General features: G+C 32.3%; 2 protein-coding genes across 4 annotated transcripts; one reads left to right on the top strand and one right to left on the bottom strand.

Moving 5' to 3' along the window:
- The first annotated feature begins 40461 nt into the window (after positions 1–40461).
- Positions 40462–43563, top strand: LOC145091779 (uncharacterized). 2 transcript variants are annotated; one of them, XM_079029572.1, is made up of 9 exons: positions 40462–41135; positions 41303–41481; positions 41683–41760; positions 42019–42379; positions 42477–42589; positions 42679–42843; positions 42917–43056; positions 43136–43228; positions 43311–43563. In XM_079029572.1, exons 2-9 carry the CDS (start codon positions 41335–41337, stop codon positions 43468–43470), a joined length of 1257 nt encoding a protein of 418 aa, XP_078885698.1. In that variant the 5' UTR covers positions 40462–41135; positions 41303–41334; the 3' UTR covers positions 43471–43563. The 2 variants fall into 2 exon arrangements, with proteins under 2 accessions (XP_078885698.1, XP_078885697.1); XM_079029571.1 differs by having other exon boundaries at positions 40463–41135; positions 41364–41481.
- An 8009-nt stretch (positions 43564–51572) lies between these two features.
- On the bottom strand, positions 51573–54359 carry LOC145091778 (WAT1-related protein At4g19185-like). 2 transcript variants are annotated; one of them, XM_079029568.1, is made up of 7 exons: positions 53774–54359; positions 53309–53371; positions 53103–53219; positions 52695–52977; positions 52434–52589; positions 52037–52188; positions 51573–51954 (listed from the first exon to the last, which is right to left on the bottom strand). In XM_079029568.1, exons 1-7 carry the CDS (start codon positions 53983–53985, stop codon positions 51777–51779), a joined length of 1161 nt encoding a protein of 386 aa, XP_078885694.1. In that variant the 5' UTR covers positions 53986–54359; the 3' UTR covers positions 51573–51776. The 2 variants fall into 2 exon arrangements, with proteins under 2 accessions (XP_078885694.1, XP_078885695.1); XM_079029569.1 differs by having other exon boundaries at positions 52695–52972; positions 53774–53849.
- Positions 54360–72089: the final 17730 nt, after the last annotated feature.

Below are 72089 nucleotides of genomic sequence, written 5' to 3'. Positions count from 1 at the left end.
GAATCCTTCAAAAACCCACAAACATTCAAAGGTTTTAAGCCAAAGTCAACCAAAATAGTGAGTTTAGCCACTCATGACAATAGAAAAACAATCACAATAGTCTAATTGCATAAAGAAACTACCTAAGATTTGGAAAGATGAAAGGAAAATGGTTTCTAGCTCCCAAAATCGCCTCTTGCAGATCTTCAATGGTGAAAATCGTGAATGTTGCTGATGGATCTGATCCCCCAAGGTTATGGTGTGCCAAATGACCAAAATGCCCAAACTAGGCAGTTGCGCGGGTACCCGCGCGACGAAAATTTCACCCGCGCAAATGTTGTTGTAATGTTATTGGTCCTTCATTCCTCCACTGCACCCTTCCACTACCAAAGATTCCTTTGGTCCCCTCCATATCCATGTAATTCAAATCAGCCAATCATCTTTTATCTTCAAATATGGATGCTCCAAACCCAAAATTAATTATCCATGATCCATCTTCACAAGCCCACTTCATCCAAGCCTTTATCTTTTTAAGCCCAAATCTCCTTTGGTGGATCCGCCAAGCCCAATAGCGCCTCGAGAGCCCACAAGTCCGTCTTCACTGTAATCCACAATCGTAATAAGCTCCAAAACCCTGCAAGATTCCTCATGCAAAATAAAAAGTTCCTGATACGATCCATGATAAAGAAAATAAAGAATATACAATGCAATACTAATAAAAAGAGCTAAAAATCTAAAATAAACTAATAAAAATAAGGAAATAAAATAAGCTGTCAACTAGCCTGCTGCAACCTAATACTACAAAACACAATCCTCACTGACTATAGTGATAAGTGGAAATGGTTGGCCGATAGCTCGGGTAACTTATCGGTTTGCTCCCTACATCGCATGTAGGAGGAGTATTCATGTGATGATCTATCATACAAGAACTTCTGGAACAATTTGGTCCCAATAAAGATTAATTTTTTGGTTTGGCATGCGGTACTTAATTGCCTACCATCCGTGGTAGAGATCTATAAATGTGGGATTGTTGTACCTTCCACTCAATGTGCTTTTTGTGGCGTAGAATAAGAAACCATAACCCATATCTTTTTACAATGTCTATGGGTACATGAAATTTGGTCTTTATTGGGGATTTGGTGTGAATTAAGTATTGATTGGATTCATTCTCTTGAAGAGCTTCTATCGATTGCCCATTGTTTCCTACAATCTCCATTGTAAAAGAAAATCACCCACGTTGTCATTCTAATCACTCTTTGGTTCATTTGGCGGGCAAGAAACCATATTGTCTTCAATTCAACTGTTAAATCACATGTCAAAGTTTTTGGGGAAATATGAGCAAATGTGTTCCTTTGGGTAAAAAACAGAGGTAGAGGGTTCTCTTTAACTTGGGAAAAAATGGTGTGTATCCCCTTTCACGGTTTGACAAATATATGGGTGGGGGTGGGCCTTGGAATTCTTGGTGTTATTTGGTGTTATGTTTACTGCAACAAGTGTCAGTTTGGTGTGTGTTTCAATTAAATAGGTAGACATATTATAGGTATTGATGCAGCTAAACATTTTTGGGGGTATGTTCTTTCGTAGTCATTGAGTCGGGGGGTTGGGGTCTACACTTTGTGTTGGTGTGCATGTGATTGTTAATCTGGTATATCTTACTTGACCATTTGTGGAAGTTCTTAGATGTGAGTACTAGGTGTTTTGGACACTTGGCACAAGATTGTGACAAAGCTTGCATATATGTTGCTACACGAAGGGTTGGATGTCTATGACTACAAAACGATGGGGTGGATGAGTTTACCCCTCACTGAAATCATGGTTGCTGCTGGTTTGTACCAAGGGCTGACTGAAGTGGATATAATTGGTTGCCTTCATAATTGAATTGTTGGAGTATGATCTTTGTATAAAATTGGTTCCTACTCCCATTCTATAGCTCGTGTTCCCGCTGGAGTTTACATCTAGTCGATGTTGCTCCGATAAAGTTTGCATTTCATACGCGTGGGTCGTTTACCTGTTGCTGAATTCAGTTGATGTGCTTCCCCAGTTCCACTGATCTGGGTATTGTTCATGTTTCTGTTATTTTTTCCTTCTTTGTGTTTTAGTTGGTTTGTTTGCTTCATACGGATTCTGCTCTTTTTTGTACTCTTTTGTGGTCGAGCTTCCCGCTGGTTCATTTTTAATAAATTTTGTTGTTCAAAAAAAGCTAATAGCTATTATTAAAAGTTATAACTTTTATTCATATAAAAGTGTTCGACAAAAATAGCTACTAACTTTCAAAAATATAAAATTATATAACACCAAAATCTCATAAATGTTATTTGAAGCATCGTTCAAAATACAATTTTTAAAACAAAATATAAAAGTTAAAAGTTTATTTTTTTTAATTTCAAATTTTTTCTTAATATCAAAAATCAAAAGTTATGTAAAGCTTCATGCTAAACATGTCATAGTTCAAATATTAATTTAATTTGATCTTTCTATCTATCGTATTATTTATAAAATCTTGAAATATATCAAAATTAAAACAAATATTACATGAACATATAAACTAACATGCTCAAACAATGCAAGTATTATTATTAGAGGGGTAGGGTTGGTAGTTCCGGGTTGGTGTGTAGACCTTCCACTAGTAATTATTAATCCTTAGTTTGGCATCATTTACACAAATAAGTTGATGTAATTCACCATGATGTAAACCATCATATATTTTATTTCCATGAAAGTTCAAGTGTATATAATTATTTAAACGATGAGATATTATATATTCTTGCCTAATTGTCTTGCGTGACTCAAAATAACATATTTTTTTCAAAGTTTCAAATTAATCGTTTTACTATAGGAAAATGTCATCTAATCCTCCAACTTTCGATGCTTTGCATGCAAGGGTGAAATATAATTATAGAATAAGAGGGACATACATCATGATAAGAAATCAAATTATATGTTACATCCGAATAACATTATATAGTCTATAAATTTAAACACAATTTGACTAAGGCTATGTTTGGCGGACTAGCTGAAAAGCTAGCTGATGGCTGAAAAGCTAGCTGTTAAATAAAAAGCTAGCTGATAAAAAATAACGTTTGGTAAAACTAGCTAAAAAGCTAGATGAAATATATAAAATTACATAAAAGAACATGTAAGAATATGTATTTCTATAATTAATTAAGGGGTGTATTTGGAAAAAATTTAAAAAGCTTCTAAAAAACTAGTCTAAGTAGCTTTTCAAAAAGCTAGCTTATCAGCTACTTTTTGGCTTACCAAACACAACAACATAAAAAAGCTCAAAAAATAAGCTAGCTTATCAGCTAGCCGTGGCGTGCCAAACACAGCCTAAGAAAAAAATTGTAAAATTTCACTATGTTGGTGAAGTGGATAACTTAAGATCACGACTTAAAAAATCTAAATTTACATCTTTAAGTTGACATTTAATTTTTCTGGTGTAACAATAATTGGCTATTTGATAGTACTATTTCTTTTCGGTTGAGCCTTTATTATGAGTTTCTTCACTAATATTATCACTAATATGATGCACTTGTGGGTCATGAATATATTCTTTTTATTTGCGTTATTCTTTTCTTATGATTTACTTTATGAATATAAAAACTTAATTTACCGATAATAATAATAATAATAATAATAATAATAATAATTACACGAAAAATTAAATGTATAATAAAAATTAGATATTACATTTTTTCTACTTAACAGCCAAAATTGCCCAAGAAAATGAAATAAATAGCCAATTTTTGATTAATTAGTGTAGATGTGTAGACCTAAGTTCAAAATAGCTATTAACTTTTTAATTTATTAAGGTGTTAAGTACTTAATTGTCGCAGGATAGGCTTAGGGGGGGCTCATGGTTAAGCCATTGGGGCACATCCAACAACCCCTCTGTTAAACTATTAGGTATGCTCTGCTACGTTTTTACATAAAAACTTAATAAATATGTCATCTCGGTGTCACGTCAACTTCACTATATCTCTAATACATCGTCACTAACCTTATTAAATACTATCCACGCCACTTTACCATATATATATATATATATATATATATATATATATATATATATATATATATATATATATATATATATATATATATATGTGTGTGTGTCATACTATACTTATAAATGAGACATTTTTTCTATCACCTTATGCATTTGAAACCCCCACACAAATTTCCAAACACCCCATGCATTTGAAATCCCACACATTTTCACCTTCAAAGTAATTAATCACACATCATGAAAGGTTTTATAACTTATATAATATGTTTAATAAACAACTAATATATAATCTATTATAAAAATGCCATTTGATTTTGAGTAGACACAAAAATACAATACATACAAAATTCACAAAGAAAAACAAGTTTAAAAGTTTTGTGTTGGTTTGAGGGCTTTGGACCATTTTTCGAGTCATATTATTATGTTAAAGTTTTTAATTTGTAAATTTGTTATATACTAATTTTTTTTTCTTGGTTTAAGTACTCTTTTAAGACAATCATTGTATGTTGTGGTTGAAACTTTAATGTAAATCAGATTAGATTCATGTTATCGATCATATGTTATGAAAAGTGATATAGATAATTTTTAAATTAATATTGTATATATGCTAATATGTTTGTGTTGCTTCAAAGTAATAATTAATAAAAAATAATGGATATGCAATATTATCCGTAGTATCCATTTAAGTCTCTTTTAAAATGAAAATTGTCTATCTTATCACTTTATATTTTAGTATATGTTTAACATTTTTAATTATAATAATAAGTGTCTTTTAAAAGTTTTATTCCGTTTATTAATAATAATAAGTGGTTTTAAAACTAATTACCATAATTATAAATAATAAAATCAAATTATAAAAATCATGGATATGTCATATTATCCATGTAAGTCTCTTTTGAAATGCAAATTGTCTATCTTATTAGTTTATTATTTAGTGTATGTTTCACATTTTAATAGTAATATTAAGTGTTTCTTAAAAGTCTTTTTTAACTTATTAATAATAATAAGTGGTTTAAAACTAAAGAACAATAATTTTAAATAATAATGACATCAATTTATAAATTACATAAGGTTAACAACAAATAATTATAATGATAGAAATTAAAATATTAAGCAAATAAATTTTAAAAAATTAATTAACAATAACAAAAACTATAAATAACATTAAACCATATATTATATTTAATTTTATTTATGTGTAACTAGTGGGTAGAAGTCATTTAAACGATTGAGATTATGCAGTTATAATATATGTATCTCTTATCATATAATTCAACATAATCAATATATTATATCAATTTACTATATGGATTATTATATCAAATTTAACAACGTTATTTTTATATTTAAAAATATATATATATTTGTAAAGACTTCAACTATATAAGTGTTTCTACGCAACGTGCGGGCATTCGTCCAGTATCATTATCATTATATATTTATAAAGGAAGCATTTTTCCTTTCACCACATTCATTTGAAACTCCTATTCTTTTTTCCTTTCACCACATCCATTTGAAAGTCTCATGACTTTTCAATTTCTTTATAATAATAATTATAATTGTTAAAATAGGTTAAATAAATATAAAACCTAAAGTGTAATCATATATAAACTAAATTTCAATATTAAAATATATCTTTATTTCTACTTATAAAATTATATTTTTTTTAACCTTTAACATATTATAATTAATTTATTAGTTTTAATATATTGTTGGATATAAACCATCATCATTTTAAAGGTATAATTTTGGAACAATTTGTATAAGATACTTAAATTAATTAAAATATAACATTACAGGGTCAACTTGAATATAAATTTTTGTTTAAGTTAAACAATCCAAAGAATATTTTATAAATAGTTAAAAATGATAAATTTTAGTGTCTTTCTAATAATGGTTATAAGTTGATTAATAAGGTTAAATAAATTTCAAACTTAAAGTGTAATCATAAATAGACTAAATTTCAATTTTAAAATAATATATTTACTTCTATTTATAAAGTTATGTCTTTAAATTATAAAATATTATACTTAATTTATTAGATTTAAAATGTTTTTGTATGTAAACCATTTATCAGCAGTTTGGACAAAATACTTAAATTGTTAATTTAAATATAACATTACAGTGTCAACTTAAATATAAATTTCAGTTCCGCTAAAAAAATCAAAAAATATTTTATAAATAGTTGAAAGTGATAAATTATAGTGATAAATGCAAAAACTAAATTGTAATATCAATTTAACTAAAATATTTCCTAAATATATTTTTATAAACTTTAAAAGTTTTCAAATAAGTAGCTTAAAATAATTTACAATAAAAATAGTTAAAAATAACTCTATATAAATAATTATATTGTTACCTTTAAAATCAAAAAATAATGTTTGATGTTTTAATTAATTATAATGATAGAAATTAAAATATTAAGCAAAAAAATTAAAAAATTTGTTAACAATAACAACAACTATAAATAACATTAAATCATATATTATATTTAATTTTATACATGTGTAACTCGCGGGTAGAAGTCATTCAAACGATTGAGATTATAAAGTTATAATAGATGTATATATTATCATATAATTCAAAATAATCAATATATTATATCAATTTAGTATATAAATTATTATATCAAATTTTAGAACATAGTTATTATTATATTTAAAAAAAACATATATTTGTAAAAACTTCAACTATCTAGGTGTTTCTGCGCAACGCGTGGGTATTCGCCTAGTATCTTATAATAGAAGCATTTTTCTAAGCACCACATTGATTTGAAACTTCTTTGCCTTTTCATATTCTCGAATGACTTTTCAAATCTCTTCTAAGTAATTGATTTACCATTAAACACCAAATATACTATATAAACTCCTACATGTAAGAATGATGTCATGAGAAAATGAAAAGAAAAAATTTCAATATGCACAATTCTTTTAGAACGTATTAGTAGTGATGGAACAAGTCAAGGTTATGAATGAATGTATCATTTTTTACTCAAAGTTTGATCGTGTTATACTTTTTGTTACCATGTCTAATTCGAGTTGTGGTTGCAATTTTCGAAGTTAAATGTGAGAACATCATCATTAGCCTATTTGTTTTTATCTCTTCGTTTTTGTTATGAGTATTTCAATATCCTTTGTTTTTTCTTAGATTTTTGTTTCCTTTTATATTAACATTTGTACATGTATAAAAAGGTTGTTTGAACCACATATTGTGATTGATTAAAGCAATGCATGTTAAGTATATTGATATGCTCCATAATTTGTATCATAAAAGCTTAATTTCAAGTCCATTGTTATAGCAAGTTGTACAAATCTTATATGAAGTGGCATAAAATGAGAAGTTTACAAGCTTAACAAAGTTTCTTTCAAAATTAGTTTAATATTATTAATAATTTTTTATTATATGCCTTAAAAGACAGCAAACATGTCATAATGAGTTTTTATATCAACTTCATATAAATATAATTATTTCAAAATTAATAATAGCGATATGATTATTTTAATAGCGTGTAAGTATGGCTCTCTGTGTGTGTCTATATATATATATATATATATATATATATATATATATATATATATATATATATATATATATATATAATTCTATTCTGTGCAACATGTAAAATTTACTTAAATTAAATTTATTTGAAATTTTCACAACAACTAAATAGTTTTCGAAATTGTATAGATATAATTTCAAATATAAAGTTATTAATCACTACAACTCAAAAAATTGTGTAACTTATGGTGGATAATTGGTAGTGACTTTTTATTTTCCTCTCTTTTATATACATTATATCCATATTATATATATATATATATATATATATATATATATATATATATCCTCTCCCTATCTAATAAAAGAATAGTTTTATTCTCCTCTTGACATGTGTCATCTTATTAAGTCTCCTAATTAATGCATATTTTATTCTCCTTTTGCCATGTGTCATCATGTTATACCTCCTAATTAATACATGACATTTGTAAACCTATTCATTCTCCATTTCAAATTTCAAAATTTAAATTTCTCATTCTAATTATATTAAATTAATAACATTAGAATAAAAATTAAAATAAAATTAATACAAATTATAAAGTGATATAATTTCACATATTTATTTAAGACAATGATTAAAATTTATATAATTAAAAAAATCTCTTAATTAATAATTTATTTAAAATAGTTGATTAATAATTTTTAGTTTTCATTTTAAAAGTTTAATTAATTGTATAATCGTGGTTCCCACGGGTTATAAACTAGTATATATATATATATATATATATATATATATATATATATATATATATATATATATATATATATATATATAGGGCTAGGTTAAAGTGTTTTTTACACTTATTGTGTGCTAAAATGCACCAATAGGAATTTAGTAAAATTATATTATTATTTAATTAAATAATGATAGATATTAAATGGTTTCCATAATTGTATGTATATTAAATGATATACATAATTATAATTTTATCTTTATGGAAATTAATTAAATTCGTCATTAATGTCAGCAATAACATTCTTTCAGAATGAATTCGTATTTAGGTTTTTATGTCAGCAATAACATTATTTCAGGACTCAGTCACTTAAAATACAATAAAATTATATGGAATATGAAGAATGAGGATGTATTCTAGTAGAATATACTCTCGTTCTCCTAGAATTCTCTCTTATTATTTTATATATGAATTCATTCTGAAAGAATATTATTATTGACATTAATGACGAATTAAATTAGTTTCCATAAAAAGGAAATATAAGTATGGATATCATTTAATATACATTTAATGTTTACTCAATTCTTATTGTTGCATTCTAGCACACAATAGACGTGATAAAGATTTGAACCTATATATATATATATATATATATATATATATATATATGTAAGTTTCTCACAAATAATCACGTGTTTTAAGATATTTTTAATTAAAATATGAAGAGTTGAAAAAAAAATGTTTTGCCACATCATAGTTATTACTATGCGGATTTTTGTTGGAACAATAAGTATTCTTTCATAATTAGTTTAATGTTATTGATAATTTTTTGTTGTATGTCTTAAAGGCATCAAACGACATAATGAGTATTTATATTAAGTTCGTATAAATATAATTATTTCAGAGTTAATAATAGCGATATAATTATTTTAATAGCGTGCATGTATGTGTGTGTGTGTGTGTGTGTATATATATATATATATATATATATATATATATATATATATATATATATATATGAAAAAACATCATAAATGATCCCTGTGGTTACCTAAAATCTAAAGTTTAGTCCATGTGGTTTAAAAACCTCATAGATGGTCCCTGTGGTTTCAAAACGTTTAACAAATGGTCCTTTTCGCTAACTCCGTTAGCATTTAACCATTAAGTGAAGGACATTTCTCTCATTTCACAACCACAGGGACCGATTATGATGATTTGCCTTGTTTTTAAAAAAAAAGCAAAAAATATAATTATTTAATATTAAATAGCCCCACCCTCTCTCTCTCTCATTCTCCTTCTCTCTCTCTCTCTCTCTCTATCCTCACTTCTCTCTTCCCTTCCCATTTTTCTTCACCACCGGCCAAGAAGAGGCTGCCTCCATCCCGACGGTGTAGTAGCCTACCTGATCCCCAGCTCTTCCCTTCATGATTACGACCAACCTCGACCCCCCATAACACCCTTCGAGCTCACCAACATCGTGTAGCACCCTCCCTTGGTCATTGTTGTCTTCCCTTTGTTCCCACAGTCCCATTGTTGGGTAAAATACCAAGGAAGAAACGAACTCGTCAGAAAAACGGGATCGCCGATCTCGGCAACAGATCTTCCACACCAAACCTTTTCTGCTTCTTGCGTGTTTTTTCCCTTCTCAAATTGATGAAGACGATGGCCCCATCACCTATTAGTTGTAACCTGTGAACACAACCTTGTAAAGGTAATCATATCATCAGATTTCTAATCAAGAAAAAGAAACGATTGATTGAATGATCGGTTGCATCATCAAGTGTTGATTTACAGAGTGGAATGATTAATCAAAGTGGAAGGAATACAATAAGATATAGGGATCAAATTAACCAGATCTTCCAAATTGAGTGAATTACCCACGAATTCCACAACATGAAATCTCAATTTTCGAGACTAGGATTGAATCGATGATGAGCAGTAGTAGTAGAAGATTGATAATGATAGTTGAAAATTTGATTCAAGACTCGCAAATTCCACATCATGAATCTAGATTAGGAGGCAGAATCGAGAAGTCGAGGAAGAAGGTGACACCGTCTGGAGGCGATGCGACAATGGGAAGAAGGAATGAGAGATCTCAGTCACCATTATTTCTTGTGTGGAAGACGGAGGCGGCTAAGGAATTCTGGGTGGTGGTGCCTTTTAGGATCTGATCGAGGGTTTAGAGAAAGAAAGAGAGAGAGAGAGAGAGAGAGAGAGAGAGAGAGAGAGAGAGAGAGAGTTAGAGAGAGTTAGAGAGAGAGAGAAAAAAAAGGAGAATGAGAGAGAGGGTGGGGAAATTTAATATTAAATAATTATATTTTTCTTTTTTTAAAAAAAAATAAGGCAAAACATCATAAATGGTCCCTATGGTTGTGAAATGATATAAATGTCCTTCACTTAACGGTTAAATGCTAACGAAGTTAGCGAAAATGACCATTTGTTAAAAGTTTTGAAACCGCAGGGACCATCTATGAGGTTTTTAAACCACGGGGACTAAAATTCAGATTTTGGGTAACCACAAGGACCATTTATGATGTTTATATATATATATATATATATATATATATATATATATATATATATATATATATATATATATATATATGTTTCTTCTATGTATTTTTGTATGATTTATTAGTGTTTAATAAGGTTTTTTTATTACAAATGTTATAGTAGACGTTGTCGTGTTTTTATGTTAATAAAAGTTGTTAATCATTAAATACATAAATTAACATACAATTTACAAACCTTAAAATGGTCAATAGAATTATCAAATATTTATTTTTTATACTATTTGGTATTCGTTATGTATAGAAATCAATATATGTTTTATATACATTAATTAACATTGTTTTTTCATTTATAAATATTAAATCACAATTTAGAGAATTAGGAGAATGATTAAATAATTGTGTGGATTTGTGTGTTTGCCGTTAAAAAACTATATAAATATATTCTTACGCAACGCGCGAGGATTCGTCTTTATATATATATATATATATATATATATATATATATATATATATATATATATATATATATATATATATATATAAAATAAGAAAAACTGGGAAACAAAGAGAGAAAGGAGAGAGAAAGAAAAATCTTATGTGAAGCTCCGATAAACCACTCCACTCCACATCATGCTTACTCTTACATGGAAATGGTGCTTACGCATGGATTAGTTGTCAATTCATCCTTATGCTACCTCTATTGGGGGTTTTAATAAATTGGCTCACCAATTTTTTAAATAAAAGAAAATAAAAATTAAATGATTAATGGTGAACTAGGCAACCACGAAAACCCCAGCTCGCACTTGCTCACTCTATTTCTTTTCTTTTTTTCTTTTATATGTCTTATTCTATTTTTTATTGATTTGTAATTTATACATTAAATATTATCTCAATAAAATTAGCAAAAATACTAATTTTTTTTAAAAAAAAATTCTCTTTAAATAGAGTATAATATCGATATATTTCCTATTTAATTTTAACTTTTTATTTATAATAAATAGTTGGTTTGGGTTAGGTTGTTAATGTGGTGAAAATTTTGTTAGATTGGGTTGTATAGGTGGAAGGAAAAAAAATTAAATTTTTAATAGAAAATTTTGGTTGGATTGAGTTGCTGATGGGGATAGCCTTACAAAAGCTTACTCTCAACCATACCCAATGACATTAGCTCCACAAGTGCTTTCACGGTTGTACTCCTTTTCTTCCTTGTTTCACATTCACATGTTTAGAGGACTCAAATTCCAATGATGGAAGAAGAATTAGTGCTTCAGTTGATCCTTTTCAAACATTATGATTTTTTTATAGTGCATTCTCTTCAAATCTCACATCCATTAACTCTTTCAAGACTCTTTCAAGATCCAAATCATTATGTACCTCTCTAACTATTTTATATAACATGTCTTCTCTCAAATGAAAAGGAGAATAGAGCTTACTGCCACAGGCCGATATCCATGGTCTTTGTCTTCTCGGTAGAGGCCATACAAACGATTGAGATTATGTTGTTTTAATAGATGTATATATTATCATATAATTCAAAATAATCACTATATTATATTTACTTAGTATACAAATTATTATATCAAATTTAACAACAACGCTATTGTTATATTTAACAAAACATATATTTGTAAAGATTTCAACTATATAAGTGTTTTTGCACAACACGCGGACATTCGCCTAGTCTATATCTATATATCTATCTATCTATATCTATATATTAATAAAAGAGTAGCTCTTTTTCCATGTGTCACCATATTAGACATTTTAATTAATGTGTTGCCACTTGTCAATCTATTAGTTTTCCATTTTAAATTTATTAGACCTCCTCATTAATGTGAATCTATTTTAAATTTTAAAATTTAAATAATTGTTTTCATTAATTCACAAATAAAAAATATCTAATATATATTAAAAATTATTTTTATATATCTATTTGAATCAATGATTATAATTTCACATAACTAATAAAAAATATCTCTTAAATTAATAATTTATTTAAAATAACCTATTAATAATTTTGAGTTTTTACTATAAAAGTTTGATTAATTTTATAACCGTGGTTCCCACGGGTTATAAACTAGTATACTTATAAAGGAAACATTTTTCCTTTCACCACATTCATTTGAAACTTCCGTGCATTCTTTATACCACATTCATTTGAAACTCCCATTATTTTTCAATTTCTTTCTAATAATGATTATAATTTGGTTAATAAGATTAAATAAATATCAAACCTAAAATGTAATCATATATAAACTAAATGTCAATATTAAAAGAATATTTTTACTTCTACTTATAAAGTTATATTTTTTTAACTTTTAACATATTATACTTAATTTATTAGTTTTAATATATGGTTGGATGTAAACCATTACTATTTTAAAGCTACAACTTTTGAACAATTTGTATAAAATACTTAAATCATAAATTTAAATATAACATTATAGGATCAACTTAAATATAAGTTTTAGTTTAATTTAAATAACCCAAAGAATATTTTATAATTCGTTAAAAGTGATAAATTGTAGTGTCTTTCTAATAATGATTATAAGTTGGTTAATAAGGTTAAATAAATATCAAACCTAAAGTATAATTCTAAATAAACTCAATTCTAATATTAAAATAATATATTTACCTCTACTTATAAAGTTATATCTTTAATTTTTAACATATTATACTTAATTTATTAGATTTAATATGTTGTTGTATGTAAACCATTATCAATTTAAAGCTAAAACTTTTGAACATTTTTGACAAGATACTTAAATTATTAATTTAAATATAACATTACAGTGTCAACTTAAATATAAATTTCAGTCCCACTTAAAAAACCCAATAAATATTTGGTGAATAGTTAAAAGTGATAAATTATAGTGCTAAATGCAAAAACTAAATTATAATCTCAATTTAACTAAAATATTTCCTAAAGATATTTGTATAATCGTTAAATAAGTAGCTCAAAATAACTTACAATAATAATAGTTAAAAATAACTCTATATAAATGATTATATTGTTACCTTCAAAAAAATGTTTGATGTTTTAAATAATTATAATGATAGAAATTAAACGTTAATAAAATAAATTTTATAAAATTAATTAACAATAACAACAACTATAAATAACATTAGACCATATATTATATTTAATTTATTCATATATGACTTGCAGATAGAAATCATTCAAACGGTTGAGATTATGCAGTTATAATGGATGTATATATTATCATATAATTCAAAATAATCAATATATTATCAATTTAGCATAAGAATTATTATATCAAATTTAACAACAACGTTGTTGTTATATTTAAAAAAACATATATTTGTAAAGATTTCAACCATATAGGTGTTTATGCGCAATGCGCGGGCATTCACCTAATCATACATACTTATAAAACTAGCATTTTTTCTTAAATCTCATGCATTTGAAACCCCCTTTTTTAACTTCCTCAAACCACATTAATTTGAAACCCCCTTTTTTAACTAATGCAACTCAAAAGTTTTCTTAATTATGATTTAACACTCAAAAGTTTTATAACTTATATTATGTTTAATTTGCATTTAGTGAAATGTTTACTATAAAAATGTCAATCTTTTGGGAAGACATGCATACAAATCATATACAAATTTCAGAAAGAAAACAAACTTAAATGTTTTTTTGTTGGGTTGAGGTCTTCTGATCACTTTTAGAGATATGCTATTATATTAAAGCTTTTAATTTGTAAATTTGTTATACTAATTTGTTTTTATATTTTCTTTGTTTTTGGATTATTGTAATATAGTTGTTGTATATTGTGGTTTAATCTTAAATATATTGATCATATGCTATATAGGGTGATGTCCAAAATATTTAATTAAATATTTTAAATATGTTTTTCTGTTTTGTAATTGTACTGTTTCAAAACAATAATTAATTAAAACTCATACATATGTTATATTTTCCATCTCTCTCTCTCTCTCTCTATATATATATATATATATATATATATATATATATATATATATTACAATATAGGTAAAATAACTTCAACCAAAATTCATTTAAAATCTAATATGGATAGTTTGTGATTTAAGGCCCGTGGTCCTTAATCCAAGTATGAGAAGGTTTTGAGGCTTTGAAAGAGAAAGGTTTAGGCCTTTTTGGGATGTGGGTAAGGTAGGTTGTGTGATAAAAGAGTTTGGTTTGTGGTTTAGAGCCAAAGTGTATTGTTAAAGGCGTTAGTTCGGGCTTTGCATGAATTTTGGATCTGAGTTCGAGTGGGCTTCAGGAGGAATAAAGTTGATAGAAGTGTAGGGCTTCTCGTTACCTTTTTGTGGATATAAGGAACGTCGGAAACGGATTTATAACGAAAAAGTTATGGCCTTCAGAAGTTTTGTGGTTTCAGGCTTAGCCAAGTACCACTACTAGAAAAACAGCCTTTTACGACGCTTATTGCGCGTCGTAAAACGCTCAGATGACGCGCAAATGCGCGTCAAGGAAGGCCATGTCATAAAGAGAGACGACGCGCATTTACGACGCGCGGTTATGACACCCAATGCGTATCAAGGAAGACCCTGTCATAAAGGAAGACGACACGCATTTGCGTGTCGTAGCCTTACGACGCGCGTGTTTATGACACGCAATGCGTATCAAGGAAGCCCCTGTCAAGAAAGGTCATGTCATAAATGAAGACGACACACATTTTTGCGTATCGTAATTTTAATTTTTTTTTTGAAAAAAAATTATTTATAGATTTACTGATTTTCAAATTAAATTTGCATTTCATGTCTCATAATAGAAAATAAAATACCATATACAAAAAATACAATACATTGCACAAAAACATGTACCACACAAAAGTATAAATTATACCAAGTTTTTATTGGTAGTTGAATGCAGCTTTTGTTCATAATCCCCCTCGTCCTCATATTCTTCCTTTGTTCCCTTCCGTCCGAATTGTTCAACTACAAATAACAATTCGTGTCATAAAACAAAAAGTTACCATGTTCACGTTCCACCCAAAATAAACAAATAAATAACACAAGTTTATTTTTGATTTAATGCAGAAAGAATGACTTAATAATAAAGTTACCTATGGATATTTGAATTTTGACAGTGCCATGAGCATCACCAGCCTCTTTCAGGTAATTACTAGCTGCTGACCTGGAACACTCCCGCATTTTCAGTATTTCAATTATCATGTATCATGTATCATGTATGGTGTTGCTGTTACCTATCAAATGGAAGTGGTTGGCCTCCTTACATATGTAGAATATCTCTAAGTTCTTGATGTGTCTTCTGCTAATCCATAGTGCAACAAAACAAGATTATTCATGACAAAAATATCAAATTTCATAAATAGCATACAATGATTTTATTATATTGGGAAAAAGATTACATAAACTAACTGATCAGAACAATGCCAAGTTTGTAAATTGCTTTGTGGAAGTCAAATTGCAACTGTATTGCTGCACGAAACTTCATAGGTGGTTATAAATGTGGTTAATAACAATCCACTCATGGTGAAAAATTATAAGAAAAAAGGTGAAGTTTTTATAATATTTGTTTACCTTACTGATTGCACTTCTTACTATAGTCTGTTTTTCACGGGCAGGAACAATTGCACTTAATTCCTGTGACACCCATTATTGATGTTAATCAATGTACATAAATAAAACATATAAAATGTTTAGGAGTATATTCGAAAGTTTTAAATGAAGCACCTGTAAAGCAAGTCCCCAGTTGTTAAGAGCCTGAATTTAATTTCATCACAAAGTCATAAACAAGAAGAAAGGGAATTTACAAATGAAATAGAGCTACTTCTCTCTTTTTTTTAAAGTTACCTGTCGACTGTTCCAGTTTAGTTTGACAACTATTTCATAATTATTTGTTGCTTGTTTCCATAGTTCTTCAGCTTCCTTTGTGCGTCCATGGAGTTTGGCTCTATCAGATATGGCAATAGCCCAATTATAATAAGCCTGTAGTTGCCCCTTCACAGCAACCTGTACCATCTTTCGCCAGATGTCAGTATCTACACGAGCATCGGTTGTTATAACCTGAAAATTGAAAATTTTTTGAATCAGTTAAATTTTTTTTACAAAACATTTTGTAGTAATAAATTAATAATATAACAATATTAGTACATACACCAAGAAGTGTTCCCATGTTTGGGTAATAAATGAAATAAAAAGCTATATGAGCAACCACAACTGAACACATCCCGTGATGGAATCCGAGATTCCAATTCCTTTGGATTCAGTTGGAATCCATAAACCAAACATGTCGCAGAATGGAATTCAGATTGGTTTGTAAACTTATTCAAGAAACCAGAAAGTAGAAAAAGATGTGTTTGTGAGGACAATTTAGTCATTTAATGAAAAAAAAGTATGGAATTCAATTCTTAGCACCCATTTCCAGTAATGGAATTCAAGATCCAATTCCTTTAGATTCCGTTGGAATCCATGAACCAAACACGCCCTAAGATCATCTTAAACGATAAATTTCAAGACGGGTTTGTTTTTGGGGACAAAAAAAAATAAAAAAAAAGTATAATATTGTAATAAGAAGAAATGTAGGGAAAGATGATATAATAAACAAATCAACAAAAGTATTATGTTTGAAATACCTTAGACTTATACCCAAACTCCACAGGGTAATTTTCCTCTTGAAAGATCTCAAGAAATCGTTTCTTGACTTCCAACTTCTTGTCCACAGAAGAGACCACTCTGACAACAAGTGCTTCTGCTCCAAGAACCTGATAATAAAGAAAATATAAGATGCATACTTTATTGTTCATTCAAAATGTATGGTATGGAGTTGTCTTTTCTTTTTTTTTAGGGGGGGGGGGGGTTATAACATCACCTCATCATAAGTTTTCCCATAGAACCTTGCACGCTCCAGTCTCTCCTACTTCAGCTTTCAAAACAACCTGCTCTCTATGTGATCACTGAGTATGGTTCGAGGTAAATCTTTTGCTCCAAGTACAAAACTCTGAGGTAGAGGCATCCACTCTCCTCTTCCAACTTCTTCCATATAACAATTTTTACAAGTATAATCTGCTTGCCCCCCATCATTTCTTCGACCATTAAATAGCGCACATATTTGATGCTGCCAGGCTTCACACCTGTCATATTGAACCCACTGCAGCGCACAACCCCACAAGAACTATCTAATAGATACATTAAATAACATTAAGTGGGAACCAACTAACCAACTAACATAATACATACCAAATTACTAAAACACCCTTGTTCACTAACTACCAACATTAAAGGTGTAACGGAATAAGAAAGTGAAGCTAACAAAAAATTTGCAAACAAAGAAAACACAAAGTAGGAGGTACAAGCTACTGACACTTGACAATATTTTTAAGAAAACGACAGATGTGTAAAGCTTCTATAATTGAAAATAACTGCAACTCATGGGCAACAAGTCTAAGTAATATCAATTGATCTTCCAATAGCTCCTCTTTTGTAGACCTACATGAACCAAAATTATAGTTTAACTCCTAAGACTTAAAACATACGAGGCTAAAAGACACATGAACACTACAAAATTGGACTTGACAAACTTTCTAAACCTATTTTCAATGACAAGGTTTCTTATGTCATTTTCCCTTTCTTAGCTTAGTTATATAGTGCTTTATTTTATTTTATTTTATTTAGGGTTAATATAACATAAAATTAATTCAAATTATGACTATACAAATATACAGATAACGCTAGCATAGTTAATATCTAATCTGACCCTTGTATACGTCCGCATTCGCTGAATTGGTTGTGGTGGAGCCCAAACACCACTGTTCAATAAACCACCATTGTTTATGGTTGAATTAATGGAGTTGAAAGCCATATGTGGAACTCCAAACCTTCCTGCGTATGCATCAATATAATTGGATCTTCCAACTGTTCCTCTCTTGTAGACCTACATGAAACCAAATAAAAGTTTAATTCCTAAGAGTCGCAGTATATGAAAGAAGATGGAGAAGAAAGACTATCAATAATCAACATCAAACTATTACGAACAATCATGAACACTAATTAATATTATGAAGTTTGGAACATGTTAGCAATGCATAAGAAAATGTCTAAAAGTCATGTTTCTAGAAGTTGAAAACGAAACCTGAAACATTGAATTAGTGGACCTAGTTTTGAAGTAAGATGTGTTATCAGCTATCAAACATAGAAACCCAAATTTGCCTCTCAATTTCTCCTAATTTACACTCAATACGCTGGAGTTTAAACCTAAGATTTACTCCAAATGTTGCTCAAATAGTCAAATTTCAACATGGTTTTAACTAATCATTAAATGCGAAGCTTGCAACAAACATACTCAGATTCAGGATTATAATCATACCCCCATCATTTAATTCAGATATAATAACCTGCTGAACTTCATGTTCATCACGGGCCAATAGAGTCTTCTGGGGAGCAATCGGAGCCTGAGTCAGACATTGAAGCAAACGCCTCACGGGAGAAGATGAGAAGATCCCATTGAAACCTGCATAGTTTTTGAGTTAGGGTTTTCACAGGAGAAGATGAGAAGATCCAAAATCGAAATCAAAGTTATGAATAGAGGAGAGATTAAATAAATAGAAGAACAAAAACATTAGGAAGAGAGAATAAACATAGCATATCTTAGTCGGGCTAGGGTGTGGAAATTTGAGCAGTCTTTGACGAGGTCACATGAGCCCGAGGTCGCCGGAGGAAAATACCCCTAAGGTCGTTGAAGGAGAAGTGAGAAAAGATGTTGCCGATGAGGTGAGGCGAGATCATCGATTGATTGTTGCAAAGGCCAGAGAGCACCAAGTGTTTCCGTTCTTGAAAAAAAAGCCCTAGTCCCTGCGATTTTGTGGAATTTAGTAGTATTATCCTTGCTTGTCTTCTTCTTTTCTTCTTAAATCTTAATAACAATCTCTATGAAATCGCAGGTTGGCTTTTTAGGTTAGAGGGGGAGAGAGAGAGAGAGAGAGAGAGAGAGAGAGAGAGAGAGAGAGAAAGAGAGAGAAAGAGAGGAAGACGAAGAGGAGCGGGTTTTCATTTTTCACATGGAATAGGCGGGGTTTTAATTTTTGGGGATTTCATTTCCCCCTTTAAAGAACCCGCGTTTTGAGTAAAACATAAAGCGACATTCACAGAGGGCGCACATTTTAGATAAAGTGCCCTCCGTGTTTTTATTTTTTTTACATGAGACACTAATCTAAGGGCACGCAATAATGCGTGACATAAATCCTTAAATTTTTTGAAGAGACGACACTTTTTTAATATCACTCCCTTTTGCGTAACATAAATCACTGAGTGTCGTGGTTTGCGCGTCGTTAAAGGGTCTTTTTCTTGTAGTGTACGTTGGGCGTACACAAAGCGTACGTTGGACATACTGGTGAAGAAGGAAGTATGATGGGCATACTTTGGAGTACGCTCGACGTACTGACCATGGGTGGCCGCGAATGTTCTTTGACGTTACTTTGTAATTCAAATCAGATAAGTAAAAATAAACATCAAATTTTGTATAAATATTTTTGAAAATCTATGATTAATGATTGTATCTTTTAAGTTTTAATATCATTTTACTTTATCAACCGTGTAGTATATGGGTTATAACCTAGTATATATATATATATATATATATATATATATATATATATATATATATATATATATAATAGTGTACGCTTAAAGTCGTGTAAGAGTTATAACCAGAGTCTCCTGGAAAGGGAGCGGGAATTTGTGTATAGATCTATACGAGATTGACACCCTGCACCTTCGTTGTTCGCTACAGCTAGACCGGCTAGTCTTGGGTGACAAATGTCTTAAACGAAACTAACTTCTGATGAACGTTAAGACAAGCACTTCGTCATATTAGTATGGTTATAACGACTCACTAGAATATAACAATAATGTTTTTGAGATTTACGTGGGAACACCTTGAGAACAATATTATTTTGAGACTTACGAGGAAACACCTTACAAACAGTAGCTCATTGTTTTGATCGTCCCCATGCATGGTATCGATTGCCCGCATTCGTTGTGTTGATTGTCCACATGCATCGTGCGGATTGTCCATGAGCACCCGTTAATTTCTCACACAACTCTGATTTTAGTTTTTTTTAGCTCATAACCGATTACACCATTTTACACTGATTACTTTGTCTTTTTTTTGTGTGTGTTTATAATCAATTATGATTTATAACAATCTTTAATGAATCTTTATCACACAAGTCTTGGGGTTTTAAGACTACTATTTTTGTGTATCAGAAAATATAGGATTTTCTGGGGAGAAAACAATTTTATACGACTTCGAAAATGATAAACTAAACACACATGCAACTATACTTGATTTGAAACAAGACTCACAACTATTTTGACAAGAAAATATTGGATTTTCTAGGTTTCTAGACTATCACAAATCTTTATGCAAAAATGCTTATGAACTCACCAACATATTTTATGTTGGCGTTTTTCAAACAACTTATATTCTTAGGAAATCGATAAGCAGGTTATGGATCGCAGAATCCGATCTATCTTGTTGTAGTTTGGAAGTTACTTACTAATGTTTCCTTGATGTAATTGGAGAACAAATACGATAGGTAAACAATGTAAGTTTGTTATCTCAATGCATGATGTTTGGATTTGCTATGTTTCATTTATATTCATTTGTTATGATACTGCACAATGACGTCCTTCGCTCCCGGATGTTTCCGTCGTTCCGGTTCGGGGGTGTGACATTATGCAAATGGTTAATTTATTAATTTCAATATGATGTTAAACGATTAACTTAAATCAAATTTTCAGTTATCCTTTAAAGAAATCAAGATATTATTTTATAAATAGTTGGAAGTTATACATTATATTCTTAATCCTAAATTGTAATTCTAAATTAACTAAAAAATCCACAAAACTATTTTTTATAATCATTAATAATTTTAAAATAAGTAGCTTAAAAATAACTTACATAAGAACAGTTAAAGCTAATATTATATAAAAAATTATAACGTTATCTTTAAAAACAAAAATAATGCTTGTTCTTTGAAATAATTCCAATAAAAGAAACTAACAATATTCATCAAATAAATTTTTAAAAAATTAAATTTCTGAAACCAAATTAAAATAATTATAAGTTTCGAAATACATTATTTAAAATAACTTACAACATCAATAGCTAAAATTAAAATTCTATACAAAAATTATATTGTTACGTATAAAAACAATAACAATATTTGATGTTTTAAACAATTACGATGATAGAAATTAAAATCTTAAGCAATTAAAATTTTTAAAACTAATTAATCATAACAACAACTATAAATATCATTAAACATTACATTATATTTAATTTTATTCATCATTAACTTGCAGGTTGAGGTCATTGAGACGATTGAGACTATATAATTTTAAAAGATGTTTACATTATTATATAATTCAAAACAAACAATGTTTATACTAACTTGTTATAAAATTTATCATATACGATCTAATAACAACGTTATTGATATATTTCAAAAACATATATTTGTAAATATTTCAAATATGCGCAACGCGCGGGTATTCGCCTTGTCATACATACTTATAAAACTAGCATTTTTTCTTGAATCTCATGCATTTGAAACCCCCGTTCTTTTTTCCTTTCACCACATTCATTTGAAACTCCCATGACTTTTCAATTTCTTTATAATAATAAATATAATTTGGTAATTAGGTTAAAAAAATATCAAATCTAAAGTGTATTCATATATAAACTAAATTTCAATATTAAAATAATATCTTTAATTCTGCTTATAAAATTATGTTTTTTAACTTTTAACATATTATACTTAATTTATTGGTTTTAATATATTGTTAGATGTAAACCGTTATCATTTTAAAGGTATAATTTTTGAACAATTTGTATAAAATACTTAAATTATTAATTAAAATATAACATTATAGGCTCAACTTAAATATAAATTTTATTTAACTTAAACAACCCAAATATAATTTTATAAATAGTTAAAAGTGATAAATTGTAGTGTCTTTCTAATAATGATTGTAAGTTGGTTAATAAGGTTAAATAAAAATCAAACCTAAAGTGTAATAATTAATAGACTAAATTTCAATTTTAAAATAATATCTTTACTTCTATTTATAAAGTCATGTTTTTAAATTTTAACATATTATACTTAATTTATTAGATTTAAAATGTTGTTGCATGTAAACCATTATCAGTTTAAAGCTACAATATTTGAACAGTTTGGACAAAATAGTTAAATTGTTAATTTAAATATAACATTATAGTGTCAACTTAAATATAAATTTCGGTTCCACTAAAAAAACCAAATAATATTTTGTAAATAGTTAAAAGTGATAAATTATAGTGATAAATGCAAAAACTAAATTGTAATATCAGTTTAACTAAAATATTTCCTAAATATATTTATATAATCGTTAAAATTTTCAAATAAGTAGCTTAAAATAACTTATAATAAAAATAGTTAAAAATAACTCTATATAAATGATTATATTGTTACCTTTAAAATCAAAAAATAATGTATGATGTTTTAAATAATTATAATGATAGAATTAAAACAATAAGCAAATAAATTTTAAAAAATTAGTTAAAAATAACAGCTATAAATAATATTATACCATATATAATATTTAATTTTATTGATGTGTAACTTGCGAGTAGAAGACATTCAAACGATTGAGATTATGACGTTATAATAGATTTATATATTATCATATAATTCAAAATAATCAATATATTATATCAAATTAATATACGAATTATTATATCAAATTTAACAACAACGATTGTGACATCTTCAATTTCACGGCCAGAAAAGACCGATTTGTTTATGCTTTATTTTAAAATCAGAGTAATCGTTTAAAGAAAACGGTTGCGGAATTTGTTCCCAAAACAAGATATGATAAAAACTTATCAAAACATTTCTCAAAGAGAATGTATTTTCATTAAATAATAAAACTTCGGGATGTCATGTTCCGATACAGACACAGAAGCATAAACAGTACATACATTCATTTACTCTAGTGATTTACATCTCCTTTAATCTCTCAGTGCAAAGCAGCTTCGTATCGATACCTGTGATACAATTAAACTGAGTGGGTTAGGCTTGGGAGCCTGGTGAGCATATAGGGTTTTCAACCCACAATAATATAATTATTATATTTAATTATCAAATAATCAATCCAATTACCTACCCCCTTTATATCCATTTATTTCTTAAATATTTATCCTAAGAACCGATTACCCTTCTCCCATTCATTCCTAAGGATTTCCCTAAGGAATTGGCACAAAGTATAGTGTTGACATGGTTCTTGGATCACCTCTGGTGAACACGTAATTCACAATAATTAATGGACACCTAGTTCAAGAACACCTAAAGAACATTTAGTTCCAATATTACCCAATGAACCTAATTATCTAAGGAACACAGAGTATGAAAGCTCTTAATTCAAACAACGTGATAATAAAGTATATCTCGATCCTGCAAAACCACTGATATTATAATCACATATTATATTTCTAAAACAACATATCCTATCCCGTCGATCCCCACATACTGACCCTATACAATGATCTTACGAGATCTAGCCTAAGGATTCGATATGAATAACAACTAACGAAGCTGCTTCGGAAGTTCCCTGGAAGCAAACGAGGATCAATAAAGACATCAAATGAGTGGAATGGAACAAGTTTCACCACGAACCTCTGTTCGTAAAAGAAAGAACCACAAGACATTTTAAGTCAGGGGTAGTTATCTAGATAATAATGCCTAGGCGTGGTCTGACTATCATGAGGTATTATACCCCCAGACTCTACCTATCCCAGCAATATAACACCAGACATACCTAGCAGTGGTCTATTACCAACGCACTTTATTATGTAGTCTACGAAGTTCCCTTAATTACTTCGTGAAAGAAAACGCTGACATATGAAGCTCGGTCGATCACTTCATAAAAGAAACGCCGACTCCAAAGCTCTCTCAAAATAAAAGTATTGGGAAATACTGATAGAGTATTCCCGTACGCTCCCGTAACCGACACACAAAATTGTCGAAAGACTTTGTACAAGATATTACTTCTTGCACATTATAGCACTTTGGTATGCGAAACAATCTTACCTGAGAACATAATAGTACCCTGGCACAAGCAGCACCCAAGACACAGAGCTTTGAAAAATACTTCGTACATAAAATGTACTTCGGTACGTAGGACGTACTCCACCGATCATCAATCTCACCCCACACGTACTTTTAATAAGAGACTACCCAAATCCCAATCCTAATTGAACTAAACATCCCATTTAAGTCTTAACCCATCACTAGGCAAACCTACAATGTTTATAATCAATTTTTGATACTATCTCCTTTTAGGAAACGCTAACTAGTGTATACTTAACACAAGGTTTTTAAGTAATAGTATCATATATACACATCTTAACACATATTGAACCATATCTGATTCGCACGTTGTATATTATCAAATATATCTAACATGTATTTCGGACAATGACAAATAGTTCACATACATATGTATATTTCATATTATAATCAATACTCGTATTTAAAATCACGATTCCTAAAAGGGACTATACACATGATACCTTATCGAATGAATACGTAGTTCCAAAATACATAATCCGTACTCCCGGATCTTAAATTTTCCTCATTACCTAATCCATATTCCTGGACCTAAAACTAACCTCTTGATCTGATCCATACCCTTGAATCTAAAACTAACCTCCTGCTCTGATCCATACTCTCGGATCTAAAGCTAGTTTATCTCTTTATCCTTTTATCTCATGGTCCAACCCACCTTTTATCACCTACCAACACCCTCATCTACTCATGTTCTACCCAACATATTTTTAGATACAAAATACATATATAGTTTAACTCATTAAAACTTATATAATTCATCCATTCCACAATCATCTCAAATAAACAACAATATATTATACACATAGCACGTATTTCATAGCAAATACTTAATATTTATGTGTTAGAAGAAAGTGACCACACACTCACTTGATCAGAATATGATTGGACAGCACTACGGCTCTTCAAGTAGATATTCTTCGGTGAAACCGGGATCACTTCACACACCGGGTTTCTCGCGGGCAGAGCTTCGGCTTGGAAACTCTTTTCTTCTCAGGATCTTCGGGTTTCGGAACTTGCTTCGGGTCTCGGGGTTGATACCGGGGCTTCGGGGGGTTAAAATAGGGCTTAGAGGGTGTATCGGGAGTGGGAGAGAAGGGATGGAGCAACCATAGTCGGCTGGCCCTTCAAATCTATTTATAGGGCAAATTTGGCCATTGCCACGTCGTGGGATCCTTTTTCCACGTCGTGGGCTTGGTCGTCATTGCATACGTCATTGCAAGTTGCATCTGGGGACTCCCGGAGGTATCAGGAGACTTGCCACGTCGTGGCACTGCTTGCCACATCGTGGTCTCTGACAGTTTTGAGGTTTCGCGCCCCGAACTTCAGAAATTCATAACTTTCGCATACGAACTCCGTTTTCGACGTTCTTTATATCGACGCGAAGGTGAGATTATGCTCTACAACTCTCGTTTAGACTCCATTGGCTAATTTTGACTTTATTTTTAATATATTATAAATATATTACTTATATTATCTTTAGTAGGCCGGGACAGGAAAACTCCGTTCGAAATTCATAACTCCTTCATCTGAACTCCGTTTTCGTCTGTCTTTCCGTCGTTACACTACTATCGATGAGATCTTCAATTCTCATTTAGATCACTAAGGATATATATCTATCTACCTTAAATTCACTATTTACGTCGCGCTGGGTCGTACCGGTTTTGTCGCGAAACTTCGACAAGTCATAACTTCTTCGTTATAACTTGGATTTTGGCGTTCTTTATATGCACGGAAACCTTGTGACATATACTAAAACTTGGTTAAGATTAATCCTTCTAAATAATCTTCCATCAAAAAGTCATTTTTGATGTTTATCGTCTCTAAATTGACTAGCCCGGATCTACGGGCGTTACAACGATAGTGTTATATTTTAAAAAATATATATTTGTAAAGACTTCAACTATATAGGTGTTTATGCGCATTACAATGTCAACTTAAATATAAAATTCAGTTCCATTTAAAAAAACTAAAGAATATTTTATAAATAGTTAAAAGTGATAAATTGTAGTGATAAAAGCAAAAACTAAATTGTAATTTCAATTTAAATAAAATATTTCTTAAATATATTTTTATAATCGTTAAAAGTTTCCAAATAAGTAGCTTAAAATAACTTACAATAACAATAGTTAAAAACAACTCTATATAAATGATTATATTGTTAGCTTTAAAATAAAAAACAATGTTTGATGTTTTAAATAATTATAATGATAGAAATTGAAACATTAAGAAAATAAATTTTAAAAAATTAATTAATAATAAAAACAACTATAAATAACATCAAATCATATATTATATTTAATTTTATTCATGTGTAACTCGCGTGTAGAAGTCGTTCAAACGATTGAGATTATGAAGTTATAATAAATGTATATATTATCATATAATTCAAAATAATCAATATATTATATCAATTTAGTATATACAAATTATTATATCAAATTTAACAACAACGTTAATGTTATATTTAAAAAATCATATATTTTTAAAGACTTCAACTATATAGGCATTTCTGCGCAATGCGCGGACATTCGCCTAGTATACTTATAAAAGGGACATTTTTATTTGCATCACATGCATTTGAAACCTCCATGACTTTTCAATTTCTTTCTAATAATTATTATAATTTGGTTAATAATCTTAGGTTAATGTAAAAACTAAATTCTAATCATAACATAACTACACCATAGTATTAAATTATCTTATATTACTTATACTTATAAAAGAGACATTTTTAGGTGCACCATATAAATTTGAAACCTCATTGACTTTTCAATTTCTAATAATTATTATAAATTGGTTAATAATGTTAAATTAATGAAAAAACTAAATTTAATCATAAATTAACTACACTACAATATTAAGTTATCATATTTTACTTCTATTTATAAAATTTTAGCATATTATAGTTAATTTATTAGTTTAAATATGTTGTTTTATGTGAGAGATTGTCATTATAAAGCCACACTTTTTTGTATAACTTGTGATCTTATACAAAATAGTTAAATTATTAATTTAAATATAATGTTAAGCAGTTAACTTATATTAAATTTTAATTAAACTTTAAAAAAAATCGAGAGACAATTTTATAAATAGTTAAAAGTTATAAATTATAGTGTTAAACCTAAATTGTATTCTAAATTAACAAAAAAAACCATGAAAATATCGTTTTTAATCATTAAGAAATTTTCAAATAAGTTGCTTAAAAATAACTTATAATAAAATAGTTAAAAATAATATTATATAAAAAATTATAATGTTATCTTTAAAAACAAAAACAATGTTTATTGTTTTAAATAATTATAATCAAAGAAACTAACAATATTCATTATATAAATTTTGAAAAAGTTCAATTTCTGAAAACTAAATTTAAATAAGAAAAAACATCATAAATGGTCCCTGTGGTTTTCCCAGATCTAAAGTTTAGTCCCCGTGGTTTAAAAACATCATTGATGGTACCTGTGCTTTCTAAAGTTTTGATGTTTGGTCATTTTTGCTAACTCCGTTAGCTCTTGGCCGTTAAATGAATGGCATTTTCATCATTTCACTACCAGTGACTATTTATGAGTTTTTCTCTTATTTTTTTTAAATAATAAAATTTAATATGGAAATGCTCTCTCTCTCTCTCTCTCTCTCTCTCTCTCTCTCAACCATTGATCACTAATAAAGATCTTACTTTCCATCTAACCTCTTCTTTTCATTGGCCTCTATAGCCCCCCTCCTCAACGTTGAACATCATGCTACCACAATCCAACTCATATCCTTCACTTTATCATAAGCTGGAATGTTTAATTCCCGTAATACCCCCAATTATTTATCTAATGGGTTAATCAATAGAGAACGATGAATGCTACAATTTGAACGAGTACCCATTTGAAAGGCACAATTGAGCAACTGGTGCAGTAATTCGAGTAAGATTGAAAAAATACATAATTTCTATCAAGAACTTGCTTACTCTTTGGATTTCGACTATATATGCATTCCATGGTCCTTCATCATCACAGTGATAGTAAGGTATTGTTTGTTTTTTGAATCAATAGTTCATGAAGTCTGCGGACCACCTCTGCAACCCTCTGCAATAGAAGAGGTGGATCAAACGGTTGTAGATTGTAATAAGAAAATTGTTTGTTTGTTTTTTTTAACATATGCATGTTGCTGCAAATATTAAAAAATTAAAATAAATTGATTTTATAAACCGAAAATAGTTTTTTAATATTGAAAATTTAATAATGTATGACATTTCAACAAGAATTATGATATTTCGATAAAAAATAATGATATTTCAACAAAAAATAAAGATATTTTAACAAAAAATAATGATATTTCATCAAAAAAAAATTATCATTATTCAATATAAAATACGAAAAAAATCAAGAAGAATAAACAAAAAAAAACGAAAAAAAGGTGAAATAAGATTTCAGCAACATATAATCAAGATTTCAACAAGAAAAAAAAAGTGGTTGGAAGACGCAACACAAGTGTTGCGCCGAATAGAACACGCGCAGAGGTTTTTTTTTGCTCCAAAGACTTCTAAAAAACAAACAACTATGAGATGAAAAGTGTTGCGCGTGTGCTGCGCCGCGCAACAATAAGAGGTCTGAAGATGTTTTTTTTATAAAAAACAAACATCACCTAAGTGAATTCGTTCTCCTTAGCTTACGGAACTATTAGAATCAAAGAAGCAATCAAAAATAAAATCACTAAAATTTTCGACTTTTCAGAATCCATAAATGGGGAAATGAAATCGTCTAAACTAAAATCACAAATCTTTAAACCAAGAAACCTCCATTTATTCAAGATGAAAATCAATCTCTTTAAACCAAGAGAGCTCCAAAATTAGTATTCATAAACGAAAATCGATCTTCAGTCGGTTCACCTCCACCACCTTCAGTCGCCATTCAGGCTCAAAATCAAAATTTGATCTTTAGCCCGCTTGATGTAGGGTTTCGTGTTCATCCCTAAAATCAGGATTATTTTGAAAATGAAAGAGAAAGTGAAAGAGACAGGAGAACAATGAAGAGAAAATGGAGATGGGACGATTGCAATTTGCAATGACAATGTTGGAGATCTGGTCCTAATCGGAGTTTTGTTGTTCACTGAAGATCTAAGTTTCTAACGAAACACACATACCCCCACCCATGTTTTACTTTGGTCTATCGAGAATAACTGAAACACTGAATGTGGCGGTGGTAATGGGGTTTGATATTCAGGAGGCTGAACAAAGGGGATGCCGACGATGGGTTGGGGATGCCAGAGATGTGTTGGGTACGAATATGTTACAGATATGTGTGTGTTTATGTGTATGTGTGTGTATGAGAGGGGAGGAGGTGGGACCCCCTTTACATATTATTTAATTTTTTCTTTTTTTTTTAAATAAAAAAATATAAAAAAAATAAGTGAAAATATCATAAATGGTCCCTGTAGTAGTGAAATGACAAAAATGCCCTTCAGTTAACGAAAAAACTTAACGGAGTTAGCAATAATGACCAATCGTCAAAAGTTTTGAAAGCACATGGACCATCTATGATGTTTTCAAACCATGGGGGACTAAACTTCAGATCTGGAGAAACCACAGGGACCATTTATGATGTTTTTTTTATTAATTAAGAGTTTCCAAATACGATATTCTAAATAATTCACAAAAATAATAGTTAAAGGTAAAATTATATACAAAAAATATATTGTGTTTGATGTTTTAAATAATTACAATGATAGAAATTAAAATCTTAAGCAAATAAACTTTTTAAAATTAATTAATTATAATCATTAAACCATATATTATATTTAATTTTATTCATGAGTAACCTGCAGGTAGAGCCAATTAAGTCAACTGGGATTATCGAGTTTTAAAAGATATCTACATTATCATATAATTTAAAAACAAATAATGTTTATATCAACTTACTATAAGATTTATTATATAAGAACTAACATCAATGTCATTGATATATTTAAAAAACATATATTTGTAAAGATTTCAAAAATATTGTTGTATTATGCGCAACGCGTGTGTATTCGCCTAGTATACATATAAAAGAGACATTTTTACTTGCACCACATGCATTTGAAACCTCCATGACTTTTCAATTTCTTTCTAATAATTATTATAAATTAGTTAATACTGTTAAATTAATGCAAAAACTAAATTCTAATCATAAGTTAACAAAACTAAAATATTAAAATATCATATTTTATTTATATTTATAAAATTATGACTTTAACTTTTTAACATATTATAGTTATCTTATTAGTTTAAATATGTTTTGGTATGTGAACAATTGTTATTTTAAAGTTACAACTTTGTATAATTTATGATTTTATGCAAAATAGTCAAATTATTAATTTCAATATAATTTTAAATTGTTAACTTAAATCATAATCTCAGTTAAACATAAACAAAATCGACAGAATATTTTATAAATAGTTAAAAGTTAGAGTAATTTGCATATTTGGTCCCTATGGTTTGGAGTAATTTGCACGTTTGGTCCCTAACTTATTTTTTTTAACTCCGAAGGTCCCTACAATTTGTTTTTGTTGCACGCTTGGTCCCTGTGTTACCTAAAAAGACTATTTTTCCCTTGATCTTGTAATTTATTTAAATAAAGCGAGGTAGGTAAGGTAAGGTACGGTGAGGTGGTAGTTGGATTGGGGGTGTATTTATTTAAATAAACTAAAAAAACAAGGGCAAAATAGTCTTTTTAGGTAAGATAGGGAGCAAGCATGCAACAAAAACAAACAGTAGGGATCTTCCGAGTTTAAAAAAATAAGTTAGAGATCAAACGTGCAAATTACCCCAAGCCATAGGGACCATTCGTGTAATTTACTCTAAGAGTTATAAATTATAGTGTTAAACCTAAATTGTAATCCTAAATTAATTAAAAAACCATGAAACTATTTTTTATAATCATTTAGAATTTTCAAATAAGTAGCTTAAAAATAACTTATAATACGAATAATTAAAAGTAATATTATATAAAAAGTTATAATATTATCTTTAAAAACAAAAAAAATATTTGTTGTTTTAAATAATTACAATCAAAGAAACTAACAATATTTATAAAATAAATTTTAAAAAAGTTTAACTTTCTAATTAAAAACCAAATTAAATTAATTAAGAGTTTCCAAATATGTTATTTTAAAATAGTTACAACAACAGCAATTAAAAGTAACATTATATATAAAAATTATATTGTTATATTTAAAAACAAAATTGATGTTTGATGATTTAAATAACTACAATGATAAAAATTAGAATCATAAGCAAATAAAATTTTTAAAATTAATTAATCATAACAACAAATATAAATATCATTAAATCATATATTATATTTAATTTTATTCTTTAGTAATCTGTAGGTAGATGACACTGAGACAATTGAGATTATAGAATGTTTATACAAGATGTCTATATTATCATATAATTCAAAACAAACAATGCTTATACCAAATTATTATAAGATTTATTATATAAGAGCTAACAACACCGCCATTGATATATTTAAAAACATATATTTGTAAAGATTTCAAATATATTGTTGTATTCTGCGCAACACGCGGATATTCGCCTAGTATATAAAATCAATGGTCCGTCTCATGTGAAGACATTGAGAAGATCTTTCATTCATTAGTATAATAAAATCAATGGTTCGTCTCATGTGAAGACGTTTAGAAGATCTTTCATTCATTATCATAGTTAGAACGTAATGTTGGATTCAACACACATTATGATTATTAAATCCAATATTACACAACACTTATTATAAAAAAATGGAAACTAGAGGGTATGCGTCACCATATAATGCTTAGTTGTTATTAAAGAGTATAACTTATTTACTTGACTGTGTGAAATGTATATTTGATATAAATCTAAAGTATTTAGGAACCCAAAAGTGTTGATGGTTCTTATGAAGATGATGTTAGATCGTTGAAGAACACGAAAAACGAGTGGTACAACACGCATCACGGGTGATACAATGTTCAAATGGAACTCAGATCGTCAAAATTTGATTCGTTCGTTGCAAATGGAACTCAGATCGTCAAAAAGGTATCTCAAATTCTCAAATGGATTCCAAAACGTTCATGATTTCAATTCGTGTTTTGCATTTTTCATTTTTGATCGCTTTGTCTCATTAGATCAAATCTGTTTCTACCCCATTATTGATCCAATTATTTTTTGTTTAGATCAATTCAAAATCAAAATCTTATTCTCAAAATTTTTTTCTTTGAAATTCATTGTTCATCATGAGCCTAATCCAATTCAACAAATTCATTTTGTTTAAATTAATTACTCTTCATTACTGTTCATCTACCTGAATCAAATGTCCATTACAGTTCATCAATCTTTTCTTAAGCCCAAATCAAATGTATCGAAGTCAACATTGCTAGTCAAAATAAGAGCATTACACTGAAACGGATTCCAAAACAACAGTCTAACACTCAAAATCAAAGGGCTCGTTATCGAAGTCGGATCAATTGGTTGGAATGTTTGGAGTCGGAATCTGATTTCGACTTGAGGTTGTTTTCATTTGAATCAAATAGATTTCGATAGGTATTGGAGTCGATTAAAGTCGATCGGAGTTTCTTAGGATCGATTTTGACTATTATGATGTTTAATTGGGAATCGAATTCGATTTGGGATGAAAATGTATTTGGTCGATTGGAAATGTTGAACAGATTTCGAAGGTTTGGGTTGATGTCGATTTTGGTTGATGCCGTGTATTGGAATTGAGGGTCCATCGATGGTTCAATGTCGATGGGCGTACGATCAATGATTTGATGTCAATGGTCTATGGTTCGTTGTCAAGGGTCCCTTACATGTAAAAGCGAAGACTGTGTTTGGGTTGATTTTGATTTCAAAACTGGCATCTTGATTTGGGAAGAATAGACTTGATAACGAAAGCTATATATTCGATGGTCGAATACCTTGGTAACAAAAACCAACTGGGAATAAACTCTTTTGGAGTCGATGGTCACATGTAGGATTTTGGGATGGAGGTCGATGCCTATTTGCTTGGGTCGATCAACTTCAATGTCGACGGGTTGGATTCAATAGTCGACGTTTTGTGATTGAAAGCGAAGGGTTGGAATCAAGCCTACGAATCGATATTCAATGTCAAGTAGCAACTGATTGACTTAGAAATGGGAGGATCGTTGTTGATGTCGAGTAGTGTTTGATATCTACTGGGAAGGATTAATTTCGAATGGTTAAATTGAAAGGCAAAGACTATGTATTCGATTTCGAGGTTGAGTGGCTAAAAGCCAAGGTTGTGATTTTAAAATGGGAGTCTCAACTTGGATGGTTTGATTTCGAAGTCTGGAGTTCAACATTTGAGGACTTCGCTTTTTGAGTTTATCATTGGTCACGATACTGGAAAGTGAAGAGTAGGGGTAAGAAACATAATTTTTCGCTTTGAGTCCTTAAACTTTCAGTGATATGGCAGAAAAGGTATAGATTCGAAATTGGGATAAAATTTTTGAAAAATGGTGAAATTTACATTCAAAACCTTGCAGTTAATGTGAATTGTCACTTTATGCCCAGTATCACAATTATGGTAAAGTTTCGCATCTGAAACAATTTTTGGCGCAACGGGTCCCTGCAGAATTTTGATATTGGCAGTTTTTACCCAGATTTCGAATTTCTTGCAACTCTCACCCAAAAGTCGAAAATTTTCACAAAATTGAAATTTTTTCATCACTTTTTTGTGATTGTTTTTCCATGCAAGTTTTTCGCGGTTTCATTTTTGGCACGCATCAAGGGGAATTTTTGTGAAGATTATTCCTCGGGCGCTTCTCAACCTTAATGGGTGTTATAATCACTTGTCGATTATAAAAAAGGGAGAATGTAGAATGGGTATTCGAAGCTTCTCAGGTATTCATTTTCGGATTTGAAGACCATTATTACTTCGAGGGGGAGTTAGTCTTGATCGTGCGAGCTCGTTGGATATTGAAGCCGAGGCATCTAATCCTAACTTTGAGGGGGAGAATGTTAGGGTGCAAAGTCACTATTGGATGTCATGTGTGCTTACTCCTTTGTATGTGTGTAATGAGGTTTCTTTTCTTTTAAGGAAGTGAGTGACACTCATTTTATCTAAGGAAGAACTTTAGAGTGATTAGTTTTAAGAGAGAATTATTGCAAACCCATTTGTACTCTTTCTAAAAACTAATGAGAGCTTAAACGAGATTTATTTACTCTTATGTTGTTCATGTTCATGATTCTTGGACGAGTCACTAAATCATTTCATATTCCGCATTCGTCATCATAATCAACACCACTACATATTTAACATTAAACTTGATATAATCATAAGTTTCATAATATAGTTCAGATCTGAGGAGACAGTTAAATCTTAAACAAGAAAAAGATGAAAGAATGGCTACCTTACAAGCTTCTTTAGGGTAAACTACTTTCCAAAGCCCAAACCGTGCTCTACTTCCAACAATTATTTTGTTCAACTTATTTTATGCATTAGATTATGGCAATAAATAACACTTCAAACCATCCAATAGGCTAATTACCACCAATTCATTAATTACTAATACATACAATATCAAAGTTCCTAGTTATCATAATTTGGTTAGATTTGTGTTTATATTACAAGGTAGTTGATAATTTGGTTCACCATCTTCATGAATTTCAATATTACCAACATGCAAGATATTAATTCCATTATTCCAATTCATCTATATGAACTTTAACTCAAGAAGATGTGAATTAGTGAAGATTGAGCAGCAATATACCTTCAATCTAATGGAAGATACCACTAAGAAGTGATTACACTTCAAGGAAGTTAGCTTAGATGCTTTCCATAATCAACAATCACACTCAATGTCTCCAAATTTGCACTTGAAAGACATATAGAGTGACAATGACTAACTAAATGAAGTCTAACAAATTTAACACGTTGATTCAATGAAAGTCAAAGGATGCCAATTGCATTCTCAAAAAGAGGAAACACAAGGTCCAACGAAAAGTGTATGATGCATTTTTCACAAAATCCAGAACATGCGTGGTAGCAATGCGAGGTACACTGCAACATTTAAGTCACACTACTTAACTTGAGACATTGATTTTGTGCAACATGGACTCAGCATATTAGCAACATTTTTAGAAGTGTCAGATGATGTACGAGTCTTGAATCCTATTATACTACCATTCATCTCTTGTCACATTTTACTAATTGTCCATATGTATTATACGATCATACATTCCATGTCGCAACATGTACAACTGATACAATTCCATCATGACAACAATTCACAAGTCCATGTTACATTTCAACCAAATAATTCTTAATTGTATAAGAGGGATTCACATTAGAATATGTCATATCTATTATTAATGAGAATTGAAGATGTTACACATATTGTTAGTTGTTACGTGAGACAAAAATCAATTATATATTTTGCAATGTTTCAATATTTTTATGGATATTTGTAGTTTAATCCAATTTTTCTTTATTGACGATTGATCACAAATTTTATGTTTTTTTAATCAAGTATATGTTTTTTTTAGAATCAGAACAAACTCTAATTTATTTATAAATTACACAATCTGACTCGTATACTTGAATTCTTAACCATTTTAACTAAAAACATCAACGTACCATTGGGCTATAACACATTTTATTATTGGAAATATAATTGAAGATGGGATAAATAAGAGAAAATTTGTGAAATGACCAAAAAGAGAGGGATGTTTGAGAAAAATGACCAAAAATTTTTGATTTTCAGAAAATGACCACGACTTCCGTAAAGAGGAGCTCTGCGGAAGTCCTTATCTTCTGAGGAATGCATTTGTCTTTGAGGAAATGACATGGCGGGAGAAAAAGATAAAAAAAATGTTGCAGATTTCATGGTTCCGTAGAGGTCTCTGTGGAATTGGTACACTGCTCTGCGGGGCTGGAAGTGGTAATGAAATTCCGACATTTCCGCAGAGCATGTCTCTGCGGAAATGGTACACGGCTCTGCGGATCCTTTAATTCTCTGCGGAAATGGTTGCTGGAACCATGAAATCTGCAACATTTTTTTTTGTCTTTTTCCTCCGCCATGTCATGTCGTCAAAGACAAATGCATTTCACAAAAGATACGAACTTTCAAAGAGCTCCTCTCTGCGGAAATCGTACTCATTTTCCGAAAATAAAAAATTCTTTGTCGTTTTCTCAAACTTCTACCTCTTTTTGGTCATTTCACATGTTTTTTCGATAAATAATTGGATATTGGCTATATATTAAAAGGGAATGTATGTGGATATTGATATTTACCTCCCTTTAATTTTTAGAAATGACACTTTCCATCATGGTCTTCTCTTAGCTTTCAGAAAATGACACTTTCCATCATTTTGTTTTTCATAAAATATCATTTTTAGTTCCTTGACTTTGAACTTTTTAAAATATCAGTTTCATCCCTCCGTTTTTTAAAGTTTCGTGTTTAACACTTTCACTCGTTCGATATTCTAAACTTTTGTGTTTACATTTTAGATCAACTCCAACCTTAACACCATATTCTACATTATTTTTGTGTAAAATTTACACCAAAATCTTTTTCAATTCTAACCACACACTAAAAACTTACACCAAAACATATTTTAGTATTATAATAACTTTATCCTTATATTATTTCTTATAACTATATTTAATATTTAAATTAATAATACAAAATTTAATTAAATAATTTTACAAAATATTTGTGATTATGAATAATTTTAAATCTAAAATACCACGTTAGTGAATATGCATTTTAAGCTTATTACAACAACCTTTTATTATAATTGATTCTTTTTCTTTCCATAACATCCTAACAATTATAATATATATATATATATATATATATATATATATATATATATATATATATATATATATATATATATATATATATATATATATATAGGGGAGAGTTCAATTGAGAAAAAAATAGGTTGAGAATGGGGAATCATTCTTAGCCAATCATTTATTTTTGCCGCAAAATCCTCCAACGTACCGGCGGAAATGGGAAACGAATGCACATGTGTTTTCCAACATAACATATTTCCTTAAACTATGTTAATCATTACCTTAATATATACAAAAACATAGTTTTTTTCGTTTTTTTTTTAATTTTTATAAGCTATTTTTATCAAAAAATGATTTTAAATATACCAAAATTCATGATTTTTTTATTCTCTACAAATAGACATCCATATTGATATAGTTTTAAGATAAAATAAAAAAATTATTTTTTTTATATTTTCAGCTATCGTTATTCATAAGTGAATAAAAATGAATCAGGTTTTTACTACAGTACATTCGTTATTCAGTTATGAATAAAAACTATGATTAATTTTTTTTTTTTTTTTACAATTTAAGTATCATTCATATATGAATATAGCATATCATAAACATATTATATTCATATTTAAATATTAGACGATGCATTCACTTATGAATATTACATAGTATATTCACTTGTGAATATTAGATGGTATATTCACTTATGAATATTAGATAATATTTTCATATCTGAATATTACATAGTATTACATGGTATATCACATGTGAATATTACATAGTATATTCATTTGTGAATATTAGATGATATATTCACTTATGAATATTACACAGTATATTCCCATATGAATATTACACAATATATTCACATATGAATATTAGAAGGTATTTTCACAAATATATATAATTTTTATATGTTATTCACATATGAATAACATACAGACTTGCATATTTGTTTTTTTGTTTTAATAATCATATACTGAGAAAACATATTCATATATGAATATAACGTGGTAATTTAGTTCATGCATTTCATCAAACAGTTGGAGTGCATACAATTTAACTTTTTTTTAAAAATGTTAAAAACATAATATTTTGACCATTTAAATCTTACAAAAGAGTAGATTGATAGAGAATTATATGAAATTTTTCAAAAAAAAAAAACGATTTGATATTTTTCTAACCTCAATTTTCAAGTTTTATTTGATAATCGATGTAAAATGAATGATATGAAGTGGATTTTTGTTGATTATCGATGATGTTGATCTAATAACGCTGAGATGTTGAAGATCTGATCGTATTCAAGCACAATTGAAGGTTGAATTAAAAGAACCAAAAATGAATTTTTGTTGTTAACTGTTGAATTGTGTTGATTATTGACGAAGATCGATGATTGATTAGCAGTGGATGATGTTGATGATGGTTTAATTGAAGAAATATGAATGATTGTTGAAAGTTGGAGAAGAAATTTGGATGATGAACGATGAATGTGTTTGAACTACAGATACGTATTTGAGATTGAAGGTTGTTCTCATATTTACAAGTTTGCCACCGTGTCTTTTTATGCTTGAATAAAATAAATGGCTGAGAATGATTCCCTAATTCTCAACATTTTTTATTTTCTCAATTGAACCCACCTCTCTCTCTCTCTATATATATATATATATATATATATATATATATATATATATATATATATATATGAGGTTAGTGAATATGTGGCTGTCATGTATATAAACTTGTATATTGAACCTATCAAAAATACATAATTTTAAATAAAAATCGAGTTAATACATTTTTTCATTTGATTCCTATTATCATTTTCTTAATTTAGGTCGTAAATATTTAACAAAATACGGACACTTTCAATCAAATTAGAAAACAAAATTGATCTTTGCTTCAACCATTGATAAAGGGAATACTACTGTCTCCGTGAGATTTATATATTACTTTTTTTCCATTTTAAACATCATCGAGCAATGATATTTATGAACAGTATAATTCTTCATGTCAACTAGATACACACTGAGCAAACAATTAAGATATAAGAACCTCAAAGTAAAAACTAATAATAAAAGATATTGTTTTAAAATTTAAATCGAGTAAAAGGATGAGAATTAGAGTAAAATTATGAAAAAAGTTATCTTAAATATTCAAGATTTGTATCTAAACTACCAAAACGGTGTATTATTGAAAGTTCTATACCTAATCTTACATACATGACAGCCACATATTCACTTTTCCGTATATATATATATATATATATATATATATATATATATATATATATATATATATATATATATATATATATAAAAGGAATAAGATATGTTAGCAAAAGTCCTTTTGCTATTGGGTTTAATAAAAGAATTTATTGAATAAAGCAATAAGATATGTTAGCAAAAGTCCTTTTGTGTAGGATTAAACCACCGCCGTATATAGCGGCCAATTTTTTTTTCTCCACAAAAATAATGTTTCAAACGACGTATGATTGGAACGATTTAGGCCGCTATCCCACAATAATGCCGGTCGATTGGAGTTGTTCTTACCCTATCGACTGATAATTCAGTAAGTAATATTGACCTTGTATATAATCTATCAATAAATATAAATATACTTAACTTTTAACAATATAATTATTAAAATTCGAACTTACAAAATAAATTTGAGACCGCGCTAAGATGCAATAGACAAAATCTTAATTCTTAATAAGTTATTAAAGAGAAAAAAAAAGGTCTTGTTTTTTATTAGGCAAAAGGTGCATTTATTTGGAATTCGTGGAGTAGACGCACCTAAATTTGATCCTAAATTTCACTCCCATTCCTGCTTCCCCTTATCCATGAGCCAATGACACAGTGCTTGGCATGGCCCTTTCTTCCTCTTTCCCAACCCCACACCCTATAAATTTACAAATAATTTCCGGCATGAAATCCAAGGAAAGGAACTGTTGTTCATCCTCATCTTCCTAAACAAAACTATCACACTCGCTCTTTCTCTCACTCTATATCTATATCCCTATATCTCTGCATATATAGAGTGAGAAAGACAGGCAAGAAAAAAGCAGTACAAGTACACTAAAATCAGAATAAAGAAACCCAAAATACCCAAATGGATCTTGCCAACTCTTATAATACTACAAGAAGCAGGGTCATCTTCCACTATAAAATCTGTCATCACTATTCTTCCTTTTCATCTGCATCATCATCATCACCATTATTGGCTTCCTTGTCATTGGGAACTTCGTTTTGTAATTTAATGGCATCATCGTCACGTAGCCCTTTATCTTTTCCTTCTTGTAACTCTAGTTATACTCATTTTTCTGCTGAAATTCGCAGTTAAATTGATACATTTCGAATATTTTCTTGGTTTTCTTTCGCTTACTTCTTGTAAAGTTCAATCTTTTCAATTGTTCTTGAAGAAAGAATGTTGCTTGCATCACTGCCAGGGCTCTGTCATCAACCCCAGATGACCAGTTCTTCACCGTGTGGGCCTACTCTCAGTCTCAGGTACCGACTACTGACGATGATTATGATTTACAGCTCTTAATTCAAGAATTTTACAAATGGGGTTTGCTCCGTTAAGATGAAATTCATAATTTGGCAAACTTTTATGGTTTGGAAGAGGGTTTTTGATACTGTTTAGTTCTATTTTGTTACTTGTATGCATATATTAGTGAATTGGAGAAGAAATTGTGCATATGGCAATATGGATTTATTCTGTATTACCATATTCAGGTATGGTGATGACAAACCCCATAAGATGACAAATCTGGTGCAAAACAAGAGGAAATCGACTGCAACCATTGCCACCGTGAAAACCCATGATTTTTCTCCTCCCAAATCCTACCAGGAGGTCTGAATTCATGTTAACTTTGCATTTTGCTGTCATATCTTTAATACCCTTACGCATTTATGTAAGTTTACACTTGTTTTTATGCTCGGATCAAGCTAACTTTACTTTTGTCTTGTCGTATCTATCTTCCCTGTAGGTTTTGGTGATTGAAATAAATAGATTTACCAGTTTTTATAACTTACAACAATGGAAAATTTTCAGGTTATTATTTTTGCAAGGGAAAGATTTAAGCAAGAAATATCTTTTCGGTCCAAGGACAAAGATATATCCCTTGCTAAGGTGATTTTCTTTTTTCTTGTACTTTTTTGAATCATTAAAGCACAAAACTTTATTAGACAAAAATCATGAATTCAGACTGTAAGATGGCGTTACATTTGGTTTTCAGTTTTCTTGATCTTTTGAACAATGTGAAAATATGGGACAAATAATCAAGATTTGGGTTTTCTGTTTTCTTTAATCAACTGATTATCTGATTCTGATTTTTCTAATCTCAAAATATATTTTTAGGATTCACCTTCTTCTCTTTGAAATTTGCAGACTTTGATGTACATTTCTGCAGAAGATGAGGCATTCATGGCTTTTAATCGTGAAATGGATGCTCAATCCTTCCAAAATGAAAGAAAAGATACGAATGTGTCATCTGATGTCCAAAACTGGGACAACATTGAAGCTATGCCTATAGCAGGAAAGAAAATAGACGAGTGGTTATCAGAGTTGGACACCATAGCCAAAGAAGTTGAAGTTGAACTAATTTCAAGAGACATAGGCTGCCATTTTGTTGAAGTTTTAGAGGCAGTGAACAAAGTTCTCTTTGAATCTAAAGGTTTCAGAAGATCACCTGTTGTCGATTCAAAATGCTCATACTTGCATTCTGTTTTAAGCTCTAAATGTGGCAGTGGTATATTTTCGTCTTTTTTCATATTATAAACTTGCTTCAGATCTGAATTTTGAACCTGATCTTAGTAGCTTATATATATAAACTACCCTTTTGGCAGCGATTTTACTTAGTGTAATATACATGGAGATTTGTCAAAGACTTAATTTGACTATTGTTGGGTCACGGGTTGGTGAAGACTTTTTAATTTGGCCCGAAACCCGAAACCCAGAGGTATGTGTGATTCTAGTCCTTGAGGAAACTGTAACTTGACATAAAGTTTGAAAATTGAATTTTTTTTTTTTTTTTTTTTTTGGTTTCAGGAGCTTTTTAAGGTCAATTCGGGACACAGTTTATTTGGGATTGTTAATGGGCGGTGTGTGGAGGACCCGAAATCAATGGCTTCTGACTTAACTTGCAATTCACTTCTCGGTCTTGATATTGCTACAAATCGGGATATTATTGGGATTTATCTTGCTAATTTGATTGTAAGAAATCCATGGAACTAATGAGAAACTTCATTTTTTTTTGTTTGTTTTTAATCTTGTTTGATTTTTGTAGCGACTTCATTGGAAACGTGCATCAAGAACAAACCATGGGTTAATGCTGACATCAGCACTGAGGCCCATTCATGATGATAAGGAGAAATGGAGCAAGACTGATAGATCAAGTATGCCTTTATTGCGCCCTCAAGATCTTAGGTATATACTAAAACATCTTGTACCTTTTTAGCCCTAAATTTGTGTTCTAAATCCACCTGGTTTTGTGTTTGTGTTGTAGGTTGGCAATCATGGCATCAGAAAAACTGCTGATATTGCAACCACATAATTGGGCGTTGAGGAGGGATCATGGCATGATGTTGTATTATAGCAGGTATGATATGTTCATAACTAATTTTAATATTGTGTAAAATTATGTTATTGAAGTGTACTATGAACTCTATGGTGAATAATAGGGATTATGGGAAAGCGGTTCAAGAGCTAAGTATTTGCATGGCTTTTGCACCCGAGGAAGAGGCTCAAGTGTTGGAACCATTTGTGGAGAAGTTGCATTTGTTGCAACTCGAGTCCTCGTGGAAATCTCTAGGACATAAAGGGAGACTGAAGGTTCCATAAAATAAGTTTATCTGCTTGTATAAATTCGTTCACGATCTAATTTTGTAAAATGTTTAGCTTGAATGATATTGCCCCTTTAGCCTTTTTTTTCAACTTATGAATTGTAAGGTGTTGGGTGTGGTGTGGTATAGTGTAATATTAAACTTAGGGGTATCTGCATTATGGATTTTTATATCAGAAATGTAAGATATATGTGAATGCTAAGATTGCATATCAAAACAAGCATTTATGTAGATAGACGATACTCACAATTTATAGGACTGTATCGCACCGATATGAGATATACTAACACTCCACTGAGAGACAAATGTTCGATAAGGATAGAAATGGACATGGGATGTTAGATGTGAGATATTTTAACTCCTCTGAGAGACATATGTTTGATAAAGATAAAAAGGGATATGATATGTTAGATTTTATATGCGGAGTCCAAAATTATCTCGAGAAAATAAGAACTCTAACATATATAGCGACTTATAGAACTATATCGAAATTATATATATGATAAACTAACAAATTTTTTTGCAAAGAATATCACAATTTCAAACATACAAATTTGTAATATATTTAATTGAACATGACTACAAATTTATTATATAATAACAACATCACAACTTTATTGGCATTATAAGTTAAAAGATTTGGACTAAACTATTTATTGAATATCTAAAGATGTGACTATTGGGTTCCTTTAGTTATTTGATTTGAATATGCAAGTAACTACAAAATATAACTTCATAATAAACTACTAAACAAACTACTAAATTAACAAAAATAATGCATTTTTATTTGAATAATCATTAATTGAACAAGAATAAATTAACAAAAATAATGCATTGTGATAATATGGAAATTATTAGCAAACTACTAAACAAACAAATAATCCTTTAAACTAAATGTTCCAAGCATTTAGTTTATATTTGTGTTTAGAAAACTCCTATAAGTCCTTGAAATATATATATATATATATATATATATATATATATATATATATATATATATATATATATATATATATATATATAACTTGAATGGTTTCTTATTGCGATGCACTAATTCAACGGTACTCGTCTTGGTAAGATATGGTAGAAAGTTCACTTCTCCCACACCTCTTATTTACGAGCTATGTCATATCAAACTCACACTTCATGGAACTTTTGAAATTTTTAAATCATCATTACTTGCAAGGATTAAGTCATCTAGGGCCGTTCCAAACATATTGTGGGCCCAAGACGAAAGAAAAAAATGGGCCCTTAAAAAACACAAATATCATTAAGTTTTTTTTTTATAATAAATCAATAATTAAAAGAAAATTATTTGTACTATCTTCTAAATATAACAATTTTCATAAAAAAATTTGGGCCCCTTTAAAAGATGGGCTCTAGACGGTTGCCCCTATCGTCCATCCTCTGGACGGGTTGAAGTCATCAATGTACACACTTATGATTAATACCACGCCTTCATATTATGTTTTAATGATCAAAGTATATGTATATTCACACTTTTTAAAACCTATTTACAAAGCATACAATGCTTGCTTTAGCCATAAAATGATTTTTTAGCATATAGACCTTCTATTCGTTTCTCTTTTTCACAAAACCAAATGGTTGTTGCATAAATATAAATTACCACGTAAAACCCTGACCCACTTTCAAATGATAGACCATACATCCTTTAAGAGCTGAAAGTGCTATAACACAATGAATTGTCTCTGTGTTGTATGTGCAAATACATATGTATAATCGATTCCATGTTGTTGACTGTTGAGCATACTCTATCATACGAAGCATGCATGTCCTTGTATATATTAAACCACCTCTCCATTTTAATCGAACTTAGTCTTATAAACCCATATCACTCCAGTAGTCTTCGCTCATTCCGGTAAGTCCATGAGATTCCATGTGCCATTCCTTTCTACTATTCTATTATTCTATTCAATCATTCATACTTTCATACTTTTTTTTTTTCCATTGCTCATGTTTCAGAGCTTCTTCAAAACTAACAGGATCGACACTTGCATACATGACAAATGTTTCAGAGCTTCATTGTATCTAATCGGAATAAGAATAATATTACTTCAGATTAAACTCTTTGAATTTTTTTATCGTTTTCAAACGTTATTGACTAGATTAAACAAATTTAAAAATGATCATCAAGATTAACATTTAATCTACAGTATGGAATATACTCCAAATAGCATTAAAAAAAATAAAGGTGGATATCCTTATACTTTTAAGACACCCACTTGCTTTTCAATAATTTTCTCTTCATTGAATGTGGGATTACAATCACATTACCATGTTAATAGCCTCCTGTAAAGAATCATATGTACAAAATCTCAAGAATAAAGCTGTACAGATTCCCACAACTAATATCGTATGCCTATAATTAAATTTATGTTTAAAATCAGTTGAGATCTAATTTCATAATTTATTCCATAACAATCATAATCGTACTCCTTCACCCAACACCAAAAACATATGGATTTATTTGGCTATATAACATTATAAGCTATATGCAAATATTCTTTATTCTTTATACTATTATGAAACATTATCAATAAAGTATCTGTGTGGATACAATAATATAGCCTTCTACACCTAATTATAGATCTAACTATAGCATATACCTAATTTTTTCATATATCCAAATTTACGATCCTAATTATATAAAATATATAATACTTACACAAATAGTTTAATATAAGTAGGGATTAGCATGTTGCACACCTCATGTCATTATCATAATAGAGAATGACTTCATGTATGTTGACATAATTGATAGGTGAGTAAACATATCGCATTATGGCATGTGGCCAATTGGTACCAAAACAATGGATGGGATGTTATTCCATCATCCCATGTATTGTCCTTACCCAATCATTAAGTTTAGAGATAAATGCTAGATTAAATTTCAAAAGTAGTCCTTGTAGTTTAGTAAATATCATGATTTTAGTTTAAGTTTTTAATTTGTATTAATTTCGACTTCATAGTTTTTAATTTTTGCAAATTTGGTCAACTTGTCATTAAGTTTGTCGTTAAGTCTAACTGAACCTAAGTTAAACTTTTTTTTTGACCATTTTACCTTGACCAAATTTGCAGCTATTTATTATATATAAATCACAAACCCTATTTCTAAGCTGACTACCAATTGCAGGTTCAAGGTACCATGTTTCAAACGGATTAACCCATTTCTGAGTTGGTTTTATAGATTTTAAAGCTCGACCAACGGGAAGATGTTAATGGCTTATTTAATCGAGATAGATTTTCACACAAAATTACCCTATTCTCACCAAGGTAAGTTAACTTTAGTGGTAATTCATAGTTCCGTGTATATATGTTTTGAAGAAATACTTACAAATTTTGAATTTCTAGGTTTGAATAGCCGAATTTCAACTTCATAATTCATAAGAATTTTCACATTGTAGAGAACTCTAATAAGTATGAAAACATATAAACACATTCTGAATTCAAAATGGACATTGATTCTTACACAATTGTTCTCTAAAGTTGTGATTTTTCATATTCCGATGATTTTCTTAATATTTGGGGACACAACAAGATATTGTTACCTTGTTAACTTGTTTGAGGAATCCATATAATACAAGGAGGGTGATTCTTGGTGAGTGTGAATCAGTGGTTGTATGTGAAGCTGAATGTAACATCCCAAAATTCAAGACCAAAATTTTGTTTTTGATTAATTAAAAACCGTTTAATAAATTTTGCTCAAGCATTTAACAACATTCTTAATATAACAATTATCAGAGTTTTAAATCCCAAAGATCATCTAGTACGGAAAACGTGTGTGATGCGTTGCGATCGCCCCGAGCTCCTTCCTTGGAAAAACCTTAGTACTTGAAACAATAGATAAAAACCGTAAGCACGAAGCTTAGTGAGTTCCCCAGATACCACATACCATACATACCAACTGATCCATACATGCCATACATAACCATTAGCCATACATAACAAACATATCCATAATCAAGTAAGGTGCTATGTGCCAAACATAGTCTTGCTGTTATGCCACGGGCCACACGTGGTCTTCTTGGTCAAGCCTGGGGCCACTCCCTAGGTCTTACAGACAAGTGCCAAGGGCCACCCCCTGGTCTTCCATGCAAGCATCACAAAGACAACTATACATAATACTCTACTAGGCTACTCCACATATAGTGTGCCAGGAGCCACCTCCTAGTCTTTCATACATAATAGCATACAGTGCGTCAGGAACTACCTCCTGGTCTTTCATACATAATAGCATACAATGCACCAGGAGCCACTTCCTGGTTTTTTTTATACATATTGCCTAAGGCTAACCCCCGAGTCTTCCTGCCATACATAATAACACATTGTGTGCTAGGAGCTGTCTCCTGGTCTTTCATGCATAATGCCTAGGGCTAACCCCCGGTTCTTCCTATCATACATAAACTAAAGGGGTCGGCAATGTGGCCGTAGACCCATACAAACAGTGAGGAGACTCACCTCACACTGCCGAAGATTCGCTGAACACTTCTGACTGCTAACCAACACTTCTGAACTGTTGACCCTTCGGCTTCCCGAACTATCAATACCCAATCAACATTTAGACCATAATAATCCAAAAGTCAACCCTAGTCAAACTTGGTCAAAGTCAATGGTTAAAGTCAACATCCAGTTGACCTGACTCGCCGAGTTAGTCTACCAACTCGTCGAGTCCATACTCCTCCAACCCCATACAACCCCGAATCCACTCGTTGAGTCTAGCAATAACTCGACGGGTTCTCCTTCAATCACACAATCGGGACCAACTTCATCTGACTCGCCAATTTTATCCTTGAACTCGTCGAGTTCATCATCCACATATAAATGTGTGTAGTCTGTGACTCGTCGGGTTGTATGAACAACTCGTCGAGTCCATCTTCATAACTAAGGAGATTACCTTAGACCCGTCGAGTTCTTCCTTGAACTCGTCGAGTACGATGAACTTCATGACCATTATGGACTCGGGCCGACTGAGTCCCTTTCCAAGCTCACTCATTCCCTTAACAGAAGGGTTTTGGGGCAAGAACTGGTCTGACTCGCCGAGTCCCACGACTGACTCGCCGAGTCTCTCTATGTCCAACACTATTCAGACGATTTCAGACAAGCTCAAGGCATCCAAGACCCAGATCTGGCCTCCTAGGGTCGGGATATCACACAAAACTGCTACCTTTGCACTTTTACATGGCCCTTTTTGCTCAAAAGGCCATAATAACCACTTAAACTTTGCATGGAGAGGTATAATGGCATAAAGCTTCCACCTTTATGCCTCTACTACTCTGAACACCTCTAAATCTGGAAGGATCTAGCTTGGAGATGTCCAAATCCCACAAGACATCCTCCTTAGACCATAAACTCCATAAAAAGGGACATAAAGAGATCTATTAAACTAGAAGTCAAGGTGAGAACTTGATTACCAGAAAATGAAGATGAAGAAGCAAACTTCCTGGATCTACAACCTTTTTCTTGGACCTTCAACCTCCTCCTTCTTCTTCTAGACTTCAAGAACACTCTAAACCCTTCAATAAGGCTCACACACTCAAAGAGAACACTAGGGTTTCGTGGGACAGGTTCTGGACAATGGAGGCTATAAATGAGGCTGATAGAATGAGAATAAGATGCTTAAATATAGCACCAACTCCCGATTTAGGGTTTTCCCAAAACCTGACCAACTCGCCGAGTCAGTCCTCTGACTCGTCGAGTGGGTCACTTAACCCGCGACCAAAATCACGCTCCGACTCGTCGAGTCACCCATCTACTCAACAAGCCACTTCCTCATCTTGAGGTTTTCTTTCCATTCTAGGTCTTCTGAATTCAATGTGTTACACTGAATTTCACATTTGTGTTGTTGATTACTTGATTTGGTAGTACATGACATTTGCCAAATAGGTTCCATCGAACATTGTAATCAAGTATTCAATTAGATGAACTATGAAGAACTAAAAGAATTATTATGCATGCAATGATATATACACTATGATGTTCATGGTATATATAAGATATATTCAAACTGACCAAGAACGTGGCTTGTTTTTTGAGTTACAAAAATGGAGATATGAATTCATTAGATTATGGTGTTCTTAATTTTTGGACATCATTCCATATTGATGCCACCAACAATACTTTCAAATCTTCTCTTCTCTCTCACAAGTGAAACCTAACCGTCAATTAGATTTAACGGAGGTGGAGCAACATTACAAAAACCGGAAACTAGGGGACGTAATTTGTACAAATCAAAAACTTGGAACAAAATTGTGATATTCGCTAAACAATAGGGACCCTTCTAAAATTTAAATGTAAATGCTATAGAATAAAGAATATGACCAATTATTTAAATTTCGCATTTTTACTTAATTAATGTTTAAGTTCACATTATGCATGTTGCCATCATATATCCATCCAATAACATCCTAGTAAAATATATTAAAAACGATTTACTTCCGTCTCAAAAAGATTTTATTTTCAATTATAAACATGAAATTAACTAATTTTTCAATATTAAAATTGATTGAAAAATAAATTTATTGATTAACTAGTATTACAACAAAAACTTATTCCGAGACAATACATGCAAATATTTCTTTTAATTATGTTTACTTGAAAATTACGTATCTTTCATATATTTTAGATGTATAGCGAAATTTGTTGTGGTTGTAAAGTGTTTTTTTCAAAGAAAATGTTGAAAGATTTGTTGTGGTTGTAAAGTGCATTTATAACTTTTTGGTTGAATTTACTCCCTCTACACTCACTTTTATTTTTGTTCACGTATGTTGTCTACACTCGACTTCTGAAACCAACACTGTAAGTATTAACTTTTTCGATCATAAATTTGTATTTATAGACGTGTGTTTTAGTGAATATGAAATTTAAATCCCTATGAACATATTTACAATTATATATATGCAAGAAATGTTGTAGATATGTCAGACAAATATGTTGTAGAAGGTTGGAGTCTATTCAAAATAATTTCTTCTTGGGAGCGGATTTGGAAGAAAGGGAAATGTCTAGATATGTCAGACAAACATGATCTTTGGTCTAAGGTTATTACAGCTAGCCATGTATGGAGTTCATGAAATTTTAGATCATGCGGTTCCTTTAAACTATTCTTCAACTTGGATTGATTTAATTAAGGGTACCTTACACCTTCGAAGTAGAGGTGTGGATTTGCCTTCTTTTGTAGAAGGAAAGTGGGGGATGGCTCTCAAACTTTAATCTGAGAAGACTTGTGCTTTGGTGACATGCCGTTAAAATTAGGTTATCCTAGATTGTATGACTTTTCAGTTAGGTTCAACTGATATTGTTATTCAATGTGAATACCTTCACATAACTTTAGATACACACGCTCTTCAAATGTTTTGCAGCTCAGAGTAGATTCCATAATCATCCACCTTTGTTCTATTTTTATACAAGTTCCATTCTACTAGACTTCTTGTAAAATAACAAGATACTCAAACCTTAGTATACAAACGTATTAAAACTAAAGAAAACGTCAAAATGGCAAACAATAAGAATTGAAGATCATCATTAAGTACAAATTTACATAAGAATTAAACGTCTTAAATAGAGATGCACATTCAAAGAGCATTTATTTTTAAGTCATTAAATGCATTTTCTCTAAAATTGAAAACCAGATCTTAACATCAAGAAACAAGGTGCGAAATCTGGATACATAACCAATTTTCTTTTTTTCCTCACTTAAGTTATCTATAGGTAAAAGGGCCGAACGAATAATGTTGTCTATTGGATAAACTATAAAGTGTTTCATACATACATAAAGCCTATTTACTTTCTAGACTAAATAAGCCTTTTGGGTGAGACCATTTAACGCATTAAACTCCAAAAACAAAATTTCACAATATTATATTAAAATGAGAGAACATGGGAAGAAAAGGGAAGAAAAACAAAGATAAAAGGTTAGTGTTTTAACACATTAAGCTAGGTTTTTTTGCTTAACCCATTACATCATGATGTCCAGATGAAGTAAAAATGTATAATTATACATATTAAAAACTTAATCCATTAAGCTCATCAAGTAAAAAAGAAACAACCATTGAACCAATTAAAATAACGGACCTAAATTCAAAATGTCAAATTTCATGTGCCCAATGTAATATAACCAAAGTACCAAATCCTTAGAATCAAAGAAATAATATATAGTTAGCGTTGGCGCATATGCATCCCGTTCATCAATCTGTATAAAATCCTAAGATAAAAAATTCTACTCAAGTATTTCTTTACTTTCTTCTTTCCTACTAATAAAAAAAAAACCATGATTTTGCACCTCAAGATTTAATCCACAATCTTTGGTAACAAAGGAGGTGGTGGGCCCGCAAAAATGTGATTTATCAATGGTGACTCAGATGGCTTATTAACATGGCGACCTCCAGAAGCTGCCTGTTGTTTTTCACGATAAGTTGCCCATGTCACCAAATAAAGCCCTGATATAATCAATAATCCCCCTACAATGCTGTTTTTATACAATAAAAAAGTCAAAATACATACAAGAAAATTAATTAATTGATCAAAGATAATAATGATGATTAACAGACCTGCCCATGTAAATTGGGCTTCCGAGAAAAAGTCTTGATAAAAAGGCGGATGCAGCAGGTTGGAGTGGATTGTAAAGAGCAACTAAAGCGGGTCCCAGGATTTTGTTTGACCAGGTCAAAAGTCCATAATTTAATGCAGATGAAATGGTTCCCTGAAAGAAATCGAATAATTAATGCTTGCAAAAGTGTTGAATGCAAGAAATGCAAGAAATAGGAATGTACTTTTGTTGATTTGTTTTTTATAGCCTCCTACTTTGATTTTTTCCTATTAATTTGAAAATTCTACCCAATTATAGAATGTCCATATGCAAAGCAATTTTCACTGATATAATTGGCTAGATTTTTTTAAGTATAGTGTCCTAAAAAGAAAAAAAAATGAATAAAGAAAGATACTTACAGCATAAAGCACTGCCCAAAATTCAGATTCAGTCAAACTCCAATCTGTGGACTCATTGTTCATGAAGAATGCTGTTGATACAAGAAACATAACACCAAAAAGATACGAATATGCTGTAACAGATAAGCTTGCAGGATACCTAGCCAATACTGGAGCCTGAATTTTCATTTTTCATTAAACAAAATCCAACTTCATAAGCATTTAAAGAAGAAAAAAAAATGATGTATTAAAAATCCAATACACGAAGGAATGAATGAATACCTGAATGGCTAGAAAGGCGGCCATGCACATGCAGTTCCCAATTAAGCATAGGACACCAAGATGCCAGTTGTCAAACCCAAGACCAATAAAAATAGACAATAACCATCCAGCTGGCTCTGGTTGACCCTTTGCACTGATTTCATTATGTGACAGGTCATTTTCTGAGTACCCAAATATGACAGGTCCTCTGAACATAACCATGAAAATGGCTCCACATACGCATACAAATGTGCCTCCGACTTTTGCCTGACCTTCAGTTCTTAGTATATTCACTGTTTCTGTACTGCATGTAAAACCACTTCATATGGACTCCAAGAAATAGATAGATATATATGTGTGTGTATATTTATATGCATCTATACAGTTTGTTTAACATCAAGGTGAAAAAGAGTGTGGTGTTGAACTGACCCCATAATTGTGGCGAATATAAATGTGAACACAGGAATTGAAGGTTGTACAGCTGCAGCATATGTTGGAGTTGTGTAGCCAAGTCCATAGAGAAACAAAAGCTGGTTTCCAAATATCCTATTCAAGGTTTAAAAAGAAACAATATTTTCATGAGAAAGATTAAAAAAAAATGGAGTATTGGAGAGATATAGAGATTGTAAAGTTACCCTGTTAACCCAAGAAAGAAAAATGAGAGGAGGAAACGCCTGGTTATAGGAGGTCTGGTTCTCCTACAAGATAACAAATAAGAACCACAGCTTTAGTTTTGTTGGATTTTGCAGTTGGTATACCGTATACAAATGTTCTTTACAGGCAGATGATAATTAGAATGTTATAAGTCGGCAATGGTGGATTGGAACAAAGAATTTCCCCAAAATGTAACAAATCAATATCCTTAATTGCAGGTTTTTTGGGGGGGAATAAAAGGATCTACACCAAGAATACAAAATTGAACCACTTTTTTAGGGTTTAAAGCAACAACTGTTTAGTAATCTCATTTTTATGAAACCGTTATCTAAGATCATATGATCCCTGACTTAAAAGAGCACATTGATAACACAAATCTTGACAACAAAACAAACAGGCATTCGCTGTCTGATTAAAAAATTAAGATCTAGGAGAGGTTGACTAACTTTTCGCGAAAGTAGGCGATGGGGGCGAGGATTAGGAGAGCAAGGACGTCACGATAAACGCAGAAAACAAGCCGGCTAACTCCAAAATTCAGGGCTACTTTTGTGATCACATGCGATCCTCCGGCGAAAAGTTGCACCATTGTCATCGCTGCATGTGCCCTCCGGGCTTCTCCGCCGGCAACACCACCGCTGCCGCCTATCGCCATCACCATTACCACCGCTGCCTAACAAAATTTCAAAATTTGTCTCGGATTGTAGACTGAAATGATCTCTATATGTGTAATATTTATACACAACCAAATTTGTATCTAAAGATTCGATTCCGATCGATTAGGATTGGGTTCTCCTCGATTTTATGGGATGAATGCCAGTTTGGTGGAGAAGGTATTTCGATCGATCTTCAATCTTAAGGGAAATAAGTGAGATTTTCTTAGAAAATATCAACAGATTTTAAAAGGAAATGATCTTTGTTGAAATTGGGGATCTTTGTAATTTTAGGGTTAAACAACAATTTTGGAGTTTTTGCAGCTGGTGGTTAGTGCAATTTGGGAAACGCAAATCCCGAAGGGTTAACGCCAGGAACAAACAGCGAAAAGAATTTAATCTCCCCGTTAAACAATGGGTTTGTCAAGTCATAAAACTTCCAGGGGTCTTAATGTCATAAGTAGAAACAGTATCAATCATAAAAAAATGTCATAACATCAGTTCATAAATATGCATATTTAGTCCATAACCTCTTGTTTCTGACCTTTTATCACTAGATATAGGTTTGTTTTAATATTTTGGTCCCTGTCCCGTCACTATGTCACTATGTCACTATGGGTGGGGTGGTATAACACCCAAACTTTGCCACAGGCCAACACAACATTATTGTCTTATAACATGAAGAGAAAGTTATATTTTATAAGAGAGAGAGAGAGCCAATAGCTTTTTCGGTTTTGTATAACATGAGGCTAAGATGATGTTGATTTGTTTTTAACAATATTATGACATGTTATAATAAGACTCTCAATTCTCTGTCTATACCCACTGCTCTAATGACTCCATGAATAGGTTGAATGACTTGGATCTTATTGTCACACCCCATTTCTATGAGATATCTATTTTACAAATATTTTTGGATAACCAAACTATATTATATTGCATTTTTTTTCAAAACAAACTATTACAAGCTTATAAACATAATATGTCCACAACGTAACAAATTGACATTATTATCAAAGTTGATTGATCCTAAAGGGTCCCAATTAAAACAAAGATGAAATACAAACTAACGTCTCGTTCTCGAGTTTAACAAAACAAAAGAAGAGAAGAGAAAAGAAAGTCATGAGAGAAAAGAAGAGAAAGGAAAGGAAAACAAAATTTTCTTTTGTGTTTCCGAGTTGGAGAGAAGTTGAAGGAAAATGAATCATTTTGTTCTTTTTTTCTAAATCCTCCCAAATCGGAAGGAAAGTTAGGAGGAAAAGTGATCCTCCCATTTCCCTCCACTTCCTTCCAATTCTCTCCTTTAATGAAACTCGGGAACACCAACTCTTTTATTTTCTTCTCATTTCTACTTATTTCCTTTCCTTTCTTTTGTTAAGTTGAACTTGGGAACGGGATGTAAGATCATCAGGAATGTTAATAATCTTCTCTAAAACTGATTTGACGCCTATTTCTATACATGAGCACCATCCTTTTTGGTTTATAATGATTTTTTATACAATAGTAAAGGAAAAAAAACTTTTGATCATTATAAAGCACAAATGATCTTATTCTAGAAACTTTTAGCAACAAAAGTATATGAGCTGATTTCTTCTTCTTGGATAATCAAGATCCAAACTACAGTCTTTGTGATGTAGTCACAAAGTACATGGATCAAATATACCTTTACTCTAATAAGAATAAAAAGAAGTTACCATTCCATCATGATTCATGGGATTCAAATTACTAAATATTGAACATATATTTACGTCGTGAAGAAAAATGAAAAGGAGTGATACATATAAAATTTAAGTATGCGAGAATAGGAAAAAACATACATTCTACTAAGAAAAAAGAAAAAAAAAAAAAAAAAAAACTCCCACTAAAATGCTATAAACATCAAAACTAGTTTATCCTGTTTTAATCCATTATACCCACTACATAATATGTGATGGGTGCCACATCAACACCACATTCTCCTATCATTAACATTAGATACCTTCCACTAACACACAACTCCACCTTATTTTTTTATTTAAATTTAATTCAAAAACACAATAAAACATATTTTTTTAAACTAGTTTTTTATTCAATGAAACAAGATTACATTAATTTTAAACACACAACATAAAAAAAACATAAACATGCAACCACAAACAACTTAACCTATTTTTTAAACCTTATTTTTAATCACTAAATTTTGGCACTCTCTCAATTTTCGTCAAGCTTTGACGTGTTTAAACTGTGTGTGTTTCGTGTCTTCATATTGGTGCATGACCACAACAAACGGGTCGTCTTCGTGTACGTTGTTTATAACAAAGTTATAAATACCATTGAATTCAAGACATTTAACTCTCATATCGTAATACTTTGCACATATTTCATCAAGACTACGACTTTGGCAACTCATTAAATCATGGAAAACGTTTCCAACTTTTAATCAAAAATTAGGAGGTGATACCGGGTCTTCTGAAGCCGCTATCCATGCTCGTGCTAAGTTCTCTTCTTTATTTTCTGACCAATTCATCCTTTTAGGAGCCATTGGTTTTGAAAGAAGGCAAAAGAAGTGTGAGATTGTGTGAGAAAAGAAAGAAGAAATTATGTGAGTGTTTAATAGAAAGTGTGGTATTTATAGAAGAAGTTTAATATGTTTGAAAGCTTAAAAAAATCCGTTACAAATAAACTAGCCGTTGCAGCATCGACCAATAGCAAATTCCATTTGATTTCGTGGAACACACAATGCTCAACCACGACCACGATCAACCATGATCGGCCCGGATTCTTGGGATTATGATATTGCGTCTTGGGCTCATTCCTTTTATCCCAGTTTTGTAGCCGGTTTGGGCCTGTCCAACCGTGCATTATTTTATTCTAGGGTTTTAGTATTTAAGTTGCATGCATGCATCCTTAGTTAAAAACGTTTTTATTATTCTCTTCATTGCATTGTAAAACCCTAACTCACCTCTACAGTGGAAGTTCTTTATCGAGCTCTGCTGAGGCGTGACTACGTTTGAATCATAAGCTTCATATTGATTCTATATTGTGTTCTTTGTCTTGTCTTTATTGAATAGTTTGTTCTTTATTAATATACTTGTGAAAGATCTAAACGATCTAGAGAGTTATTCTCATCAATTGGTATCAAAGCAGGAGGCTGTGTAATTCATACACATCTCTTCTGTTGAAGAAATTATTAGGCTTTTTTCCGCATTGATTGATATTAGTTGAGCCGTCATTTTGGCGTATCTCATTAATTGTCGATCTTGCCATAACGATAAATTACAAGTCTGATCTTAAACAGGTTATCGATCAAACATCATCACAATGTCTATGGACGATTCACAAACCAATCCAATCAACATCTCCAACAGTATTGGATCAACAACAAAGATTCCAATCTTATACACTCAGGATTATGAAGTTTGGACGCACAACTTCGAAGATTATGTAATTGGCTCAGAGGATAATGGGTACTTGATCTGGGAAGCAATCACAGTTGGTTCGTTTGCTCACTCAAGCCTTTCAAATATTGTCAAAAATCAAAAGGAGTACAATCAACTCGTGAATGATGTGAAAGACATTCCTCAAGACGAGAAAGAAAAGTTTCAGTGCAACATTAAAGCCTTAAGAATGATTAGTTTTTCTTTACAATCGGATACGTTTCGATTGGTGAGTTCATGTGCTACAACAAAAGAAATATGGGATAGGTTAAAGGAATTGTACTCTACTGATGAAGATCTGGAACATTCGATTCAAACCTTGTTGCTTTCTGAATTTGGTGATTTCAAACAGAAGCCCGAAGAGAAACTCATTCAGGCCTTTGATCGGTTTAATCATCTTCTCAGTAAGATGATAAAGCACGGGATCGAAAGGAAGGTTATTGAACAGAAGGTCACTTTCATGAACGGTCTTAGACCCGAATGGATGGCAGTTGTGTCCATAGTGAAGGCACACGAACAGTTCAAATCATACTCTCTGGCGAAACTGGTGGGAATTCTGAAGTCCCATGAAAGTTCGGTGTCAAAGGAAACGAACGTGGTTTCCGGCTTGGGTTCGTTAGCTCTTATTTCAAAAGGAAAAAGTGTTGTTGAAGAAGAAGAAGAATTAGATCTTGATGACTATGATCTAACTGGTGAAGAGTATGCCCTGATGGTTTCCAATCCAAGAAAGTTTATCAAAAGGAAGTTCCCAGCCAACAAGAACTGAAACTGGCAGGGAAGTTATAGTTCCGAAAAGGTGAAGGAGGAACCAAAGATGGGTTCAAAGTCAGAAAAAGAAGGAGACAAAGATTGGTGGTGACTTAGGTTTTGATTGCCATTATTGTGGAGGCAAGAATCACCTTGCCAAAGACTGCATGCTAAAGAAAAAGTCTGAAAGAATTGATGAAGACGATGACGGAGCGAACCTTCTGAGACGACTGGAAGAGATCAAGAAAAAGAAATCAGCAACTAACAACAATACCATGAATGCTTTAATTATGCAGGGTACAAGTGATAATAATGAATTTGGTGGAGTTCAGGTGTGGTCCACAGATTCACAGGATGAAGAAGTAAGAAAGCCCACTCATGGCAAGGCTCTGCTGGTGAAAGAAGAAAAGGTTGAGGGAAGATGTTTGATGGTAACGGAAGGTGTATCACAGATGTGAGGATACACAACAGATGGTGGGTTGGATGACAAGAAGGAGCGAGAGGATAGGTGTTTCACTGTGAAACCTGTCAGTGCACAAATCAACGAATGTGATGAGTTGATCAAGAAGGTACAAAATATTCTCACTTCTCTGAAAATTCCTATTACTAACTATGAAAAAGAACTGAATAGCTTAAAATATAAATTTTCTAGTTTAAGTAGTAGTCTTAACCAAATTCGTGTCATAAACTCTAACTTGACTGATCAAATTAGCAGGATATCATCGAAGAGTGAGGAGAGGAGGATCTGGATTGAACAGAAGGATAAAGAATTAATTAGGTCTAGGGATGAGTTGATCTATTTGCAACGAGACAATCTTATGCTTTTAAAACAGCGAAACGTTTTTTGTTTGATTGCGAAAAGATTATATTTTAATATCACTCAGTTACATCTCGATTGTGAAATAGGAAAGAAGATACATCGCATTATTTTACCCTTCCTTGAGTTGAAGGAGGATGAAGTCGATGTCGAACCTTACAACTGTGAAAATATTGTATCTTCTGATGAAATCTCTCCAGCCTACAAAGCTGGTCTCGACAAAATAGAGTCCTACATAAAGTCAAAAGACCATAAGGACATGCTCAAAAATCTGTTAGATGAAAATGATAAATTGAAACTGAGAACCGAAACTGTACATAAATTTGACTCGTTGAATTCCAAATTAAGTTCAGAAAATAAAATTGATGTTGAAAATGCATCTGAACTTAATGAGGATGATGACATGAGTGAAATCTCTGTAGAGGACGTGGTGGACTGTTCTGAATTTGTCAAAAGCGAACCCGAAACTAGTAAAAATCTAATTTCTGAAAACTCCGTTGAGTTTGCTCGCTCATCGACAGACAAGACCAAAGTTCTCAAGGAAAAAGCTGTTGTATATCAAAAGGTTTAAACCACTCCAAATCAAGTTTACGTAGTTCAAGGAATCACACCACAACAAACAGCCGAACTGACAACATTGGTAGAAGAAGATAATGCTAATGGTTGTGATGAATTTTTCTGGTCAGCACCTATAGATAACGCCGATGAAACAAAAGGTTTATCTCAGAAGACCTCATGGAGAGTGAAGGGTAGGTATGTGACAGAACCACTTAATGAACCTACAAGATATGATGTACCAGGCACAAGCGGCACCAAAACATCTTTGGGTGAACCAGTGACAACATCCAGTGAGACGTGTTCGTCAAAGAGAGAAAACCATGCTCAAGTACCGAAGAAAAAGGCAAATATTCATAAAAATCCAAAACAGGTGGCAGAACGAAAACACCAACGTAACCTGAGATACAAGGAGAATATCTCAGAAAGAAAACAGTTTTGGCGATCCCAGAATCCTCATTACGTTAGGTATGAAAAGACAAATAATTCACAAGGAGAACCACGAGCCAACCGAAAGGAAGGTTTCGGTCCTCAACATGTAAGCAACCGAAAGGAAGGTTTCGGTCCTCAACATGTAAGCAACCGAAAGAAAGGTTTTGATCCTCAACATCATAGCAGCCGAAAGGATGGGTTCAGTCCCAAATTCAATCAGAAGAACCGAAGTGAAGAATGTTCTCATTCTCAACCAAGGAAGAGCAATAATCGACGATATAATATTGCTTCTAAACCTTATTTTTCTCATTCTTATTCTAATTCTCATTCTTCTAAAGATTCAAAGGGGGGAAAGGAAAGCTTTTTCCAGAAGACGATAGATGCCCGAAAGAGACCCAAAAGCATGCAAATGTCAAAACTACAAATCCTACGTCTAAATCAAATGAGTCTAAGTCAAACAAAATCAAAGTTTTTACAATAAAAAGAAAAGATGAAACAACTTTAATAAAAAGAACTTATTTGGTTGATGTTTCTCTTACTATTCCCTGTCCTGTAAAAGGCTCACAAGGACCCAAGAAATTTTGGGTTCCTAAATCTGCTTGATATTTTGCAGGTTATTCGTGACGAGCAGTTTGACGAAGAATGGTACATTGATAGTGGCTGCTCGCATCACATGACAGGAAGAAGAGAAGAACTGAGGGTGTTTCGGTCTCTCAATGATGGTGGAACGGTGAAATATGGCAACAATTCATTTGGAACTATCAAAGGCTATGGAATGATTACTAATGGCAATTTCTCAATCAAAAAGGTTGCATACGTTGAAGGATTGCAGCACAACCTCATCAGTGTCTCACAGCTGGTAGTTGGGACCGGATTAAAGGTCTGCTTTGATGACGAAGGCTCAGAGATTGTCAAAAAGAAGTCAAATAATATACTGCTGAAGTCGAAGCGAAAGGGAGAAATGTACCCTTTAAATCTCAATCCAATTAGAGGGAAACTAGTCGTTTGCTTGCTATCGAAGGCACACTCAGACGAAAGCTGGTTATGGCATCGAAGGCTCTCTCATCTCAATTTCAAAGATATCAACAAGCTGGTACTTGGAGATCACGTTCGAGGCCTTCCAGTTCTCAAATTTGACAAAGAACATCTATGTACAGCTTGTGAAATGGGAAAGCAAAGTCGACAAAGTCATCCTTCTATTATCAACACAAAGGTGATAGAACCATTAGAGCTGTTACATATTGATCTATGTGGTCCTTCCTCTATTGAAAGCATTGGTGGAAACAAATACATTCTTGTCATCATAGACGACTTCTCTCGCTTCACATGGGTATTTTTCTTGAAGCAAAAATCAGAGGCAACTCCCAAGCTCAAACTCTTCATAAAGCAAGTGGAGGTTCAACTACGAAAAGTGGTTCGTAACGTGAGAAGAGACAATGGCTTGGAATTTAAGAACAAGGATTTCGAAGATTTTCTAGCTGAAAAGGGAACAAATCACAATTTCTCTGCTCCATATACTCCACAGCAGAATGGAATCGTCGTAAGGCGAAATCGTTCTCTATGCGAAGCGGCTCGAACTATGTTGTGCTTCGCTTCCTCGCCTTTATATTTCTGGGCTGATGCTATTGCTGCTGCTTGTTACACTCATAATAGATCGTATCTAAACAAGCGATTCTCAATCACTCCTTACGAGATCTTGAACAACCGTAAGCCAAATTTGAAGTTCTTTCACGTGTTCGGTTCAAGATGCTTCATTTTCAACTCAAAGGAGAATAGAAACAAATTTGATGATAAGGTCGATGAAGGGGTCTTTCTGGGCTACTCCTTTAACTCTAAGGCGTATAGAGTTCTGAATAAACGTTAAAAGATGATTGAAGAGACATACTATGTCACTTTCGATGACGGTTATGTCAAGAAGTTGAAGACAACTGAAGGTGCAATGCAGGAAATCTTTCCAAAGTCTAGTCAAGTCATTGTGCCTATCTCAAATATTTTCGAGCAATATATGCTTCTCTTCAAAGAGCCAAAAAAAGCTATTGATTCTGAATCCAAGGCTGAAGATAACAGAGTTGAAAATTTGAAGCAAATTATTGATGATGCTGCACAGAAGATAGCGGCTGAACAACCAAAGGCAACTGAAAGGCCTGACTCAAGCAAACCTTCTGGTGATTGTTCTTCTATCCAGGGGGAGGGTTTGTCTCTACCAAATGATCAGGGTTAATCATTTCAGGGGGAGAATTCATCATCGCAATCATCAAGTTCAACCGAAAATCCAAACGAAGGGGAGCATTCTGATCCAGAAATTGAACTTGTATCATCATTCGAGGGGGAGGATATGAATGTCAATGATGATGGTACACAATCAGAATTGGAAGAAGAAGTTAATGCAGAACTGGATCCCTCTTGTGATCCAAATTACCCTCCTCTCATTAAATGCACCAAAGTCCATCCTCAAAGTCAAATCATTGGGGAATCTTCTGAAAAGGTATTAACTCGATCACAGCTGAAAGCGAAACCAACTGCACTATTCTCTCAAGTAGAATTTTGCATGTTCAACTCTTTCGTCTCCAAAATTGAACCGAAGACAGTGAATTCAGCTCTTGATCATTCTGATTGGGTTCAAGCCATGCAAGACGAGCTGAACGAGTTTGAAAGAAACAAAGTATGGCGTCTAATTCCAACTCCAACATATGCTTCGGTTGTCGGTCTAAAATGGGTATTCAGAAATAAGATGGACAAGGAAGGGAATGTGATTCACAACAAGGCCCGGTTGGTGGTGAAAGGATATTGTCAAGAGGAAGGTATAGATTATGAAGAGACCTTCGCTCCAGTTGCAAGATTAGAGTCGGTTCGAATCTTTCTTGCTTATGCTGCACACAAGAACTTTGAGGTCTATCAAATGGACGTAAAGTGTGCCTTTCTCAACGGAGAACTTGAAGAAACTGTCTACGTAGAGCAACCGCCAGGCTTCGTGAACGAAAAGCATCCAGATCACTGCTATTTTCTGGACAAAGCAGTCTACGGTCTGAAGCAGGCTCCCAGAGCATGGTATGAAACTCTCACTCGATTCTTGAAATTGTCCAAATTTAAACAAGGTTCGGTTGACCCAACCTTCTTTCGTAAGAGAGAGGGTAACCACCTTATAATAGTCCAAATTTATGTTGACGACATCATCTTCGGCTCCACGAATCCCAGCCTAACAGTTGAATTCAGGAAGTTGATGGAAACTAAATTTGAAATGAGCTCAATGGGTCCAATTAACTTTTTCCTTGGCTTAAATATTAGACAGGGACCCGAAGGCACTTTTATCAATCAGGAGGCATATACAAAGACGTTACTTTCCAAGTTTGGGATGTTAGGCGACTCCAAAGTGAAAGTCTCTATGGATTTCGGAACTAAGCTTACACCATCTTTGGAGAAGCCAGCTGCTGACATGACACTTTATCGTAAGATGATTGGGTCACTGATGTATCTCATAGCCAGCAGGCCAGACATCATGTTCTCAGTCTGCTATTGTGCCTGATTCCAAGCTAACCCACGCGAACCTCACATGCTAGCAGTGAAGAACATCTTTCGCTATCTGAAGCGAACTTCCTCTCTCGGTCTATGGTATCCAGCCAACTCAGGTTTCTTTGTCCAAACATTCTCAGATGCTGACTTAGGGAGGTGTAGATTGGATCGTAAAATCACTACTGGAGGATGCCAATTTCTTGATGGTAATTTGGTTAGCTGGAAATCAAAGAAACAAACATGTGTCTCTCTCTCCACGGCTGAAGCTGAATATATAGCCGCCACCTCATGCACATCTCAGGTTGTTTGGATACAGAGTCAGCTTAGGGACTATGGGCTGAACATGAAGAAAACCCCACTATATTGTGACTCTGAAAGTGCAATTAGGATTTGCCATAACCCAGTGCAACACTCGAATACAAAGCACATAACACTGCAGTATCACTTTATCAAGGATCTTGTGGAAGATGGTAACATAGAAATTCATTTCGTTAGGACCACTAATCAATTAGCAGATATATTCACTAAGGCTTTACCTGAAGCAGGTTTCAGTAAGATCTTACAAGGCCTAGGAATGATGGAAGCAGAATCAGTACCAAAATCGCATTCGCTTCATTAAAGGTAAGAAGCGAAATAGAGCAAACGCTCGGTCTATTTCGGGTTCGGTTCACCCGAGAACCGAAATGAACCGAACGCTTGGTCTATTTTGGGTTCGGTCCTTCTGAACTCGTTCGCTTCTTTTCATTAAAAGGGATTTCGGTTGTATTCTTTTGTATACTCTTTTCCATACTCATTTTTTATGTTTTTCTTTTCATTTTTTTATTCTTTTCATAAAATCCAAAAATATTTTTCTTTTTGTTTTGTTAAATTTTTTTCACAAAATACAAAAATATCTTTCCTTTTATTTAATTTTTCTCATGCTTTGCTTTGTATAAATGCTACTCTCGATGGTGAAGCTCAAGTAGGTATAAATTATTTTCTATGAATTAGTGAAGTGTCCCTAGATGCATGCTGCTACATGTTGACCAAAGCCTCTACAAATTTTGAGTGAAGCCTTAATAATGTGATATATACAAATCATGTTTTCCCAAACTAGGCTGTTACATTCACTCTAATCATGAGCTACCTTACTCTTCTCATATTGAGTTTAGAGTTTTCTGCTTGGTCACTCTTTTATTGCAGAGGTACATTCGCTTCTTAAACCACCTCCATCATATTTCTCCATTACACTTCATCTCATTCATGTAACCTTTGAGACTCTCAGGACTTACCACTGAGGTTTATGGTTATACAAAAATCTGTGTTTATGATCTTAGTCTCGTGTCATTACGTACTAAGTGAAACCCATAATTCAATACTCTTAATGCATTGACGGCGAACAATTACTATGTTCTAGCTTTCACAAATGAAATCTCTTTTTATTTTGAGAGATCCTTTTGAAAAAGTCCATCCTCAAAGTCAAATCATTGGGGAATCTTCTGAAAAGGTATTAACTCGATCACAGCTGAAAGCGAAACCAACTGCACTATTCTCTCAAGTAGAATTTTGCATGTTCAACTCTTTCGTCTCCAAAATTGAACCGAAGACAGTGAATTCAGCTCTTGATCATTCTGATTGGGTTCAAGCCATGCAAGACGAGCTGAACGAGTTTGAAAGAAACAAAGTATGGCGTCTAATTCCAACTCCAACATATGCTTCGGTTGTCGGTCTAAAATGGGTATTCAGAAATAAGATGGACAAGGAAGGGAATGTGATTCACAACAAGGCCCGGTTGGTGGTGAAAGGATATTGTCAAGAGGAAGGTATAGATTATGAAGAGACCTTCGCTCCAGTTGCAAGATTAGAGTCGGTTCGAATCTTTCTTGCTTATGCTGCACACAAGAACTTTGAGGTCTATCAAATGGACGTAAAGTGTGCCTTTCTCAACGGAGAACTTGAAGAAACTGTCTACGTAGAGCAACCGCCAGGCTTCGTGAACGAAAAGCATCCAGATCACTGCTATATTCTGGACAAAGCAGTCTACGGTCTGAAGCAGGCTCCCAGAGCATGGTATGAAACTCTCACTCGATTCTTGAAATTGTCCAAATTTAAACAAGGTTCGGTTGACCCAACCTTCTTTCGTAAGAGAGAGGGTAACCACCTTATAATAGTCCAAATTTATGTTGACGACATCATCTTCGGCTCCACGAATCCCAGCCTAACAGTTGAATTCAGGAAGTTGATGGAAACTAAATTTGAAATGAGCTCAATGGGTCCAATTAACTTTTTCCTTGGCTTAAATATTAGACAGGGACCCGAAGGCACTTTTATCAATCAGGAGGCATATACAAAGACGTTACTTTCCAAGTTTGGGATGTTAGGCGACTCCAAAGTGAAAGTCTCTATGGATTTCGGAACTAAGCTTACACCATCTTTGGAGAAGCCAGCTGCTGACATGACGCTTTATCGTAAGATGATTGGGTCACTTATGTATCTCATAGCCAGCAGGCCAGACATCATGTTCTCAGTCTGCTATTGTGCCTGATTCCAAGCTAACCCACGCGAACCTCACATGCTAGCAGTGAAGAACATCTTTCGCTATCTGAAGCGAACTTCCTCTCTCGGTCTATGGTATCCAGCCAACTCAGGTTTCTTTGTCCAAGCATTCTCAGATGCTGACTTAGGGGGGTGTAGATTGGATCGTAAAATCACTACTGGAGGATGCCAATTTCTTGATGGTAATTTGGTTAGCTGGAAATCAAAGAAACAAACATGTGTCTCTCTCTCCACGGCTGAAGCTGAATATATAGCCGCCACCTCATGCACATCTCAGGTTGTTTGGATACAGAGTCAGCTTAGGGACTATGGGCTGAACATGAAGAAAACCCCACTATATTGTGACTCTGAAAGTGCAATTAGGATTTGCCATAACCCAGTGCAACACTCGAATACAAAGCACATAACACTGCAGTATCACTTTATCAAGGATCTTGTGGAAGATGGTAACATAGAAATTCATTTCGTTAGGACCACTAATCAATTAGCAGATATATTCACTAAGGTTTTACCTGAAGCAGGTTTCAGTAAGATCTTACAAGGCCTAGGAATGATGGAAGCAGAATCAGTACCAAAATCGCATTCGCTTCATTAAAGGTAAGAAGCGAAATAGAGCAAACGCTCGGTCTATTTCGGGTTCGGTTCACCCGAGAACCGAAATGAACCGAACGCTTGGTCTATTTTGGGTTCGGTCCTTCTGAACTCGTTCGCTTCTTTTCATTAAAAGGGATTTCGGTTGTATTCTTTTGTATACTCTTTTCCATACTCATTTTTTATGTTTTTCTTTTCATTTTTTTATTCTTTTCATAAAATCCAAAAATATTTTTCTTTTTGTTTTGTTAAATTTTTTTCACAAAATACAAAAATATCTTTCCTTTTATTTAATTTTTCTCATGCTTTTCTTTGTATAAATGCTACTCTCGATGGTGAAGCTCAAGTAGGTATAAATTATTTTCTATGAATTAGTTAAGTGTCCCTAGATGCATGCTGCTACATGTTGACCAAAGCCTCTACAAATTTTGAGTGAAGCCTTAATAATGTGATATATACAAATCATGTTTTCCCAAACTAGGCTGTTACATTCACTCTAATCATGAGCTACCTTACTCTTCTCATATTGAGTTTAGAGTTTTCTGCTTGGTCACTCTTTTATTGCAGAGGTACATTCGCTTCTTAAACCACCTCCATCATATTTCTCCATTACACTTCATCTCATTCATGTAACCCTTGAGACTCTCAGGACTTACCACTGAGGTTTATGGTTATACAAAAATCTGTGTTTATGATCTTAGTCTCGTGTCATTACGTACTAAGTGAAACCCATAATTCAATACTCTTAATGCATTGACGGCGAACAATTACTATGTTCTAGCTTTCACAAATGAAATCTCTTTTTATTTTGAGAGATCCTTTTGAAAAAGTCCATCCTCAAAGTCAAATCATTGGGGAATCTTCTGAAAAGGTATTAACTCGATCACAGCTGAAAGCGAAACCAACTGCACTATTCTCTCAAGTAGAATTTTGCATGTTCAACTCTTTCGTCTCCAAAATTGAACCGAAGACAGTGAATTCAGCTCTTGATCATTCTGATTGGGTTCAAGCCATGCAAGACGAGCTGAACGAGTTTGAAAGAAACAAAGTATGGCGTCTAATTCCAACTCCAACATATGCTTCGGTTGTCGGTCTAAAATGGGTATTCAGAAATAAGATGGACAAGGAAGGGAATGTGATTCACAACAAGGCCCGGTTGGTGGTGAAAGGATATTGTCAAGAGGAAGGTATAGATTATGAAGAGACCTTCGCTCCAGTTGCAAGATTAGAGTCGGTTCGAATCTTTCTTGCTTATGCTGCACACAAGAACTTTGAGGTCTATCAAATGGACGTAAAGTGTGCCTTTCTCAACGGAGAACTTGAAGAAACTGTCTACGTAGAGCAACCGCCAGGCTTCGTGAACGAAAAGCATCCAGATCACTGCTATATTCTGGACAAAGCAGTCTACGGTCTGAAGCAGGCTCCCAGAGCATGGTATGAAACTCTCACTCGATTCTTGAAATTGTCCAAATTTAAACAAGGTTCGGTTGACCCAACCTTCTTTCGTAAGAGAGAGGGTAACCACCTTATAATAGTCCAAATTTATGTTGACGACATCATCTTCGGCTCCACGAATCCCAGCCTAACAGTTGAATTCAGGAAGTTGATGGAAACTAAATTTGAAATGAGCTCAATGGGTCCAATTAACTTTTTCCTTGGCTTAAATATTAGACAGGGACCCGAAGGCACTTTTATCAATCAGGAGGCATATACAAAGACGTTACTTTCCAAGTTTGGGATGTTAGGCGACTCCAAAGTGAAAGTCTCTATGGATTTCGGAACTAAGCTTACACCATCTTTGGAGAAGCCAGCTGCTGACATGACGCTTTATCGTAAGATGATTGGGTCACTGATGTATCTCATAGCCAGCAGGCCAGACATCATGTTCTCAGTCTGCTATTGTGCCTGATTCCAAGCTAACCCACGCGAACCTCACATGCTAGCAGTGAAGAACATCTTTCGCTATCTGAAGCGAACTTCCTCTCTCGGTCTATGGTATCCAGCCAACTCAGGTTTCTTTGTCCAAGCATTCTCAGATGCTGACTTAGGGAGGTGTAGATTGGATCGTAAAATCACTACTGGAGGATGCCAATTTCTTGATGGTAATTTGGTTAGCTGGAAATCAAAGAAACAAACATGTGTCTCTCTCTCCACGGCTGAAGCTGAATATATAGCCGCCACCTCATGCACATCTCAGGTTGTTTGGATACAGAGTCAGCTTAGGGACTATGGGCTGAACATGAAGAAAACCCCACTATATTGTGACTCTGAAAGTGCAATTAGGATTTGCCATAACCCAGTGCAACACTCGAATACAAAGCACATAACACTGCAGTATCACTTTATCAAGGATCTTGTGGAAGATGGTAACATAGAAATTCATTTCGTTAGGACCACTAATCAATTAGCAGATATATTCACTAAGGCTTTACCTGAAGCAGGTTTCAGTAAGATCTTACAAGGCCTAGGAATGATGGAAGCAGAATCAGTACCAAAATCGCATTCGCTTCATTAAAGGTAAGAAGCGAAATAGAGCAAACGCTCGGTCTATTTCGGGTTCGGTTCACCCGAGAACCGAAATGAACTGAACGCTTGGTCTATTTTGGGTTCGGTCCTTCTGAACTCGTTCGCTTCTTTTCATTAAAAGGGATTTCGGTTGTATTCTTTTGTATACTCTTTTCCATACTCATTTTTTATGTTTTTCTTTTCATTTTTTTATTCTTTTCATAAAATCCAAAAATATTTTTCTTTTTGTTTTGTTAAATTTTTTTCACAAAATACAAAAATATCTTTCCTTTTATTTAATTTTTCTCATGCTTTGCTTTGTATAAATGCTACTCTCGATGGTGAAGCTCAAGTAGGTATAAATTATTTTCTATGAATTAGTGAAGTGTCCCTAGATGCATGCTGCTACATGTTGACCAAAGCCTCTACAAATTTTGAGTGAAGCCTTAATAATGTGATATATACAAATCATGTTTTCCCAAAATAGGCTGTTACATTCACTCTAATCATGAGCTACCTTACTCTTCTCATATTGAGTTTAGAGTTTTCTGCTTGGTCACTCTTTTATTGCAGAGGTACATTCGCTTCTTAAACCACCTCCATCATATTTCTCCATTACACTTCATCTCATTCATGTAACCTTTGAGACTCTCAGGACTTACCACTGAGGTTTATGGTTATACAAAAATCTGTGTTTATGATCTTAGTCTCGTGTCATTACGTACTAAGTGAAACCCATAATTCAATACTCTTAATGCATTGACGGCGAACAATTACTATGTTCTAGCTTTCACCAATGAAATCTCTTTTTATTTTGAGAGATCCTTTTGAAAAAGTCCATCCTCAAAGTCAAATCATTGGGGAATCTTCTGAAAAGGTATTAACTCGATCACAGCTGAAAGCGAAACCAACTGCACTATTCTCTCAAGTAGAATTTTGCATGTTCAACTCTTTCGTCTCCAAAATTGAACCGAAGACAGTGAATTCAGCTCTTGATCATTCTGATTGGGTTCAAGCCATGCAAGACGAGCTGAACGAGTTTGAAAGAAACAAAGTATGGCGTCTAATTCCAACTCCAACATATGCTTCGGTTGTCGGTCTAAAATGGGTATTCAGAAATAAGATGGACAAGGAAGGGAATGTGATTCACAACAAGGCCCGGTTGGTGGTGAAAGGATATTGTCAAGAGGAAGGTATAGATTATGAAGAGACCTTCGCTCCAGTTGCAAGATTAGAGTCGGTTCGAATCTTTCTTGCTTATGCTGCACACAAGAACTTTGAGGTCTATCAAATGGACGTAAAGTGTGCCTTTCTCAACGGAGAACTTGAAGAAACTGTCTACGTAGAGCAACCGCCAGGCTTCGTGAACGAAAAGCATCCAGATCACTGCTATATTCTGGACAAAGCAGTCTACGGTCTGAAGCAGGCTCCCAGAGCATGGTATGAAACTCTCACTCGATTCTTGAAATTGTCCAAATTTAAACAAGGTTCGGTTGACCCAACCTTCTTTCGTAAGAGAGAGGGTAACCACCTTATAATAGTCCAAATTTATGTTGACGACATCATCTTCGGCTCCACGAATCCCAGCCTAACAGTTGAATTCAGGAAGTTGATGGAAACTAAATTTGAAATGAGCTCAATGGGTCCAATTAACTTTTTCCTTGGCTTAAATATTAGACAGGGACCCGAAGGCACTTTTATCAATCAGGAGGCATATACAAAGACGTTACTTTCCAAGTTTGGGATGTTAGGCGACTCCAAAGTGAAAGTCTCTATGGATTTCGGAACTAAGCTTACACCATCTTTGGAGAAGCCAGCTGCTGACATGACGCTTTATCGTAAGATGATTGGGTCACTTATGTATCTCATAGCCAGCAGGCCAGACATCATGTTCTCAGTCTGCTATTGTGCCTGATTCCAAGCTAACCCACGCGAACCTCACATGCTAGCAGTGAAGAACATCTTTCGCTATCTGAAGCGAACTTCCTCTCTCGGTCTATGGTATCCAGCCAACTCAGGTTTCTTTGTCCAAGCATTCTCAGATGCTGACTTAGGGGGGTGTAGATTGGATCGTAAAATCACTACTGGAGGATGCCAATTTCTTGATGGTAATTTGGTTAGCTGGAAATCAAAGAAACAAACATGTGTCTCTCTCTCCACGGCTGAAGCTGAATATATAGCCGCCACCTCATGCACATCTCAGGTTGTTTGGATACAGAGTCAGCTTAGGGACTATGGGCTGAACATGAAGAAAACCCCACTATATTGTGACTCTGAAAGTGCAATTAGGATTTGCCATAACCCAGTGCAACACTCGAATACAAAGCACATAACACTGCAGTATCACTTTATCAAGGATCTTGTGGAAGATGGTAACATAGAAATTCATTTCGTTAGGACCACTAATCAATTAGCAGATATATTCACTAAGGTTTTACCTGAAGCAGGTTTCAGTAAGATCTTACAAGGCCTAGGAATGATGGAAGCAGAATCAGTACCAAAATCGCATTCGCTTCATTAAAGGTAAGAAGCGAAATAGAGCAAACGCTCGGTCTATTTCGGGTTCGGTTCACCCGAGAACCGAAATGAACCGAACGCTTGGTCTATTTTGGGTTCGGTCCTTCTGAACTCGTTCGCTTCTTTTCATTAAAAGGGATTTCGGTTGTATTCTTTTGTATACTCTTTTCCATACTCATTTTTTATGTTTTTCTTTTCATTTTTTTATTCTTTTCATAAAATCCAAAAATATTTTTCTTTTTGTTTTGTTAAATTTTTTTCACAAAATACAAAAATATCTTTCCTTTTATTTAATTTTTCTCATGCTTTTCTTTGTATAAATGCTACTCTCGATGGTGAAGCTCAAGTAGGTATAAATTATTTTCTATGAATTAGTTAAGTGTCCCTAGATGCATGCTGCTACATGTTGACCAAAGCCTCTACAAATTTTGAGTGAAGCCTTAATAATGTGATATATACAAATCATGTTTTCCCAAACTAGGCTGTT

The sequence above is a fragment of the Lactuca serriola genome, chromosome 3 (assembly GCF_051521515.1).
Source record: "Lactuca serriola cultivar US96UC23 chromosome 3, Lser_US96UC23_V15, whole genome shotgun sequence".
Lineage (NCBI taxonomy): Eukaryota > Viridiplantae > Streptophyta > Magnoliopsida > Asterales > Asteraceae > Lactuca > Lactuca serriola.
The sequence above is the reverse complement of the archived record's forward strand: the minus strand, read 5'-3'. Positions and strand labels throughout refer to the sequence as shown.

Bases quoted from the DNA above. Each gene is read 5' to 3' on its own strand.
- LOC145091778 (XM_079029568.1), bottom strand. From the start codon at position 53,985: ATGGTGATGGCGATAGGCGGCAGCGGTGGTGTTGCCGGCGGAGAAGCC. The intron at 52,590-52,694 runs GTATTCATTCAT...ATGAAAATTCAG, and splicing joins CCGCCTTTCTAGCCATTCAG to GCTCCAGTATTGGCTAGGTA. The intron at 51,955-52,036 runs GTCTGTTAATCA...GTATAAAAACAG, and splicing joins AGCCCAATTTACATGGGCAG to CATTGTAGGGGGATTATTGA.
- LOC145091779 (XM_079029571.1), top strand. From the start codon at position 41,053: ATGTTGCTTGCATCACTGCCAGGGCTCTGTCATCAACCCCAGATGACC. The intron at 41,761-42,018 runs GTGATTTTCTTT...TGAAATTTGCAG, and splicing joins AAGATATATCCCTTGCTAAG to ACTTTGATGTACATTTCTGC. The intron at 42,590-42,678 runs GTATGTGTGATT...TTTTGGTTTCAG, and splicing joins CCGAAACCCGAAACCCAGAG to GAGCTTTTTAAGGTCAATTC.